Source organism: Ipomoea nil, unplaced genomic scaffold (assembly GCF_001879475.1).
Source record: "Ipomoea nil cultivar Tokyo-kokei standard unplaced genomic scaffold, Asagao_1.1 scaffold3326, whole genome shotgun sequence".
NCBI classification, from domain to species: domain Eukaryota; kingdom Viridiplantae; phylum Streptophyta; class Magnoliopsida; order Solanales; family Convolvulaceae; genus Ipomoea; species Ipomoea nil.
This window is the reverse complement of record NW_017619754.1, coordinates 1-72,089: the sequence shown is the minus strand read 5'-3', so window position 1 is coordinate 72,089 and position 72,089 is coordinate 1. Positions and strand designations below refer to the sequence as shown.

At 37.4% G+C, this 72,089-nt stretch overlaps 4 protein-coding genes across 5 annotated transcripts; 2 read left to right on the top strand and 2 right to left on the bottom strand.

Annotated features, from left to right (window-relative positions):
* The first annotated feature begins 30,614 nt into the window (after positions 1-30,614).
* LOC109170738 lies at positions 30,615-33,043 on the top strand. The gene is made up of 3 exons (XM_019319889.1): positions 30,615-32,255; positions 32,420-32,617; positions 32,666-33,043. The coding sequence occupies exons 1-3, from the start codon at positions 30,615-30,617 to the stop codon at positions 33,041-33,043; spliced, it is 2,217 nt and encodes a 738-aa protein (XP_019175434.1).
* An 8,409-nt stretch (positions 33,044-41,452) lies between these two features.
* Positions 41,453-43,417, bottom strand: LOC109170737. Its single transcript, XM_019319888.1, has 2 exons — positions 43,169-43,417; positions 41,453-43,039 (listed from the first exon to the last, which is right to left on the bottom strand). The coding sequence occupies exons 1-2, from the start codon at positions 43,415-43,417 to the stop codon at positions 41,453-41,455; spliced, it is 1,836 nt and encodes a 611-aa protein (XP_019175433.1).
* Positions 43,418-50,335: 6,918 nt separating this feature from the next.
* LOC109170742 lies at positions 50,336-57,483 on the top strand. 2 transcript variants are annotated; one of them, XM_019319892.1, is made up of 6 exons: positions 50,336-50,441; positions 50,917-52,398; positions 54,031-55,020; positions 55,545-55,770; positions 56,438-56,580; positions 56,917-57,483. In XM_019319892.1, exons 2-6 carry the CDS (start codon positions 50,917-50,919, stop codon positions 57,232-57,234), a joined length of 3,159 nt encoding a protein of 1,052 aa, XP_019175437.1. In that variant the 5' UTR covers positions 50,336-50,441; the 3' UTR covers positions 57,235-57,483. The 2 variants fall into 2 exon arrangements, with proteins under 2 accessions (XP_019175437.1, XP_019175438.1); XM_019319893.1 differs by having other exon boundaries at positions 50,355-50,441; positions 51,014-52,398.
* LOC109170736 lies at positions 57,319-63,252 on the bottom strand. Its single transcript, XM_019319886.1, has 8 exons — positions 62,915-63,252; positions 62,185-62,833; positions 61,906-61,969; positions 61,004-61,817; positions 60,600-60,868; positions 59,977-60,493; positions 59,194-59,826; positions 57,319-57,436 (listed from the first exon to the last, which is right to left on the bottom strand). The coding sequence occupies exons 1-8, from the start codon at positions 63,250-63,252 to the stop codon at positions 57,319-57,321; spliced, it is 3,402 nt and encodes a 1,133-aa protein (XP_019175431.1).
* Positions 63,253-72,089: the final 8,837 nt, after the last annotated feature.

The window sequence follows — 72,089 nt, the reverse complement described above, 5'->3', positions numbered from 1 at the left end:
AGGAATCCTAGACCTATATACCTATTAGGAATAAAGAAAGTAGGCCTTTATTATTCAGAGTATGATTAGGATTCCTGATTCTATAAATAGGGGATTAGAAAGCAATTAGAACCCACACCATAATAAATAGCACCACACAAGAATTCCCAAGAATTCCCCACCACCAAACGTAGGAGAAATCAAGAAAAAGAGATCGTAGAGAAAAGAGCCTTAATAGCCAATGGATCTAATTAAGGCTAAGAGGTAACCCATGTCTCAACAAAACCTATTTTCCTTGCTATAATTATCTTCTTTGGCCTCCCCTCTATATTCGTGTCTTGATGAATCGTTTATGATATTGATGATATGTTCTTGAGGATTGTGAGATAATTTCATGTGTGATCTTGATGATCTTAATGGTATTGAGAGGTTCTTGATGATTGTGTGATGTTCTTGATGAATCTTGATGTTTCTTGATATTAAAAGATGAGTTATGTTATTGTTAATTTAAATATGATTAGAGCCCTAGGATGTATCGTGAAATTCGTATGGTGTTATTCTTGTTGTATTGGGTGGGAATTCGCATGCTCGGGTGTTGTTTTGGTTTAGAAATTATGATAGGATACGTGCCGTACGATTCTTGCTTTTGATCCGTTAATTGTCTACGTGTTGTCATCAATTGCGTTTAAAGGTGTCTAAGCATGGTTTCGGGTTTCACAAAGGGTCCCGGGGCGCGTATTGTGAAAAAGAGTCAGTGGGGGGGTGGGGGTAGGGGACCCGCCACCCACCCACGGCTAGAAATAACGCCGCCGGCAGCAGGCAGGCGACTGCCCGCCGGGCACCCGCTGCCCGGATATTTGTCGCCGGCGGGCAGCCAGCGGATGACCCTTCACCCACCGGTTACCCGCTAGAAATTATCCCACCTTGGGATCCCGGCTTCCCCGTTTGATGTTCCCCCTACCCCCGTGGCGTCCCAACGAACTCCGTCTATCGTGCCTAAAGTCTAGTTTGATGTTTCGGGTACCATTCGTAGGATAAATGAGTCTTATATATATATATATATATATATATATATATATATATATATATATATATATATATATATATATATATATATATATATATATATATATATATATATATATATATATATATATATGTTGCATGCTAGTGGAATTGGTATCCCGTTGGCCTAGGTGAAAGAAGCATGAACCCCTTAAGATTATTCCTAGTATGTGGATGACCATGCATAGGTTTCGTTATACGATTTCTCCCCCTTCCCAATGTGTTAATGTGGGTTGCATGTGCTTGCTATGTGTTATGTGTGCATGTTACCCCAATTTGGTTGCGATCAAATTGGTTATTCCTGAGCTGCGGTTCAGAAGCTGGCTGCGGTCAGAATTACACTCTCGGGCTACGGTCCACCGTTTGGTTGCGATCAAACATTTTACATGAGCTGCGGTTCATATTCCTGGCTGCGGTCAGATGACTACTCTTGGGCTGCGGTCCACTGTTTGGTTGCGATCAAACATTATGATGAGCTGCGGTTCATCGGTCGGTTGCAATCGACCCCTTCGTGTTGTGATACGAGGCAAGGTGCTGCGGGGCCGTGTCAGAGCTATATGCGCTGACCCTCATGTATGGGCATGCGATTGGTCCTGTGGCGCCAACAAAGTGTGCTTGTGTGATGAGTTGAATGATGATATAAAATTGAATCCGTGACTATAGGATATATGCTAGTATCTCTACATGTTTGGTTACAACTGTTGAATGTGCTTATCTCATAGGATATAAGCTAGTATCTTTACATACTTGGTTATAATTGTTGAATGTGCTTATCCCTATTTGTCGAGTCTATTCCGGTTTTAAAACTAGAGTTTCCTAGGATATATCTTCCTGCTTCAAAATGACTTTTCTTATATCTATATATATCTATCTATAATGTATTTCAACGCGTTGGAGTGGGTTACCAGCATCTCTCGCTGAACAGATATATTTGGCTTTCAGGCACAGACAAGTAGATCCCAGAGCGCGCTAGAAGATCGTGGATTAGATAGATAGTCTTTCCTTTCGGCCTGCGTGCCATAATGATGTATTGAGGATATTTGTTAGTTTAGCCTGTGCATCTGAGTTCTCCAGCTCAGATGTGGCATAGCACCCCGTACACTTGTGATTAGTATTACTCTGTTTGGGATTTTATGAGAAATTACCTTTATTATATAAGCTTTAAAAGTTTCAAAAATCTGGGGTGTTACAGCAAATATTAGACAGACAGAGATTTATGCCAGAAAATCTTCATTAGTAGAGGCACGAGACATAGATGAACAGAAATGCAGAATTAAGGACGATTATTGAACAAACAACAACAAGATTTTCATTTCTTTCCTTTTCCTTTTCTTGTCTTGCTGGTTTCGCCCTTGGTGACCTTAGGAATTTTCTTTGATGAAGGGGCTTTTGGACGAGATGGTCCCTCGAGAGGATACATTTCCTTATCAGATTCTCCTTCAATATACCCTACAAGCTCAGTCTTGCAGTTATATGTTCAATAAAACTCCCTGAGATCTTTGTCTATAGTGGGATTGTTCTAGGATTCCAGTGATAAGAAGCCCTTTCTAACAATTAGAGGGGGTTCTTCATTGGGATCAAAGGATCTGGCATCTTCATCAGCACATCTTTTGATGAGTTCATCAAAATCTTCATTTTCTGAGTCAGATGAGATATCCAGAGGATTAATAGGATTGTTGCCGAGATTATGATTGCCTTGATCATCTTCTTCTGGATGAGCTCAGGTTCTTCTTGATGCTTTCCTGGTAATTGAAACTTTAGGAGCCATTGATTGAGAAGTAAGGGATGCTTTTAAGTGAAGCCAATGTCCTCCTTTTATAGCAATTTGAGATGAAGATCAATGTTTTATCCAGTGGTTAACCATTAGGAGAAACTAAGATTTCTGTAGAGCCAATTAGCATTTAAATCCATGCATTTATTGTCATATTTGATGCGTTTAAGAGATAACTCTTTGACCCGAAAGAAATAGCCTAACATTAAAGATTCATGGTCAAAAAGAGCAATTAGTAACATCAATAAAGGTAGATAATTTTATTGAAGGGAATCGTGCAGAGGTACTCCAAGCCATACAGATAAAACAAATGTAGTCTAAAAAAAACGATAAGGCACGTGAAGCTCCAGACCAGTCAACTCATCAGTCACATCAGGAAAATTTGCCTTGTTCGCATATTCGTCCAGTTCCTCTAGGGAGAGAGTGGGCGTAGTTGAGTTGGTTGGTGACTGAGAGTGAACTAGAGTGAAGTCTTCATAAGACTTTTCACTCTTTTGTGAAGCCTTAGAAACTGGATACCAACGAAAGGTGGGTGTGTTAGATGAGTGCATGTTAGCCTTGTTCATAACCATCTTCCTTTCGATTGCCAGTCGTGTTTCCTGAGCCAGACATTTATCTTTCGTGGCCAGAGATTCGTTGACAGCATTGTCTAGAATTTCTCTTTCTTTCGGGGTGGCCGAGTTTGGCATGGAGAACGTTACGTGGACCCTATCACCATCTTCCACTAATTTCATTATTGTGGCACTAGTCAGTTTGCCTGCTTCCTGAAGGTGGTGATCACGCCGAATAGCTCGTCTCTCGGCCTTGTCCATCTTTCCTTTCCCTTTATCCATACCTGCAAGGTTTTTCTTACCAATGGACTGATTGTGTGAGTAAAATTCATAGGAGGTTTCAATTTATAGATACAGAGATTGCGTACAGATCTGTTTAAAGAATTATAGATGACGTCACTAGGTTTCATGTTAGGAAAGTAATCAACAAATGTCGTGACAGTCTTTAACATATTTTATTCATGATAGATAGATTCACAGCTTATCATAGTGACCCAGAGTAATTCTTAGGTCATTTTCTTCTTGCTGCTCGCTGTGGACTTAAGTGGTGAGGGCAGTTTTGGAGGAGTGCTTGATGGTGAATAATCAAAGCTATCGCTTCTTTCCAGCACGCTGTTCTCCTTTGCATATCCTATGGAGTTGCCAACAGAGTGAAATGATTCACGTGATTCTTGCTCCGTTCGGTCACACAGGAGATTTTGGATATGTTGTGAACATGCTAGGAATTTATTTAATGCCTCCTCATCAACTAGAGGATCATGGAAAATTTCAGTCTCATCTTTCCTCTTTTCTGTGACTGTCGTTTTCGATTCACTCCCTGTACTCATACCTGCACAATCAAAGATAAAAACTAGATATCTTACAAAAGATGAGTTATTGTGGATTCGATGACAATATGTTCTCTCTTTTATAGAGATCTTGCGTGTGAGAATAGATCAAATCTTTATGATGAGAGTATCGAGGAGATTCTGTAAGAATATTTGTGAGAATCTTCGCAAATTTGATTCCCAAATCTTATGCCATTTCAATCATCCCGATTTCATGTCTTAGAGTAGAGAATCTTGCTTCACTCAAGGGTTTTGTGAGAATATCTACAAGCTGATCATCAGTATTGACATAATCAAGAGATATATCTTTTCTCTCAACATGATCACGAATAAAATGATATTTAATATCAATGTGTTTAGTTCGTGAATGTAGAACAGGATTGTGCGTAATGGCAATTGCACTAGTGTTGTCACATTTGATGCTCACTTCTCGTGCATTTATGCCATAATCCTTTAACTGATGAGTCATCCAAAGAATTTGAGCACAGCAACTTCCAGCTGCTATATATTCGGCCTCAGTCGTGCTGGTAGCAATGGAATGTTGCTTTTTACTAAACCAAGACACAAGTCTTCCCCCTAGGAACTGGCAGGTTCTTGAGGTGTTTTTTCGATCAATTCGGCATCCAGCAAAGTCGGCATCCGAATAGCCAACGAGATTGAAAGTTGCTTCTTTCGGGTACCAAAGTCCAACACTTTGCATCCCTTTAAGGTATCTCAAGATCTTTTTGGTTGCACTCAAGTGACTTTCTTTCGGTTTAGCTTGAAATCTCGCACATACTCCAACAGCAAACGAAATGTCAGGTCTGCTTGCTGTTAGGTATAGAAGAAACCCGATTATACCACGAAAGTTTTTCTGATCCACATCTTTTCCTTCGTTGTCGATATTCATTCTAAGAGATGTGCTCATAGGAATTTGACGGATGTTTTTCCATCAATACCAAACTTTCGGATTAGATCCTTAGTGTATTTGGCTTGATTGATAAAAATTCCATCTGAGCATTGCTTTACTTGCAATCCCAGAAAGTAGTTTAGTTCTCCCATCATGCTCATTTCAAACTTGCCTTGCATGAGAGTTGAGAACTTTTCACATAAAGCAGGATTCGTGCTCCCGAAAATGATATCATCAACATAGATTTGTACTAGAAGAATATGATCATTATCTTTGATACGAAAGAGCGCCTTGTCTACGGCTCCTTTCGTGAAACCACAGTTAATAAGAAAGTGTGAAAGCGTATCATACCAAGCTCTTGGAGCTTGCTTTAAGCCATATAAAGCCTTTTTGAGATGATAGACTTTTTCTTGACCACAGTCAACCACAAATCCAGGCGGTTGCTCAACATATACTTCTTCTTCAAGAAGACCATTTAGAAAAGCACTTTTGACATCCATTTGATAAACTTTGAAGTTTTTATAGGCTGCATATGCAAGAAATATTCGTATAGCTTCAAGTCGTGCTACGGGGGCAAAGGTTTCATCAAAATCGATTCCTTCTTCTTGACAGTATCCTTTAGCAACAAGACGAGCTTTGTTCGTAACAATGAGTCCATCTTCACTCATTTTGTTTCTGAAGACCCATTTGGTTCCAATGACATTTTGATGTGTTGGTATCATGAAAAGTTCCCAAACATCATTTCGTTCAAATTGATGAAGCTCTTCTTGCATTGCTATTACCCAGTCAGGATCATTTAAAGCCTCTTCGATGGATTTTGGTTCCATTTGTGATAAGAAGCATGTCATCATATTTTCATGCAGGGAGGCTCTTGTTCATACACCTTCTTGAACATTTCCAATCACTTGATTCGGGGAATGATCTCTTAACCATCTAAGATCGGGTTCAAACACATTTTGCTGATTTTGTGCATCCATTTCAGGAATATAAGGTAACTGAACGTAGATCATGGGTTCGGATGGTGCTTGAACATCAGGAGTGTCTTGTTGTACATCAACATTTTCTTGGGTTGTGGTTTCGGGCTCAGAGATCTTCAACTGATATTTCATGTAGTAAGTTAAGATATCTTCTTCATCTGAGACTTCTTCTTCGTTTGGTTGAGAGTTTTGATTTGGATCACTTGATGATTCAATACCACTGGATTTTTCTCAGATAGTTCATCGAATTTGACATGAATGGATTCCTCAATCACCATCGTTCGTTTGTTTAGGACTCTAAAAGCCTTACTTACTGAGGAGTAAACCATGAACAATCCTTCGTCTGCTCTTTCGTCAAAGGCTCTCATATGATTCTTTCCATTATTGTGAATAAAGCACATGCAACCAAAGACATGAAAATAACCAATAGTCGGTACTTTACCTTTCCATAGTTCATATGGGGTTTTGTTGTAGGATTTGTTGATTAGGGATCTGTTTTGTGTATAGCATGCTGTGTTTATAGCTTCGGCCCAAAACCGTTTTGGTAAGACTGAGTGAGCGATCATTGTTCGTGTTGCTTCTTTCAGGGTTCTGTTTCTCCTTTCGGCTACTCCGTTTTGTTGAGGAGTTCGTGCTGCCGAGAGTTGATGAAAGATTCCATTTTGTGCACAGAACTCTTTTATGACCTTGTTAACAAACTCAGTTCCCTGATCTGATCTTATCCAAATGATTTTGACCTCCTTTTCTGTCTGAAGTTGTCTTAAGAGTTTAGGAAGAACGACTTCGGTTTCGTTCTTTTTCTTCAAGAAAAGCACCCAAGTATATCTCGTGTGATCATCTACTATGACGAGAGTATACTTTCTTCCACTCAGACTTGCTGGATCAACTGGTCCGAAAAGATCCATGTGTAGAAGGCTTAAGGAACGAGAATTTGCATCCACATCCTTGGACTTGAAAGATGACTTGATTTGTTTTCCCTTTTGACATGCCTCACAAATTTTGTCTTTTATGTAGGATGCTTCTGGTAAGTTTCTCACGAGATTTTTCTTGGCTAGTTTGTTGATTGTTTTCAGATTTAGATGACTTAGCTTGTTGTGCCATTCTTGACTAAGATCTGCATTACTTTTAGCCACAAAGCAAACGTTAGCGTTAGAAGAATTCCACGAGATTACATACATGTTTTTCTTCCGTTGGCCAGTTAATGCGATTTCTCCATTTCTCGTGTTGATTATTTTGCAATTGTCCTTGGAGAACTCAACTTTGTAGCCTTTGTCACAAAACTGACTTATGCTTAGGAGATTGAATTTTAATCCTTCAACATAGGCTACATCTTGGATGGTTATTCCCTTTTTAATGATGTTTCCTGTTCCACGGGTTTTACCACTGGTTTCTCCTCCAAAGATGACTTTAGGTCCATCGACCTCTGATAAACATTATTTTTAATGATATTTTTATAGTTAATTTACAATAATTGATTAATTTATATATAGTTTTATTTATTATTTTGATTAAATAACTTTGTTAATATTATTCATTTTAGGTTGTTTTTATTGAATTTATTTTATTATTTGAATTCTATTAGTCCAATAATTCGTTGATCCTGATTTAATAATAATTATAATTTTAGTAGTACATGTTCAGTAGGAGTTTAATAAATGTAGATTAGTTATATATGGTCTCTAATAACTTTATTATTATTATTATTATTATTATTATTATTATTATTATTATTATTATTATTATTTAATAGATTTCAGAAAGTCAAAATTACTTACGAGAAGAAAGGCGCAGAGCTCAGCGAATCAGTATTTCGCAGATGAAGTCCTCTGGTGATCCGATTAAATAGGGGGAAGATTTTCGACGGCAATCCTTGCTTCAAGAATTTTCTGCGGCTATTCTCTATCTGAATCATGGAGTTACGGTTGGAGCTAGAGCAGTATAAAAGGCGACGACAATGGAGAAGCAAAATCATCAAATTCACCCCGGAGCGATTCCGGAGACGAAGGCGGCGAACCTGGTTCGGCGTCAAAACTTATGCTCTCTCGGCTAATCTGTCTTCGGCGTAGCAGTTCTGGACAACTTTGTTTCTAGTGGCGTCATTCTGCTCGGCAGCAGTACACGTACAGTTCATAGCAACAATACCTTTTTCTTTAATTTATGCTTTAATATTGTTATTAGTTTATAGTTTAATTGAGGTAATTCTTAAAAGATGTGCTTTATGAGTTGATTACTGCTATATATTTACATGCATTGCTAATTCATCTTTATTGTTTTTAACTTCTTTCCTTTTGATCTTTACTGGTGGCAATTCACTTTGGATTACTCTTTGGAAGCTGCAATTGCATGAAACAATTTCATTTGGCTTAGATCTCTTTAATTCTTTTTAGTTGTTTAATTTATTTTGTGTTCTTTTTATTTATTTAATTTATTTATTTTGTCTTTAATTCCTGAAAGATGATGTTGCATATATAAGATAAGTGTTGCAAATTTCTTTATGTTTTGCTAAATATTTTATTCTAGGAATATGATACTATTAAAACTTCGTATTGATTTGTTTAATTTTGCTAATCAAATTAAGTTTTATCTTTTAATATATTAGTTTGCATTTAAGCTGATTCTGATCTTTTATATTTGTTTTTAGCACTTTTGGATCATTAAAGTTAATTGTTTTATTTTCAATTTATTAAATTGCATCGTACAATTCCTTGTGGGATCGACACTTGCCTTTGCACGCTATTGCTATAGTGAGTCGTGCACTTGCGAGGACTATTTAAAATTGTCCATCAATTTTTGGCGCCGTTGCCGGGGAATTGTTTAACATGCAATTTAATTTTCTGTTCTTTTTTTCCCCTTATTGCTTGATATTTTTCCTATCCCTTCATTATTGTCTTCTCTTTCATTTTTAATCTTGCATTTTATTTAAGTCATTTGTCCATTTAATTTTCTCATTTCTTTAACTGCTTGATTCTTTAATGCTATCTCTTTCTTATTATTTCGTTTGTTTTTCATTTTTAAGCTTGCTCATTTATTTAATTCATTGGTCCATTCTATTTTCCAAAAATTCTATTTTCATTCTCAATCACACAAAAAAACCAAAGTTTGAAAAATTTTACATTTTAATATGTACTCTTTTTTATCAAACCAAAATAATTCTTATAATGCTGATTTCGTACAGGCAAATTCAATTAATGTTTCTAATCAAAAGCCTGTGCCCGACCCGTTTTATAATTCTTATAATTCGGGTTGGGAAAATCACCCGAATTTTTCTGGGAATAATCAAAATGATTTTGAGCCAAACTATCCCAATTTTCATTGTGATTATAATCAAAATGATTTTTCACCAAATCATTCAAATTTTTCTTGGGATGATAATCAACATGATTATCAATCAAGTCATCCTAATTTTTGGGATAATACTCAAAATGATTTTCAAGCAAATCATCCCAATTTTTATTCTGATTATTATCAAAATGATTTTCAATCAGTTGAGTCACCCCAACCTGAAAAACCATCTTTGGAGGATTCCTTGAATGATTATATACAGGCTTGCAATAGGCGGCAAGAAGCAAATGATCTACGGTTTCAAAAGCAACAAGAAGAACATGATCAATGGTTGCAGATGCAACAAGAAGCTTATGAGCCCCAAGAAACAGATGAACAACGATTTGAAGAAAATGAGGCTTGCTTTAAAAGAATAGAAGCACATTTAGAGCAAATTGCTAAATTTGTGCAAGGGCATGTGCCAGGTAAGTTACCTAATCAACATGAGGATGCTCTGAATGATGAAAACAAGTTAAAAGATAATATCATTTGTCAACAAACTGAAATGATTGAAAAATTGAATAATGATGTTGATGATATTGTTGTTGAAAATGATGAGCCTCAGTTGCATAAATCTAGTAATCCTTATGTGCCTCCCAAGCTTTATGTGCCCTCAGTCCCTGTTGATGAAAGTTTTGAAACCACCCCTATACAAAATGAAGATTTCGAGGAAGAAGAGCTTTATGTACCACCCCAGCCTTATGTGCCGCCAATTCCATTTCCAAATAGGCTCAAAATTTGTGTGCCTGTAAGTGTAGTGTTACAAAAAGAATTGCCCCCAATCCCTATTGATGTTCAAGCAGGCAAACTGACCAAAAGTGTGCTTGATGAAACTGTTGATTTTTCAAATTTTAAATCTATGAATTTGCCTGACAGATCTAATCAAGTTTTTGCAATTAAGGGGTTGAATTTCGCAGAGGATGGTAAGTTGGAGTTTGATAAACTCCAAAAAGAAAATCTTTCGAATGGCGTTGATTATAAATCATTTTCTTCTTGTTATTCTAAAATTGCAGGGCATAATCAGAATTTCAGAAATAAAAAATCTAATAAAAGATGACTTTCTTTATCTTCTTTTCTTTCCTCTCACAACAGTGGGGACAATGTTGAAAATAAGTGTGGGGAAGGGATTTTACCCACAAATCACAAAAAATTGAAAAATTTTAAACTTTTTAATTTTCTTATGTATATTTTCTTAAACCTGTTTATTTTAAAATTCTAGCATTAGTTGAGTTTTACCTTTATAAGTCTTTTAAATATTCGTTGATAGAAATAATGAATGTTTTTGTCAACTCTTAGTGTGTATATTGATTTTGACTAGTTGTTAATTTCTTTGATTTTATATCTTTGTCAAATCAAAAATCAAAAGAAAATCAAAAAAAAAATAGAATTTGAAAATCACAAATACCCTTATGTGTTCTATACAATTTCTTTAGTAGTTTATATGCATTTTTCACTTTATTTTACCTTTTTCAAATTCTTAAACAATTTTTGAGTGCTATAAATTGTGGTGTAGTGTGTTGGTTCAGGGATCATCTTTGTGGCATAAGTGAGGTGAAAAGAAAAAAGTTAAAAAAAAAATTAAAATAATAAATGAGAGTGTTTTATTTATTTATTTATTTTGTTTGCAATAAATAAGAGTTTCTACTCCGCTGAATCAGCCACATATACACATGTACCATAAATAAATAAATAAGTGTTGTAGTCTGGTTTATGAGTACACACAAAATTGAAAACAAAAACAAGTCTGGCGTAAAATGACGAGGTTTTTGAGGAAGTTCTCTTTGGAAAAAGTCAAAATAGAAAAATAATGAGTGAATTTTGGAAAAGACGAGCAATTGCTTTTCAATTTTAATAAATGCCTTGATCCTTATTTCCTTCATGTTTTGCACCTGCACAGTGATAGAATATTTCTGAATTTGGTTTAGGTTGAATTTGGTGAAATTTTCATATTTGTTTATTGAGATTTTGTATAGTTCATATAAGGGGTGTCAGCACACGAGCACACGTTTTATATTTATTTTAGTTGTTAAAGTTTTTAATTTCTAGTCAAATGTTTTATACATTCTTTGAGTTGGCACTAACTTTGCATTGGTGGCAAATAAATTTGAAAGTCTATTTGGGTAAAGCTCGATCTTATGCTTGATTTTATTTTAATTTTTTTTCTTTTTAACAATGTCTTTGCTTGTAGCCTTTGTCACAAAACTGACTTGTGCTCAGGAGATTGAATTTTAATCCTTCAACATAGGCTACATCTTGGATGGTTATTCCCTTTTTAATGATGTTTCCTGTTCCACGGGTTTTACCACTGGTTTCTCCTCCAAAGATGACTTTAGGTCCATCGACCTCCTTGAAATTGCTCAACATTGTTTTATCACCAGTCATATGTCTTGAGAAGCTACTATCGACATACCATATGACTTGTTTGTCCTGCAAGAAATATTATATGTTTTTAGGTACCCCTTGAGTTTCGGGTCCTTGAGGGTTAGATGTCAGCTTTGGAATCCACATGAACCTAGAGTTTCTACGACTCATCCTCAGTCCTTTATACCCATTAAATGTGCGGTAATAATAATGGATACTGCAAAGGTTTTAGCATTATATCTCTCGTGAAAATATTCTTCAGGAGGATTTTCATAATACTTGGAATAATTGTTTTGTTTACGCAGATGAATTATCTCAAATTCAGCTCTTGATAAAGGTTCTGGGTAATCAAACCAATCTTCCTTTGATGGCCCAGTCCATCCATTGCCATAACCTGATCCTTTGAAAGATCTTTCGTTTTGTCTGATTCGTCCATTTCTCGGGATTCCTTGAACAGGAATCTTTCGTGTTGGTTTTGGACGATATTGCCTCTGGTTAACATTCGGCCTTTTCCTTAATTGAATATTCTTATTAGGATGACTGTTCTTATGGTTTAGATTTTGTCTATTGCCATTTGGTCCATTCCTTTTGACATATTTTTGTCTAGGATTGCCTTTGAAAGATCTTTCAAATCTAGGATCCACAATTCGTTGTACAGCCTTACCTTTCGGTTGGCTTGTTGATTGTGGTGTGACGACATCGTTAACTTTCATCATAGGCTTAGACATCTGGGTTGGACCTTGAACAAATGCAGCTTGAAAACTTTCGTGAGAATAAGCATTCGTGGATTTGTTCAAGCCGACTTGTGAAGAGGAGCTGGGGTCAAAACCAATTCCCGTTCTTTCTCCGGGCAGTCTAGATTCATTCACCATTCGATCCATTAGATTGGACGAATTGTTGAATTTATTCAAGACTTCAAGCAATTCTTGCTCTCTCTTTTCTCTTACTGTGCACTGCTCTTTCAGGACGAGAACATTTTCCTCAAGTTGCTTCTTAGCAATGGTTAGCTTTACGTTCTCAATTCGAACTTGCCTTAACGCATTGTAGCTAATAATAAGCTGAGAGTTCTCCTCCTTTAGTTTAGAGTATGTGCTTTCAATTATCTTGAACCTCCTCATCATTTCAGAGATTGATTCAATGGAGGTTTGACTTCTTACAGAACTAGACTCCGCTGAATAACAGGAGGATGATTGAGAATTTACCTCATCATCATCGGCCATAAGGCATAGCTCTTCCGACTCTTGGCTAAATAGACATAGCAGCCCTTTTTCTTCTTCGAAACTCTCGTCCTCTGAACTCGAGCTTGAGGAGCTACTTTCGGCTTCAGCAGTGTCAGATGGTTCGTTAACTACCATTGCTTTTCTTCTTCTTTCGTCTCTGGAGTTCGTTGATTCTGGCTTATCATTTCTTTGTAGCTTTCTCCAGCTTATTTGGATGAGCTTTTGGTAGCATTGTCGTCTTGGTGCTTGCTCACAATTGGATGAGGACAGTTTGCCTTGAAATGTCCTGGCTTCCGACAGTTGTAGCACAGTAATTGTGAGTCTGAAGTTTCTAGCTTTGAGGTTTGGGATGAACTCTCGTGCTGCCTTCGGTGTCCCGAACGTTGAGAGTCTTGGAAGTTGTTCTTCCTCATAAACCTCTTCATCTTCCTAACAAATAAGGCAAATTGTTCGTCAGATAAAATTTCACAGGAGTTGGATTTGGACCTGTTAGATGTTGATGCTTGTTGGTTGGCCACGAGGGCTATGTTTCTTGTTTCAGGTTCTTCAGCGTCCTTCGGTTCATGCTCAAACTCGTAGGCCTTAAGATCACTGAAGATTTTGGTTGTGCTTGTAGTCTTCATGTCTCGGTTATCTCTCATTGCAATGACTTTCATTTCCCAAGATTTCGGCAGACCACGAAGAATCTTCAGGTTCTTTTCTTTCTCAATCAGTTCCTTCCCAAGATCTGTCAAATCGCCCATGAGTCTGGTGAACCTAAGTTCCATGTCCATGACAGTTTCATTTGGCAGCATCTTGAAGTCTTCCAACTTCTCCATAACCACTGTCAGCTTGTTGTCCTTCTCCTGTTCATCACCTTCACCCAAGTTCATTAGAACGTTCCAGATCTCCATGTCATTCTCGCATTTCCGAACTCTGGGGAACAAGGAATCGTCGAGAGAGTTGTAGAGAATGTTTCGTGCTACATTGTCCAAGTTCGCCCTTGTTCTTTCTTCTGAGGTGAGCTGTGACTTTGGTTTCGGTATCATCTGCTCAGCGCCGGCTCCTTGAACTGCAGCTTGCGTGTTTGCCATCATGACTGTGATTGGTCCAGTGGTGATTACATCCCACATTTCGTCATGGATAGAGCAAAGAAGAGCCTGCATTCTGACCTTCCAGTCATCGAATTTAGATAAACTAAAAGCAAGCTGCTTAGAGCAGTTAGCATGATCCTTTTCCATTTTAGCAAGAAAAATGCGTGCAAAGCAAAAAAAAATGCAAATTTTCAGAGATTTTTGATAAGGGATCTACCAGGCAGTAAATGCAAAGCCTTTACCGATCAAGGTATAGGCTCTGATACCACTTGTTGGTCCCGATAAGGTTATAGCGAGAGTCTAGGGGAGGGGTGAATAGACTCTTTTCGTATTTTGCCGAATAACAACCTTTCGGTGTTATGGCGCAGCGGAAATTGAATTCGTTTTACTTGCTTTGCACGGTTTGACGTTATTGAGAGAACTTTCGGTTTGGGCGCGAAAGATAGTATGATGCAGAAAGTAAATAGAGTAAGTAAAGAGATAAGGAGACGAGAGATTTTATAGTGGTTCAGCCAACTTTGCCTACTCCACTCTTCTTCCACGACTTGTGAAAGGTTTGCACTATCACTCGTTAGTACAAATGCACACGAAGCTTCCTTGATCACTAAGCCGGACAGCTTCCTGCAGGTTTTTCAACTCCGCGAGTTTACTCCGCCTCTATCAACTTCTTCTTCGGAGTTGAGGTTGGTAGAAAATGAATTTTGATTTTTTCAACGTGGTGAAATCTTGACTGATGAAAGATGGTTGCTTTATACAAGTTGCAAGACTTCTTCAAGGTGTAAGATGAGGATTAATGGACTTCTTCAAGAATCTTCACACCTTAACACTGGTTCGCAAAAGCTTGATGAGAACTGAGAAGGTTTAAGAGCTTTTGCTTGATAGATAGATCGGGTGATAAGAACCAGCACCTTCTTAATTAATGAAGGTGGGTTTATATAGGTGAGGAAAATTTCATCCGTTGGAGGGAGTTGAATTTTCAAACTTATTGTCCAGTGAGTAAGGACCGGGGAGCTTCCCGCATTAAATGCTCCATTAATGAGGTTTGTACCTTGTAGCCGTTGATGCCAAGGAAAGCCTTAGGGTTTTGTCCTTTAGCTTCAGAAAATAGTACATCTTCATTTAATGCTCCTTGGTATGCGTGTCCCATATGTTGAGGTCTTTTTGCTTTTAGGATGTTGTCAAGTCAGACAGTGGAGACATTCTTCTTGCTATTGAAGGGGAAGAATGTCTTGAAGAATCGTCATAAATAAGACTGTCCTTTCGAGGTAGATGACAACACCTGGTAAACTTTCATTGTAGATGCTTTATGCTTCTTTTCGTCTTGATAACCCTAACATCTAAGCACAACTCGTCTTCGTGTGTTTGACTAGCTTAACACGAATTACATGTGAGTTATGGCAACTCTCGTCTAGGACGAAAGCGGCGATCAAAAATAATAAAAGTTAGGGGTCTACAATCTAGGTTACATTGGTATCATCAAAATCCTAATACAAGTGTTCCTAACAAAACATTTGCCTTACGACATGGTTTTGAGTTGGATCTTCATTAAGATGAATCTACCTGAAAGAGGGGAAAAAGAACGGCAAGGACGGCCCTTACTGTAGCAAATATGAGATACTATGATATGTATCAAACCACAGATAACAAGTATCTAACATTGGCAGACATTGCTAAGAAGCCTATGGAAGAGAAGATTGCACTTGTGGTTAGTTTGAATGTACCACGAAAGAAGTGGGCTAGTGTTGGTATTGAAGGCAAAAATATAACTGAAGCAAGTGGCGAAGGAAATACCGTGGGAACAAATCAAGAGATGGGAACTGTTAATGAAGGTGCACCAATTGCAGCACCCCAAGCAGGGTCACAGGGAGAATACATAGGTGGACCTAGAGGGCGTACCTACGAGGAGATGTATGAGATGATCAACACGAGATTTAACAATTATATTTGAGTGCTCAAGTTAACTATGGCTTTGCCAACTTTGATCAGAGAGCAGCAGTAATGGAAGAAAGGATGGGGATTGAAAATGTTCAAAGATGGACCCCTTACGGATGGGATCCCAGCTACATGCCACTAGGTGGTTCTTCAAGAGGCTTTGATCAAGGTAAACCGTTAAGCTATAAAGTTCAGTTAGTAGTGGCTAGTTTTGAGTAGAGTTTTAGTTAAAGTAACTAGGAACTCAGAGATTCCTAAACCTCCAAAGTACTCAAGAAAAATCCTTAAGCCAATCTTGAAATTCTCATCACCCTACTAAAAGTTTTCATTCCAAGTGAACCATTTGTTTATTCTATGTTTCGGGACGAAACTTCTATTAAGGAGGGTAGAATGTGACAACCCAAAATTTAATTTTATAAATTCGGTTTTAAGAAATTCCAAAATAGCCATTTTTCACTCTATAAAAATTTTTGCGATAAAAGTGGTGTTTGAATAAATTATTTTGAGCCACTTTTAAATAAATTCAACACCGGGACATATTTTAAATCTAAAATCCTAGATTTTGGGTACATCTCTTACCAAGTTTTTAATCCCAAAAGTAGGGGCGTGCAGTCGGACGGTTCGGATTGCGGAACATGTCCTCCGGTCGGATTTCGGATATCAATTTTGACTACCCTATCCGTTTTATTTTGTTGACTTATCCGTTCGTTTATTTGTGTGTTCGGGTAGGATCGGATCGGTCGGATATCCGGTTGGTATTTCGGTTTTATGACAATGTACAAATAAAATAATCAATTCATGGAACACTTAACTAATTAACTACTTAAGTACTATAAGCCCCTAACTAGTAATTAGTAACTACTTAACAGCAAAAATAACATAAGTAAACTTATAAAACTTTAAACATATAATCAAATTAACAAAATTACAAGTTAGAACTTAGAAGCTAGAACTGAAACTTCAAAACATACAAATTTACATATTAGCTTACAACTTTAAAACTTTTAATGAGAAGTTCAATTCTTCATAGCAAAATATAACAATCAACAAGACAACAATTCAGCAATCAGCATCATTCTCCAATCTCCAAGCAGGCAAGCATGCAGCAACATCATTCTCCAATCAGCACATCAGCATTCAGCTTTCATGTTTCAGCCATTGAGCAAAAGAAAACCAGAAATCCAAAACTCCAAAACTAATATATGAATATATGATTTATATAATATAGAGTATTCTATGTCTCTATTAGTCTATTCTTCTTCCTGATAAGTGAAGACATAAAAACACAATAAGTTCAAAACATTTCATAACTTACTGCCATTGAATATCCGAACAATGGATTGACACAAACTGTAAAAGACTAAAAGAGTGCTCATATAGCTTTTTTTCCATATCAAGTTAGGATTGGGGGCACACTACTCAATGAGTATGGCATAAACACCACACTTCATAGGCAACATACCAAATCCAATTCTATATATTCAGAGAAGGTGGAAGCATCATCATTGCACAATAATACTTATACTGGAACAATTAATGGATTATATTTAAATAGCAAAGACTCAAAGAGTGCTCAGATAGCTTTTTTTCCATATCAATTTAGGATTGGGGAACACTACTCAATGAGTATGGCATAAACACCACACTTCTTCATAATCTTCAAACAACTCCTTAAGGCCAACAATAACCTTATCAAACATTGTTTTAAGGCAGTTTACAATGTGAGTCCTCAGAGAAGAAGTCCCATGTTTCTTGGTCTCACAGCAATACACTATCGCACAATATATACATTTTCCTTTGATGACAATGCCCTCACTGTCTTTGATCTTTTCAAAGTGATCCAACATGGAGACCTGGTTTCAACCTCTTTCCTTTTCTTTGGAACAAGTGGAGGCAAAGGTTGCTGAGACTGAGGAGTAACAGTCTCTATAGCTGGTGCTTCCAACTCAGGTTGGGTTCCAGAAACACCAGTAAGACCACTAACACTTTCCATCTAAAAAGGGGAAAGTATCAGTGACACAGAATGGGAAATCACTCATTGAAAATCATCAACAGAGAATGGGCTTTGTCACATGTATCAATTAATTAAAGTGTTAAACAGGCATAATTCAGTTAATTGAACATTTCATCATGTATGCAGAATTGCGCATAAATGATTTAAGGGTCACATATCCATAAACTTACAATTTCACATTTTCACAGTTACAACTTACAACTTACAAATTACAATTTACAATGAAATCCATAATCAGGCATTCAAGCTAAGTAGATGTATGCTACTTTATATGCTCATCATTTATATGGATTTCAGTCACACATGAGTACATGCCACACTCCCACATTTATATGGATTCCACAAGAATACCAGCATGCTTAACATTTATATGGATTTCAGTATTTCACACACAGTTCCACACTTCCACAGTGGCAAGGGGCTAGGGCAGTATGGCTTCCACCACAGATTAGGTTACAAATTAGAAACCCTAATCACAGAATTCAGAAATTCACACTCAAAGGACTAGTGACATGCAATCCGGAACTTCTCAACAGATTTACAAGTATCATAGTCCAGTGAGTCCACAGATTAGGTTACAAATTAGAAACCCTAATCACAGAATTCAGAAATTCACACTCAAAGTCTAACACCCCAGATTTTTGAAACTTTTAAAACTTATATAATAAAGGTAAATTCTCATTAAATCCCAAACAGAACAGTACTAAACACAAGAATACGGGGTGTTATGCCACATCTGAGCTAGAGAACTCAGATGCACAGGCTAAACTATCTAATTATCCTTAAATAACATCATTACATCATTATGGCACACAGGCCGAAGATGAAACTATCTATCTAAGCCTTGGATCCTTTAGTGCACTTTGGAGCTAATCGTCTGTGCCTGAAAGCCAAATATATCTGTTTAGCGAATAATGCTGGTAACCCACTCTAACGCGTTGAAATACCGTATAAGTATATATATATATATATATATATATATATATATATATATATATATATATATATATATATATATATCATTATGGCACACAGGCCGAAGATGAAACTATCTATCTAAGCCTTGGATCCTTTAGTGCACTCTGGAGCTAATCGTCTGTGCCTGAAAGCCAAATATATCTGTTTAGCGAATAATGCTGGTAACCCACTCTAACGCGTTGAAATACCGTGTATATATATATATATATATATATATAAGAAAAGTCATTTTGAAGCAGGAAGATATATCCTAGGAAACTCTAGTTTCAAAACCGGAATAGACTCGACAAATAGGGGTAAGCACATTCAATAGTTATAACCAAACATGTAAATATACTAAAGCATATATCCTGTGTACATTCAACAGTTGTAACCAAGCATGTAAAGATACTAGCATATATCCTATGGTCACGTATTCACTTCATTTCATTTATATCATCATTCAACTCATCACACAAGCACACTTTGATGGCGCCACAGGACCAATCGCATGCCCATACATGAGGGTCAGCGCATATAGCTCTGACACGGCCCCGCAGCACCCTGCCTCGTATCGCAACACGAAAGGGTCGATCGCAACCGACCGATGAACCGTAGCTCATCATAATGTTTGATCGCAACCAAACAGTGGACCGCAGCCCAAGAGTGATCATCTGACCGCAGGCAGGAATATGAACCGCAACTCATGTAAAACGTTTGATCGCAACCAAATGGTGGACCGCAGCCCAAGAGTGTAATTCTGACCGTAGCCAGCTTCTGAACCGCAGCTCAGGAATAACCAATTTGATCGCAACCAAATTGGGGTATCATGCACACATAACACATAGCAAGCACATGCAACCCATATTAACATGTTGGGAAAGGGGAGAAAACGAATAACGAAATCTATGCGTGGTCATCATTCAACTCATCACACAAGCACACTTTGATGGCGCCACAGGACCAATCGCATGCCCATACATGAGGGTCAGCGCATATAGCTCTGACACGGCCCCGCAGCACCCTGCCTCGTATCGCAACACGAAGGGGTCGATCGCAACCGACCGATGAACCGTAGCTCATCATAATGTTTGATCGCAACCAAACAGTGGACCGCAGCCCAAGAGTGATCATCTGACCGCAGCCAGGAATATGAACCGCAACTCATGTAAAATGTTTGATCGCAACCAAACAGTGGACCGCAGCCAAGAGTGTAATTCTGACCGTAGCCAGCTTCTGAACCGCAGCTCAGGAATAACCAATTTGATCGCAACCAAATTGGGGTATCATGCACACATAACACATAGCAAGCACATGCAACCCATATTAACATGTTGGGAAAGGGGAGAAAACGAATAACGAAATCTATGTGTGGTCATCCACATACTAGGAATAATCCTAGGGGTTCATACTTCTTTCACCTAGGCCAACGGGATACCAATTCAACTAGCATGCGATACACAAGACTCTTTCATCCTACGAACGGTACCCAAAACATCAAACTAGACTTAGGCACGATAACCGGAGTCCGTTGGGACACCACGAGGGTCGGGGAAACATCAAACGGGGAAGCCGAAGATCCAAGGTGGGAAAATTCCAGCGGGTAGCCGGTGGGTGGAGGACCACCCGCCGTCTGCCCGCCGACGACAAGCCTCCGGGCAGCGGGTGCCCGGCGGGCAGTCGTCTGCCCGCTGCCGGCGGCGTCTTTTTGGGCTGTGGGTAGGTGGCGGGTTCCCCTACCCCCCACTGACTCTTTATCAAATAACCGTCCCGGGATCCTTTGTGGAACCCGAAACCATGCTTAGACACTTTTAAACGCAATTGATGACACCACGTAGACAATTAACGGATCAAAAGCAAGAATCATATGGCACATATCCTATCATGACTTCTAAGCATAATCAACACCCGAACATGCGAATTCCCACCCAAATATATCAAGAATACCACAATATGAATTTCACGATTCATCCTAGGGCTCTAATCATATTTAAATAATCAAGATCATAGTTCATCTTTTAACAACAAGAAACATCAAGATTTATCAAGAACATCACATAATCATCAAGAACTTCCTATCATCATCAAGATTATCAAGATCACACATAAATTCATCTCATCAATCATTAAGATCATATCATCAATATCACAAACGATTTATCATGACACGAGTATAGAGGGGAAGCCAAAGAAGGAGATTATAGCAAAGAAAATAGGTTTTGTTAAGACATGGGTTACCTCTTAGCCTTAATTAATCCTCCCTTGGCTATTAAGGTTCTTCTCTAAGATTTCCATTCGCTTGATCTCCCTAGGCTCGGTGGTGGGGAATCTCCCGGGAATATTTTCGTGTAATATAACTATGGGTGGTAAGGGTTCTAATTGCTTTCTAATCCCCTATTTATAGAATCAGGAATCCTAATCATAATCTAAATAATAAGGGCCTACTTTCTTTATTCCTAATAGATATATAGGTCTAGGATTCCTAATTAGAATCTGACTAGTAAAAGGTTTACCCTCTTTATTTCTAATGGGCTTAAAACTCTAGTTTAGGCAAGGGTCCACAATCCATGGTGGACCACATTAATTAATTAAAGGGGACCTTAATCAAATTAAATCCTTTTTAATTATTATTAACGGAATTAATAAAATAATTAATTCGGGATTGAAGGCCGTAATACGGGGTGTTACACAAAGAGTCAAAGGACTAGTGACATGCAATCCGGAACTTCTCAACAGATTTACAAGTATCATAGTCCAGTGAGTCCACAGATTAGGTTACAAATTAGAAACCATATTCACAGAATTCAGAAATTCACACTCAAAGGACTAGTGACATGCAATCCGGAACTTCTCAACAGATTTACAAGTATCACAGTCCACATAATCATAACAAATTAGAAACCCTAATCAATAAGACAAATACACAATAATCTATAACGAAAATGTAAATAGGGTTTAGTAATTACTTCATTTCTCAAAATTAATCCCTCGAGAACAAAGGTCTTCGAATCCACTATTCCACCGTTCCACAGTTCCACCGGAGTCCGGTGACTGGACTAGGGTCTAGGGCTTCCACCAGACTACAACTGTGAGTGTCTAACAAACTGAGAGAATTAGACTGAGAGAGTGAGAGAACTGGGATTTGAGAAGTGAGAACTCAGAGTCTTAGAGTGTAAGAATCAAAGACCAGAGCGAAAGAGAGAACGAGAGATGAGAGATGAGAGATTGAGAGAAGTCTAGAAGAGTGAAATGGGAGCTCGGCTGCGCTGAATGAAATGGGTAATATATATATATATATATATAAACCATACGACGTCGTATTACATAGGGTAAAAAAACCCTAGGTTTTATCGGATGTTCGGACGGGTTCGGGTGGCGTTTACTGCCTCCCACCCGAAACCTCTGCATCCGTCTTGTAGCGTAGCATCGGGTCGTGTGTGGTAATCGGATACGGTTCGCTCCACGTACTCACCCGTCGGGTTTCGGGTCGGCCGGGTGGGTCGGACTTCTCAGGTTTTGCACACCCCTACCCAAAAGTCAATCTGAGTGAAACCGGGAGAAATCCGAGGAACCTAAATTAAGTGGATGTCTAGAAAGTATTTTTGGAAAAATGCATTTTGACCCCAAAAACTATTTTAAACTATGATTCTAGACTTGGTCCATGAAGCTTGGTGGACCACAAGCATACAAACACCTTGTCTGATTCAATCTTTTAGCTAAGCTTTTACCTTTCTACCCTCCACCAATCATTGCGTATCTTCCTAGGATTTTGAACTCATATAAAAGGAATAGTAAGCCTTTGTTTCTCCTGATTCCACTCTTGGCTTCCCCCCAACATTGAGCTCTGCAAGAACAAAGGGAAATCACAGTAAGTTTCATAGCTCACCTTAGCCTTTCATTTCTTCTAGCTTTCCTTCCTAACTTCCATCTCTGAGAAATTAGTCTTAAGGTTGTTGTATGGTTTGTTTGAGATGTTTAGGAGGTGAAGGAGGGTGTAGCTAGCTTGGGAAGAAGGTGGAATCCCAACAAAAAGGAGGAATCTACAAAGGTATAACTCCCATAAGCTTATTTTGGACTCTGTGAAGTCTATTTAGTGGTTGAAATGCTTAGAAATGCAAGATTTTGGTTGTGTTTGCGCTAGTAAGTGATCTATTGTTGATCTATGATGTGTTGTTGATGATTTGGGAGTGTTTGATTGCCTGAAATTGCATTACAGGTGAAGAAGAATCTCACTGGTGCACAAGACAGTGTGCACTAGATGAGACACGGGACTAGCCAACGACAGGGACCGTTGGCAAGCCCCGTGGAGGAGCAGCCCTAAGGCATGACTTAGGTCTAGAGCCGTCGCCCTAGGCCGCCGCTTGGCGGATCCAGGCAGTGGGGTTCCTCAAGCCCCGCTAGCAAATATCTGTGCAGTGGTCGGGCCCTTGTGGCTCAGCTACATGTCGTTTCAGACCGGGACTCGTGGGCCCTTGAGGCTCGGACACTCGGGATCGTCACGACGCACGAGTAGAATTTGATTTCATTGAATTCGGAGTTGAAATGAGTAAATTGCAATAGAATTTGTGATGTTTTAATGCTATAGAAGTTGTCTGGGGACATTTACAGTGAATGAAAATATGAAGTATTTGGCCTTGGCTATATGTTTGAGAAGCATGACAATTATTTGATTATTAGATTGAGAAATATGATCAATATTTGATAAGTTATGCTAGAAAAACATGCCTAGATGTCTATTATGACTTGTTGAGAATTTTGCCAAGAATATTAAATGTTTAGAAGTGTACAGAGCATGGTTTCTTGAATGCTAGATTACAGTGAATGAGATTATGTTGAGTATTTTGAGTTCAAGTGCATGTTCAATACTTGCTAAGTGTTTGCCAAGAAGAATTGCTAAGCAATGTGATTTAAGCATGATTTGGTAATTGTTTGAGAGTTCACAGTGAAAGGAAAGTGAAGTATTTCTTATAGAATAATTCATAATTGAGCATATCATGATTTTAAATGCATGAGTGGCCTAATGTAAGCCTAAGTATTCTTTCAAAAACATATATCTATTTTGGAAAATCATTATCTAGTTGCATTGAGAAGTTGCATGATATTTGATTTCCAGTTTGTAAGAAAAGAGAAGTTGTTGAGAAGCTATGTGCATAAGTAAAGTTGTTGCATGAGTATGAAATGCATGAGTTATATCTATATGTATCTAGTGTGAGTAATCCGAGGTTTTTAAATCCCGTTAGGACTATGTCCTTTCGGACGAAAAGAGAAAGAAAGAAAGTAGAGAAAGAAACGGACAATGCGATCCGATATGAAGTAACGAGATCGATATTCTCGAGTTACTAGGTTGGAAACTACTCGCCAAGCTTGGAATCCTGGTTAGGGGGTGTGCACACTGAGAGTTCGATACTTGATTCCACAGAGTTTGAGAAAAGAACCAAGATAGTGGTTATGTGAGCGAGATGAGTATTAGGCCGGCTAGATGCCGAGCCCAGATAGGTCCATTCACATTATGGTGAAGTTCCTTCCTCGCCCACGCGTATAAATAAAGAGAGAAAGCGAGTCATTGCGACTCTAAAGAAAGCGAGTCATTGCGACTCTAAAGAAAGCGAGTCAATGTGACTCTAGAGAAAGTAAAGAAAAACGAGTCATTGTGACTCTAAAAAACCTCCCCTGAACAAGTGTTCCTTGTTACCAAAGAAAGAGTGTATATGTATATCTATCTATACTTATACTAAAGCATCATGTTTATCTAATTGCATGATTAAATGATTTGCACGTGTTGCATGAAAGTAAGATAAAAAGCATGACATATTATATTGTCTTTCATTGAGTTATATGATAGCATGAGATTGTTTAATGAGTTATATGATAGCATGAGATTGCTTAATGAGTTATATGATAGCATGAGATTGCTTATTGAGTTTATGATAGCATGAGCTTGCTTAATGATTATATGATAGCATGAGATTGCATAATGATTATAAGATAGCATGAGATTGCTTATTGAGTTATATGATAGCATGAGATTGCTTATTGAGTTTATGATAGCATGAGATTGCTTAATGATTATATGATAGCATGAGATTGCTTATTGAGTTATATGATAGCATGAGATTGCTTATTGAGTTTATGATAGCATGAGATTGCTTAATGATTATATGATAGCATGAGATTGCTTATTGAGTTATATGATAGCATGAGATTGCTTATTGAGTTATATGATAGCATGAGATTGCTTATTGAGTATATGGTAGCATGAGATTGCTTATTGATTATGTGATAGCATGAGATTGCTTATTGAGTTATATGTTAGCATGAGATTGCTTGTTAAAGTATACGTATTTTATTAACCACCAGTTGAGTATGATTAGTGTATATTGTCATGATAAGTTAAGTATGTGAAAGTATGAGTTTGTTGATGAGTTAAATGATGGAGAGAGTATACCTATTTGATAATTAGGTTGCAAAGAAACCCTGATGAGCATGTTTAAGATGTTACTTAAGTGATTGAGAATACTTGATCTAAGTATGTGAAACAAAGGTTTTCCAAAAGTATATATTATAGTATTTTACAGGGTTGAGTGTCATTATACTTCGCTTCGTGCTAACGGATTTGTTTTCTACTTGTTGTTGTTAACCCCTTTCAGGTGGACCCAGTTCGTGAGAGCGTACGAGTTAGATTAGATTAGCATATATAGCTAGTTGTAATCTAAACTCCTGTTGGTTGTTTTTGAGACTTGATAGTGGACTTACCTATATGTTTTGATGGTGCTGGACACCGGTGTCTTATCCCCTAGTTTTTTGTTTTTTTTTTTTTTTTTTTTTTTTTTTTTTTTTTTAGTAAAACTTGTTTGGTTTAGATGATTAACCTTTGCCTGTGCAATCACCGTGAAGGGTGATTATGGCGGTGACAGCTCTTATTATAAGTTTGTTTAGCAAGTTTATCTGGCTTGTTTAGTTTATCTTTCAAGGTTAAGTTTGTTAATAAGGTTTAAGAAAAGTAGGGTGTTACACCATGCCCATCTTCTCGTCTGCACAACCCAACCGAAGCAAGATATCAAAACAAAAAAAGTTTAAGTACAATGCAGCTTGGGCAACACATCCAGAGTTTTTAAGCTTCGTAAAAAAGAAAAAAAAAAAAAAAAAAAAAAAAAAAAAAAAACCTAGAGTCATAATGGCGATATGGAGCAAAGCAAAAAAGACTTGGCAGAAAAATTACAAAGTTGGAACCAGAGAACATTCGGTAACATTTTCCGGAAGAAAAGGGTCCTAGCAAGAATGGAAGGTGTACAGCGGTGCCTCGCCTAGAACTACATATCAGACTTGATCAAACTAAATAGGAAACTACAGAAGGAATTGGAAGAAATTCTATATCAAGAGGAGTTGTTATGGTATCAGAAGTCATGCGAAGAATGGATTACCTCAGGAGATCGAAATACTAGATACTACCATGCTGCCACAGCCGCAAAAAAATCTGCTTCCAGAATTACAAAATTGAAAAATGAGTAGGGGGATGGCTCACGGATCAAGAAGCTATTTTACAACACATTTGTAGCTATTTTGCCAAGCTTTGTACAAAGGAAGAACATAACATGCAGCAAAGAAACTGGAGTGGAACATTCCCTAGATTACATCACATTGATTGGCAGCAGATTAATGAACCATTTTTAAAGGTGGAAATTAGGCAAGCAATATTTGACATGGCATCACTCAAAGCACCTGGTCCAGATGGCTATCATGCAGCATTCTTTCAACAAGCATGGGCAGTGGTAGGCAAAGCCTTACGAAAGTAGTTCTGGATTTGTTCGAATTTGGAATATTACTGGATGGATACAATGACACGCTAATAGCTTTGATCCCCAAAGTGCCAAGTCCTGAAAAAGTACAGTAGCTCAACTCCGGCCAATTGGCCTTTGTAATGTCTCATACAAGGTCATCTCAAAGACTTTGACAACAATAATGAAGGCTATCATGCAGGAGTTAATAGGGCCACAACAATCAAGTTTTGTTCCCGGAAGACAAATATCAAACAACATACTGGCATACCAAGAAGTTTTGAATGTTATGAAAAAAAAAAGGAAGTGTAGGTTGGATGGTCTTAAAAATAGACCTCGAAAAGGCCTATGATCGTCTATCTTGGAAATTCATTGAAGAAACGTTACAAGAAGTTGTATTCAATCACTTCTGGATTAGAAGCATAATGGCTTGCATATCTACACCAAGACTCGCTATTTCTCTGAACGGGCAGCGCTCAAACTGGTTCAAGCAAAGTGGGGGTATCCGCCAAGGTGACCCTATTTCACCTTTGATTTTCATTTTATGCATTGAACGTCTTAGTAATCTAATCAACACTAAGGTAATGTCGGGCGTGTGGAAAGGCATTAAAGTATCTAGGAATGGACCTTGTGTTTCACATCTATTGTTCGCAGACGACATGGTTTTGCATGGGGAAGCAACCCTTCAACAAGATTTGGTAATAAAGCTTTGCTTAGATGAATTCTGTAGCTACTTTGGACAGCGAGTTAACTGTCAAAAATTCTCCTTATAATTTTCTAAGAATACAGTGGCAAATAACCAGCAAGATATTGCCAACCTACTTGGGATCCCAATAACTAGTGACTTAGGTAGGTATTTGGGAGTCCCCTCATTTCATGGGAGATTAAAAAAAGAGTCTTTCGATGGCCTCATCAATAGAGTTCGAAACAGATTGCCTGGTTAGAGAATGAAGACCTTGTCCTTCGTCGGCAGGAAAATCCTTGCACAATCAGTCTTGGCAGCTATCCCTCTCTACTCAATGCAAACAACTCTTCCCCCGACAGGTGTGTGACAACCCAAAATTTAATTTTATAAATTCCACTTTAAGAAATTTCAAAATAGTCATTTTTCACTCTATAAAAAATTTTGTGATAAAATCAGTGTTTGAATAAATTATTTTGAGTCACCTTTAAATAAATTCAACACCGGGACATATTTTTAAAACTAAATCCTAAATTCAATGATTGGTGGAGGGCAAAAAAGAAATTTGGCTTGATTGTAAAAATATCAACAAGGTAGTAGAAGGCTTATGATTCACCTTGCATCATGGACCATAGTCTAGAAAGTGATTTTTGGATAACTTGGGATCAAAAATAGATTTTTTTAAAATAGTTTCTAGTTAAAACACTTGGTTTAGGTTTCACAGGTTTCTTTCCGATTTCACTCATATTGACTTTTGGATCAAAAGTTGGTACATAAATATACCCAAAATTTAGGATTTTCGAAATAGAACATTCTCGGTGTTGAATTTATTTGAAAACTCAATTCAAAATATTTAATTCAAACACCATTCTCGAAATAAAATTTTTGAAAGAGTGAAAATGGCTATTTTGAAATTTATAAAATAGAATTTAGAAAAATTATTTTTGGGTTGTCACAATTAGTACTTTATTTTACTCTTATTAAATTAAAATAATAATTTAGTAGCTACAACAAAAAATAATACATATGCATTGTTTTAACTAGTTTTTTACACGCATTGCGCGATTAGGATAATGTCCAATGTTTTTTTAAATAAGTACTTTAAAGTATATAAAGGCAAGATTATATTGGAATTATTCATGCACAGATAATTGATGTTGAATTTGCGTATTTAAATAGGTAATTCTAAGTTTACAAATGCAAGATAATATAGTCAAAATTGATTATAATTGTCAATAAAATAATTGTATAGGTATGGTTGAAACCAAATACGAGACATAAGGGAGATCAAATAAAAATTAGGGCATAAAATATTAAATTTATACTAATATTGAAGAGCTAATGGGCTGATTGCCAAACAAGGACATCATGAGATAATTTCTCACTTCAATTTGTGTGTGATTAGAATACTCTTTTTGTATCCTCCCACATGCTCTATCGGGTCGGAGTGTGGGGGGCCCTTAGGGTTGGGATTCAGCCTTTTGGGGTAAGAATACTCTTTTTGTCACTAAATCCCCCAAGTAGTTAATATAATTGGCTTAATTATATTTTTTTTATTTTTTTATTTTTTCAAAACAATTATTATTATTGTTGTTGTTGTTGTTATTATTATTATTATTATTATTATTATTATTATTATTATTATTATTATTATTATTATTATTATTATTATTATTATTATTATTATTATTATTATTATTATTATTATTATTATTATACCATTAGGTTATTTTACATGTTAATCTAAACATCTAATTTTTTCAAATATTTGTTTACCAATCGTTGATATAATTCGCTGGTCAAATCCGCTAATATAATCCGCTAACGCTAACCGCTAACTGCCGATTGTCAAACAAGGACATTGCGAGGTAGTTCTCACTTTAATTTGTTGTGTGATTTGAATACTCTCTTTGTCAACAAATCGCTCAAGTAGTTAATATGATTGGCTTTATTAATTATATTTTTTAAAAATTTTTCATGGTATTAATAAAATACTTGGTAAAATAAATATATAGCATTATTTTGTATTATAACTTTGATATTTAATTAAAAAATAGTGCACAATAAAGACAATAGACAATGTAGTGAATATAATCAATTTATGAATTTTAATGTAAAAAAATTTTACATTGGAGAAATATAAAGACAATATAACTAATAAAATTATTTCTCTTAATTAATTTCTTGATAATGAATAATTTTTTTTTAATAAAGACATTGTAGGGATAATGCAGCAAATATAATCAATTGATGAATTTGAATGTAAAGAATTTTTATGTTGGAGAAAAATAAGGAATAAGGTTCAAATTGGCCACTGAACGTAACCTAAAAATGTAATTAGGCTACTGAACGAAAAAAAAAAATTGCAATTAGGCCACTGAACCTCCAAATGTATGCTATTTCACCTAATAGCAGGTTACCATCAATTTTAGCAGGTTACTTGCATATGTATTATTTTATTTTTTTTGTACTTTTTTTTTCGTTCAGTGGTCTAATTGCATTTTCAGGTTACGTTCAGTGGCCAATTTGAACCTTATTCCAAAAAATAAAGACAATATAACTAATGAAATTATTTCTCTTATTTAATTTATTGATAATGAATAATTTTTTTGAATAAAGACATTGTAGACACATAATTTTAAATTAAAGAAATGCATATGTATTATTTTTTTTTTTGTTGTAGCTACTAAATTATTATTTAGGTCAACTTTGATTGGGATGCAGTACGAACCTAAGACCTTTCTTATTGGAATCAATGAGTAAGTTAACAGTGAACTAACATAAATTAACGGAAAAGATAATATTTAACGGATAATCATATTCATTAAGGATAAATTAGGAAATCTTAAAGGAAAAATTAAAATCTGATCAATCTTAAATAAGTATTTTAAAGTATATCAAGGCAAGATTATATTATAATTATTCATGCATATAGATAATTGAATGTTGAATTTGCATATTCAAATTGGTAATTCTAAATTTACAAATGTAAGATAATATAGTCAAGATTGATTATAATTGTGAATAAAATAATTGTATGGGTATGGTTGAAACCAAATACGGGATATAAGGGGCATTAATATGATTCATTCGTGACAAGAAATACTCTTTAGGTTAATATAAGATGGAAACGCTCTCGACACCACGATCAGCAGAGGATCTCGATCTTCTTGAGCGTAGCACCTAGAAATTGAAACGCGAGGCAGCTCCGATCAATGATATGCCGGTGATCATAAGCCCCGAGGCCGATCCGGTGGAGGAGGTGGAGATGGTTCAGGAAACGCCGCTGGAGGATATTCCTGGCGATGGTGAGCAGGCCCCGGTCGATGAACATGCCACGAGGGAGACGCAGCCAGTGCCAGCAGGATCGGAACACCATCGAGCACAACCGGAGATTAGGCGTACGTACGCAGAGAGCCTTGATGGATGGATCGAGCCAGGACAGTGTTTGGATGTGGACAGCCCGGATCAGGAACGTGTGCATGCGGAACTGGTTGCGGAGGAAAACGATGATCCCCTTTGCCCGAAGATTAGGCTGACCAAGGAAGAAGTGGAGATGATCAGGGCGCCGTGGAGAAAATCTCTTATCATCAAGGTGATGGGACGTAGGGTCGGTTACGCATATATGTTGAGACGTCTCACGGCGATGTGGAAGCCGAAAGGTGGCATGGATCTGATTGCACTGGAGAATGACTATTATCTGGTAAGATTCGGCTCGTTCGAAGACTTGGAGTTTGCGATGTACGAAGGCCCGTGGATGGTCATCGGCCACTACCTAATAGTCAAGCCATGGGAGCCGGATTTCGAGCCGATGAACGATACAACGGAGAAAGTGCTTGTATGGGCGCGGATCCCGTGTATCCCGATGGAGTACTATGATATAATATTTCTCCGGAAGCTTGGCAACAGGATTGGCCGCACAGTGCGAGTTGATCGGGCAACCAGCTTGGGATCCCGAGGGAGGTTTGCGAGAATCTGCGTCGAGATAGACATGCGAAAGCCGATCATCTCGAAATTCAACTACGAAGGTAAGGTCAGGTACGTTGTTTATGAAGGCATTCACCTAGTATGTTTTTCGTGTGGTGTGTATGGTCATGCAAAAGAGACTTGCCTGAAGCTATGCAAAGCAGGAGATGATCAGAATGATGGAATCGCGGTGGAGGAGATGGATCAGGCAGAAGCGTTGAATTCGGCTTTTGCGCGAACAACAGCTACTATTGCGAAAGAGACATCGGACCCCACCATTTCCTTTGGTGCCTGGATGCTCGCACCGCAGCGTCGAGGTCGTCCGGCGACGGCAGGCTCTGACAAGAATACAAGGAAACCGGCAACCCGAGGGGAGACAACGCGAGGCAGAGGCGGGTTGATGACTAGGACGTCCAGATTCGCAGCGTTGCGGACAGAAGATGAAGAGGAGGACTTGGACGCGATCGCACTTGTGCAGCCAGAAATTTGCGCTGATAACATGAGGGACACAACTAATGCAGCGAACAGAGATGAAAACGCCAACCCACCCCCAAGGAAGAATCCAGTGAGTGGAAACAGAGGGAACAGCCACCGCCGACCAAACGTGATTGCGCAAGAGAAGCAGATTATGAACACACCGGCGCCACCGCAGGGGTTGAAACTGAATGAGCACATCACCGCGTCAGGATCACGAAGGGAAACCGGAGGGACATCCAGGTGGGCGGCAGAAGAGGAAGAGCATGTTGTGGTCAGAGGAGAACAAGGAGGCTTAGTGATTCAGACTGCCCGCGTATGCGCAGGAGATGCCGGGGACCACATACCATCTCCGGTGTGGCAGTCTTCGAAAGAACACCATAGCGATCCTCCGGAGCTCTTAGATGATGAAGGGGACGTGGTAATGGGCCTCAGTGGTGTCTAGGCGCTATGTGGAAGTGGAGGTAACGGGGGAGCTTCGTAAGTAACCCCGGATTGCGTTTTAATTTGGTTTTTTCTGGCTTGCCTTTGTTTACTCCCTTTCTTTAAAGTTTTTTTATGGATTGTATCTTTTGGAATTGCCAGGGTGCGGGAGGAAAGGCATTCCTTCGTGCCCTTAAAAACCTTCTCAACATTTACAGGCCTGGCATCCTAAGCCTTTTCGAGCCAAAGGTGTCCGGCGCCCAAGCGAACGAGATTTGTAAAAAGTTGGGCTTTTCGGATTGGATCAGGGTGGAAGCTGTTGGCTTCAACGGTGGTATCTGGGTATTCTGGAAGGACCCGGTAAGGGTAAAAATAGTATATACTCTCCCCCAGTTTATTCTTATGCAGGTGGAGGAAAATAACCAGCCGCCTTGGCTTATAGCCTCGGTGTACGGCAGCCCTACCCACCATCTGCGCCGGAGGTTATGGAAGGACCTTAGGCACTCGGAACGCAACATCGCGGGACCTTGGCTCGCAGCTGGGGACTTCAACGCTGTTATTAGTAGGGATGAGACAAGCAACTACAGCTCTTTCTCGGCTCATCGAAGCTCGGACTTTACGAGCTGGATCCAGGAGGAGGGGCTTATTGATTTGGGTTTTTCGGGACCAAATCTCACTTGGGTGAAAAATGTTTGTAATGGCATCCCTAAAGGTGCCCGGCTGGATCGGGCCTTGTGCAACACGGATTGGAAGCTCCGTTTCCCAGGTGCTGTGTTACTCACCTAGCCCGTTTTGCTTCTGACCATGCACCTCTTTTATTACAGGTTCAGGGCGAAAAGCAGCACCGAAAGGTGGCGCCCTTCATTTTTCAAGCAGCTTGGTTGACTCATGCAGACGCTCGAGGGGTAGTTGAATGAAATTGGAAGCACGATCAAAGCATTATGGACAACACACGCAACCTAGCGGCTGGTTTGTCGGCGTGGAACAAATCTACCTTTGGAAACATCTTCAAACGCAAGCGGATCCTTATGTCTCGGATTAGTGGCATTCAGAAGGTGCTGGCGAGAACGCATCACCGTGGTCTGGAGAAGCTGGAGCACAGGCTTGGAAATGAGTTAGAAGCCACCTTGCACCAGGAAGAGCTACTTTGGTACCAGAAGTCCCGGGAAGAATGGATTTGCTCAGGGGACATGAATACGTCTTTTTACCATGCCGCAGCAGCCATCCGCAAGTCACGCACTTTCGCCCGGAGTTTGGTAGACGATACCGGAGTTTGGATTACGGGGGAGACAGGGCTCAAGGACCACATCCGAAACTTCTATGTGCGTCTGTTCTCCGATGAAGGTACGGGGGCCCCACAAGAACAATTCATGGCAAACTTCCCGGTTCTATGGGACCTCGACTGGAGGTGCTTTAATAGACAGGTAACCAAAGAGGAGGTCCACAATGCGCTCAAGGACATGAAACCTTTCAAGGCACCGGAACCAGATGGCTTCCAAGCGGGCTTTTATCAGCACATGTGGGAAGTGACTGGGGAGGACATCTTTTAGCTGGTACACAAGGCGTTCACGACAGGTACCCTCCCGGATGGTTTGAACGACACTCTTATTGCCCTGATCCCCAAGGTTCAGGCCCCGGAGAATATCAAGCAGTTCAGGCCAATCAGCCTTTGCAACGTGAGCTACAAAATCATCACCAAGACCATTACTAACAGGCTTAAACTCATTTTACCCAAGGTTACAGGGCCGTTTCAGAGTTCTTTTGTTCCAGGCCGTCAGATAACGGATAATGTCCTCATCTTCCAGGAGGTTATGCACACCATGCGCACAAAGCGGGGGGCCAAGGGATACATGGCGATCAAGCTCGATTTAGAGAAGGCATATGACCGGCTATCGTGGAGCTTCATCCAGGACACTCTTGATTGTGTTGGCTTTACTGGATCTCTAAGGAATCTCATTATGGCATGCATTCGCACGCCAAGGCTTTCTATCATTTGGAACGGCGATCGGCTGGAGCCAATCCACCCGGAACGTGGGGTAAGGCAGGGTGATGCGATGTCCTCGGCAATCTTTGTGCTGTGTATGGAAAGACTGAGCCAACTTATAGTTGCAGAAGTGGATAGGAAAAGGTGGAAAGGTATCAAACTTGCTACTAATGGACCTATTTTAACCCATCTTTGTTTTGCAGATGACATGGTTCTCTTCACGGAGGCTCCAGTGGAACAGGTTGGGATAGTAAAGGAATGTCTGGACCTCTTTTGTCAAGCCTCGGGACAGAAAATTAGCCTCAACAAATCACAAGTGTTCTTCTCCAAAAACATGGAACCAGGCCTCGCGGCGGACATTACAGGGAGGCTAGGCATTGCAAGCACCGACGACCTAGGCAAGTATTTGGGCGTACCAGCTATACACGGGTGTGTCACCTGTGCAACGCACTCGGATTTGCTCTCAAGGATTTCAAATCGCCTTGAGGGGTGGAAAGCGAAGACGCTTTCTCTGGCGGGGCGAGTTGTTCTTGCGAAATCTGTGCTAAATGCTATACCCGCTTACACTATGCAAACAACGTCACTTCCTAAGAGCATTTGCCTGGAAATCGAGAAGAGAACGAGGAGTTTCATCTGGGGACGCAATGGAACACAAAACAGAATGAGTCTGGTGAATTGGGGAACAGTCACTACGGCACGAGAAGCGAGAGGTCTGGGTCTCAAACGCCTAAACGAGCTGAACACGGCTTATATGGCAAAACTGGGTTGGCGTCTAATCACGGAGAACGACAGTCTCTGGGCACAAACTTTAAACACCAAATACAGACTCCCTAGGGACGGGCATGTTGTTAGGCAAACACGGCGTAGCGCATCGAACGCATGGCGAGGGATATCCGTAGCGTGGCCGGTAATGGAACAAGGGCTTATGTGCTCGGTACGGGATGGCAGGAATACACAGTTTTGGATGGATAAGTGGCTAACACCCGAGCCTTTGTACGGTCAGCTCAACGTACCACTAGCCTTACCTGACCTTTATGCACCAGTTAGAGACTACTGGGATGAAACATGGGGATGAAAGTGGGAATGTCTAGAGCACATCTTGACGGCAGAATCCAAAGGCAAACTAGCAGGTTACATTCTCACGGAAGACCTTTTGCCTGACAAGGTGGGATGGAGCTTAGAACTTAACGGGAATTTCTCTATACGGTCCATGTACGAACATCTGGTGAAATCCCCTGAAGATGCCATAGACATGGACTGGCGCAAGCTCTGGCGTATCCGTGTACCAGCTAGGATTTGCATGTTCCTCTGGTTGTTGCGGCACGAGAAGATCCTCATCAATGCTGAGAGAACCAGGCGTCATCTCACATCTAACCCTTTTTGTTATCTGTGTGCAGGTCAGATCGAGGACCTTTCTCATCTCTTTCGAACGTGCCCGGCGGCGAGAAGTATATGGGAACCAGTTGTTCCCAGGAGTTCAGCAGCCACTCTGAACGCCATGCCATGGAAACAATGGCTTGCGGCGAACCTGAAGGGCAAGGCAAGCCAGGGTTTTAGGGATGACTGGCCAGAAAAGTTTTGTATCAGGCTGTGGTGGCTTTGGCGCTGGAGGAATAAAGGCATTTTCAATGGCCAGAGCATTCCGGTGAAAGACAAGTTAGATTGGCTAGTTCATTACGACATGGAAGTGCAAGCTGCGTTTTCCAAGCGTCTCCATCCGGAGAAAGGAATAGGACGAAACCCCGAGGCTCAGGTGGGATGGAAAAAACCAGACAGCGGCTGGCTTAAACTCAACACTGATGGAAGCTGTAAGGGCAGCGGAGAGGCAGGTTGCGGTGGTCTCATCAGAGATGAACACGGCGATTGGTATGGAGGTTTCACGGTCAACATAGGACGTTGCCAAGCCTTCGAAGCGGAAGCTTGGGGGCTGTATCACGGTCTGGGTTTGGCCAACGAGAATGGTGTGTCTAAACTCATAGTTGAGTGTGATTCCAAGCGACTTCTGGATAATTTCCGCGAGCTGACGAGTGAGGAAGCCTTTGACAACAACATTGTAAGGCGGTGTGCACGCGAGATTGCAAGGTTTAGGGAGATTCACTTCAACCACGTTTTCAGAGAAGGTAATAAGGCGGCAGATTGGCTGGCTACGGCGGCACTCGCCCATCAGATTGGATACCGTGCGGTCCATGGTGCGCCTCCGGCTCTGAGTGACATTATTAGACATGACAAGCCGGGAGCTTTGTTTCCCAGGTGTCCTTGAATTCTTGGGTACCCCCCTCCATTTTGATGTAAAAAAAAAATACGGGATATAAGGGAGTGCAAATAAAAATTAAAGCATAAAATATTAAATATATACTAATATTGTTTGAGGAGATTCCGGCAGTAGGGTTTGTGGTTAGAGTTCTGTTAAGACTTTAATATTAGAATTAGATTAATGTTGTAGTCGTAATTCTATATTAGACTTTAATATTAGAATTAGACTAACAGTGAATTAACGGTACTTAATGGAAAAGTTAACGGATCAAATAATCATATAATTAAGGATAAATTATGAAATCTCAAGGAAAAATTAAAATCTGAACAATCTTAACTATTCATTTGATTTAATAATTTGACGATCATTTTTCTACCCAATGTTTATAATTAAATAAATATTTGAAAGTATATAAATGTAAGTTTATATATGAGAAGTTCAACATAAGTAATTTAATGTCTAATTTGTTTATTTAAATATGTAATTCATAGTATATGAATACAATGTAATATAGGAGATTCATTATAATTGTTACTAAACTTTTTTTTAATAGTAACCAAGTATTTTTGTTGCAAAGGGTTCTAATATATATTTAATGAATGCACATATTAAATATTACATTGTATAGTTATACTTACATTTTAAATCAAACTAATTTTGAACTCAATAACTCAAGTACGTTTTTCTGTTTCCACAACCATTACTTTCTTTGCTAATTAAGAAAATGTCAAAAACTTAATTGGTAAATTTGTTAAATTAATAATAGTTCATGCATCGCACGGGACAATTACTAGTTAGACTAATGGTGAATTAACAATATTTAACGGAAAAGTTAATGGATAATCATATAATTAAGGATAAATTAGAAAATCTCAAGGAAAAATTAAAATCTAAACAATCTGAACCATTCATATGAATTAATAATTTGATGGTCATTTTTTCTACGCAATGTTTATAATTAAATAAATATAAATATTTAAAAGTATATCAATGCAAGATTGAGAAGTTCATACATAAGTAATTTAATGTCAAATTTGTTTATTTAAATATGTAACTCATAGTATATGAATACAATGTAATATAGGAGATTCATTATAATTGTTACTATTTTTTTTTAAATAGTAATCATATTTTTGTTACAAAGTGTTCTAATATATTTAATGAATGCACATATATACAAGATCAATGAATGAATCAACGGTACCAATCCTTTAGGTGTTTTGCTCAGTGGTCATTTAGTTCAACCATTATTGTTGAATAAATTATTATGGATAAAGAAATTCCTAATTTAAAGAATTTAGATGTAGTAAAAATTTAAAAATATTAATTATAATGTAACTCAAAGATATTGGACGATCGGTAAATATGATGTAACGCAAAGATCAAAATGCTAAAGAAAAGTGTTTTGGTTATTCAATAGTTTGAAGCAACAATTTGTTCCAAACCACTAAAAATACAAACATTGCAATTTACAATATTTTCACTTAACGTGTTTGAGATTGATTTCTCCAAAACACATCTAAATTAAAAAAATATATATTATTAAAACAATTATTATTATTATTATTATTATTATTATTATTATTATTATTATCATCATCATCATTATTATTATTTTATTATTATTATTATTATTATTATTATTATTATTATTATTATTATTATTATTATTATTATTATTATTATTATTATTATTATTATTATTATTATTATTATACCCTTAGGTCATTTTAAATGTTAATTTAAACAGTTAATTTTTTCAAATATCTTTTTACCAACCGTTGATATAATTTGCTGGTCAAATCCGCTAATATAATCCGCTAACGCTAACCGCTAATTATTGATTGTCAGACAAGGACATTGCGAGGTAGTTTCTCACTTCAATTTGTTGTGTGATTTGAATACTCTCTTTGTCAACAAATCCCTCAAGTAGTTAATATAATTGGCTTTAATATTTTAAATTTTATAAATTTTTTCATGTTATTAATAAAGTATTTGGTAAATAAATATATAGCATTATTTTGTATTATAATTTTGATATTTAATTAAAAAATAGTGCACAAAAAAAGATAGTAGACAATGTAGTGAATATAATCAATTGTGAATTTGAATGTAACGAATTTTTACATTGAAGAAAAATAAAGACAATATAACTAATAAAATTATTTCTCTTAATTAATTTATTGATAATGAATAATTTTTTTTTAATAAAGACATTGTAGGCACAATGTAGCGAATATAATCAATTGATGAATTTGAATTTTGAATGTAAAGAATTTTTATATTGGAGAAAAATAAAAACAATATATCTAATGAAATTATTTCTCTTATTTAATTTATTGATAATGAATATTTTTTTTTTTGAATAAAGGCATTGTAGACAAATAATTCTAAATTAAAGAAATGCATATGTATTATTTTTTGTTGTAGCTACTAAATTATTATTTTTAATTTAATAAGAGTAAAATAGAGTACTAATTATGCCAACTTTGATTGGGATGTGGTTCGAACCTAAGACCAGTTAACGGTGAATTAACAGAAATTAACGGAAAAGATAATATTTAACGGAAAAGTTAATGGATAATCATATTCATTAAGGATAAATTTGGAAATCTCAAGGAAAAACTAAAATCTGATCAATCTGAGCCATTCATTTGATTAAAAAATTTGACCGCCATTTTTTCTACCCATTATAGGTCTAACTCTCTTGGGCTCTTATTAGTATACTAGTTTTTTACGCGCATTGCGCGATTGGGATAATGCCCAATGTTTTTTTTTAAATAAGTACTTTAAAGTATATTAAGGCAAGATTATATTGAAATTGTTCATGCATAGATAATTGAAGGTTGAATTTGCGTATTTAAATAGGTAATTCTTCTCCCAAAGGTTGAGTCCCCTACCCCAAGGGCCCCTCCACACTCTGACCCGACAGAGCATTGTAGGAAGTTGTAAATCACGGTGACTCAATGGTTCAGCAGACAGGACCAAATGCCGGTGCGAACAAGGAATCTGCCCACTTTAGACATAATTCCCGCACTGCCGCCGCCGAGGTTCAAACCTTGGTCTCTTCTCCCAAATACTGCCCACTAAACCATTGAGCTAAGCCCGTGCGGGTTAAATAGGTAATTCTAAGTTTACAAATGCAAGATAATATAGTCAAGATTGATTATAATTGTCAAATAAAATAATTGTATAGGTATGGTTGAAACCAAATACGGGACATAAGGGAGAACAAATAAAAATTAGAGCATAAAATATTAAATATATACTGATATTGTTTGAGGAGATTTCGACATTTGGATTTGTGGTTAAGTTCTATTAAGACTTTAATATTAGAATTAGATTAATGGTGTAATTATAATTCTATATTAGACGTTAATATTATAATTAGACTAACGGTGAATTAACGGTATTTAACGGAAAAGTTAAATGGATAATCATATAATTAAGGATAAATTAGAAAAATTTTTAAAAAAAATTAAAACCTAAACAATTTGAACCATTCATTTGATTTAATAATTTGGCGGTCATTTTTTCTACCCAATATTAACAATTAAATAAATTCGTTGGTCAAATCCGCTAATATAATCCGCGCGCTAACTGCTGATTGTCAAACAAGGACAATGCAAGGTAGTTCTCACTTCAATTTGTTGTGTGATTTGAATATTCTCTTTGTCACAAAATCTCTCAAGTAGTTAATATGGTTGGCTTTATTAATTATATTTTTTTTAATTTTTTCATGGTATTAATAAAATACTTGGTAAATAAATATATAGCATTATCTTGTATTATAACTTTGATATTTAATTAGAAAAATAGTGCACAAAAAAGATAATAGACAATGTAGTGAATATAATCAATTGATGAATTTGAATGTAAAAACTTTTACATTTAGAAAAATAAAGACAATATAACTAATGAAAATATTTCTCTTAATTAATTTATTGATAATGAATAATTTTTTTTCACTGAATTAAGACATTGTAAGGACAATGTAGCGAATATAATCAATTAATAAATTTGAATATAAAGAATTTTTATATTGTAGAAAAATAAAGACAATATAACTAATACAATTATTTCTCTTATTTAATTTATTGATAATGAATATTTTTTTTTTGAATAAAGGCATTGTGGACACATAATTCTAAATTAAATAAATGCATATCTATAATTTTTTGTTGTAGCTACTAAATTATTATTTATATAATTTAATAAGAGTAAAATATAGTACTAATTATGCCAACTTTGATTGGGATGAGGTTCGAACCTATGACCCTTTTTTTTTTTTTTATTTATTGAAATCAATGAGTAAGTTAACGGTGAACTAACGGCAATTCTTAAAATTTTAACGGAATTAGTAACGGTGTGTGGGTATCTTAGAAAATTTTAGTGTAAAATTTAAATCTTATCAATCTTTTAATCAATCTGAGCCATTCATTTGATTAAAATCTGTGACCGCCATTTTTCTACCCATTATAGGCCTAACTCTCTTGGCCTCTTATTAGTATAGTAGATATATACTAGTTTTTTACGCGCATTGCGCGATTGGGATAATGCCCAATTTTTTTTTTTTAAATAAGTACTTTAAAGTATATCAAGGCAAGATTATATTTGAATTGTTCATGCATAGATAATTGAATGTTAAATTTGCGTATTTAAATAGGCAATTCTAAGTTTACAAATGCAAGATAATATAGTCAAGATTGATTATAATTGTCAATAAAATAATTTTATAGGTATGGTTGAAACCAAATACGGGACATAAGGGAGAGAAAATAAAAATTAGGGCATAAAATATTAAATATATACTAATATTGAAGAGCTAACTGCTGATTGCCAAATAAGGACATTGCGAGATAGTTTCCCACTTCAATTTGTTGTGTGATTTGAATACCCTTTTTGTCAATAAATCCCCAAGTAGTTAACATTTTTTGAAAAACCAATGTGGTTGCATTTATATATGAGTCGAAATAGAGTCAGGCGGGACCTCGTCCCAGTACATAGCTGTAGAAAAAGTAAAGGCAGATGATGCTAAAGCATGTGCCGTAATGTTCTGCGATCTAGGAATAAAATTAACTGAACAAAAATGAAACGTAGTCATCAATCTCCTGCATTCATCAAGAACATAGCCAAGATATGATCGAGGCCGGACAGTTGAGTCCAGGTAAGCTCGTAAGGTTTGGCAATCTGTGAATATTTGAACAGCCTGTTCACCACGGTCTTTGAGCCATGACAAAGCCTCTTTACACGCTAGCGCTTCGACCATAAGGGGTGAGAAACAAGTTTGTGGTGGCACACAATACGCCGATATATAATTTCCAAGATGATCGAATAAAACTACTCCGGCTGTGGCTGTCATTAATCCAGTACCGTAACCTGCATCTATATAACACAGCTTCGGCTGTGATGGAGGTGGCACGGCAGGTTGATTTTGCGGCAGTGCAATAGCGGCTGGACTTGGGTATGGCGCTCCAATTGTCTCAGACTGCAGCCCACTCATCACGTGGCTTGGTTCTTGGGCAGTGGCGGACTTTGCATTCACCGCCTGCCATGCATTCGTCGTGGCTACGGCCGACGCTAACACCCTTCTTGGTAACGGTAGACCAGCATCCCATACCGCTACGTTTCGGGCTCTCCAAATGTTGTATAAAATTCCAGCTGCAAATAACATTTCATTAGAGTCTAGAACATTTAAGATTGTCCTAAACCATTCATGAAAAATATTTGTCACAATATGGGGCAATGGAAGGCCAGAATGGTTCCATATGGACTTTGCATAATCACACATGACTAAAGAATGCATTATATCTTCATTATTTAATCCACACATGGCACGTATCGGATCAACATCCACCCTCTTTATAAGTAAATTGTTGGTAGTAGGCAGGATATTACTTATGGCTCTCCGTAAAAGCATTCTCCATTTTGGCGGGATCTGTAATTTCCATAGTGTGTTCCATTTATCAAAACCAGCATTATTCTCATAAATGCCCACCATGTGTCTATACCCATTCTTGAGCGAGTAGCATCCATTGGGATCATCATACCAGTACCATGTATCCTCATATTTCGGAGAGATGGGTATTTTTAATATTCTTGGCACATCATGTGGGTCAAAAATATCTGATAAAATATATAGGTCCCATGTACCCGTTGTCTGATCTATCAATCCAGCTACTTTTGCACCCAATAATTGTGGTGGCATCTCCGTCTGGACCATAGGATCCATCTCATCCTGTAACCAGGGATCCTTCCATATCAGAGTTGAGTTACCATTTCCAATACGGCGCCTCACACCACCAACAATCAAGTCCTTAGCTGCCATGATACTCCTCCAACAATAACTAGGATTATTCCCAAGACATGCTTCAGTAAAGGGGCGATTACAGAAATACCTGGCTTTATAAATGCGGGACACCAAAGAATCAGGATTGGTAAGTAAACGACATGCTTGTTTACCTAACATAGCCAAATTAAATGCCCTTAAATCCTTAAAACTCAGACCTCCATATTTCTTGGGGATACATAATTTATCCCAAGCCTTCCAATGAATACAACGGTCTGTCCTAGATCCACACCAGTATCGGTTCATTGTGCGCTCAATGGCAATACAGACAGATGTGGGCAGCAAAAATACACTCATTGAAAAGGTAGGCATAGCTTGAGCTACACTTTTCAATAATATTTCCTTTCCAGCCTGCGAAAGGAGCTTCTTATTCCATGACCCAATTCTTTGCTTGATTTTATCTTCAATATAGGCAAAGGCCGCCTTCTTGTTTCTTCCCACAAAAGCTGGTAAGCCCAAGTATTTTCCAAAATTTGGAGCCTGAACCACTCCTAGCGTCTGTGCCACTACATCCCTGTCATCCTCAGTAGTATTTCTACTATAGCAAATACTGGATTTCTGATAATTAACCATCTGCCCAGACAAGTTCTCATATATAGTCAAACAATTCTTTACCTCCCCGGCTTCATGTACATTTGCCTTAAAAAACAGTAGACTATCATCAGCAAAAAATAAATGAGAGACCGGGGGCGCACCTCGTGCCACTCTACACCCATGAATCAAACCACTTGTCTGAGCCTGCTGCAGTAATAGAGAGAGGCCCTCTGCACAGATAATAAACAGGTACGGGGACAAAGGATCTCCTTACCTGAGACCACGGGAGGGTACAATTGCTTCAGTAGGGGAACCATTTATTAAAAATCTATAGGATACTGTGGTGACACACAACATAATCAAATCCACCCATCTGTCATCAAAACCCAAGGCTTTAAGCATCCCTTTCAAGAATGGTCATTCCATACGATCATATGTCTTTGCCATATCCAATTTAAGAGCACCCCATCCACCAGCACCACATTGCTTCCTGTTAAAAAAATGTCCCACTTCGGCCGCTACCAATATATTATCAGTAATTAGCCTGTTAGGTATAAAAGCACTTTGTGTGTCTGAAATAATACCCTCCATCAGAGGCTTCATTCTCTGTGTGATCATTTTAGCCATCACTCTATAAACTACATTGCTTAGGGTTATGGGTCTTAGATCAGTTACCAATTCTGGCACATCCTTCTTCGGAATTAACACAACATTTGTTTCGTTTAATGCAGGGGGAAAAGTACGTGTATCTAAGCAATCAACAATATAACTTTCCAGATCCCCTCCTACCACATCCCAAAAATGTTGATAGAACCCTGGATTCATTTCATCTGATCCTGGTGCTTTATCGGGGAACATTGAAAATAGGGCAGCCTTAAGCTCCTCAACCCCAAAAGGCTGAAGAAGTGTCTCATTTTGTGCCTGCGTGACCTTTGGTGTAACTTTTTCAAATAAATTACTCCCATCCACAAGATTACTAGAACTAAACACATTGGCAAAGTATTCCATAATAACATCCTTCATATCCTTCCCCTCAACCCAATCCCCAAGTAGTTAATATGATTGGTTTTATTAATTATATTTTTTTAATTTTTTCATGGTATTAATAAAATACTTGGTAAATAAATATATAGCATTATTTTGTATTATAACTTTGATATTTAATTAAAAAATAGTGCACAAAAAAAAATAGACAATGTAGTGAATATAATCAATTGATGAATTTGAATGTAAAGAATTTTTACATTGGAGAAATATAAAGACAATATAACTAATAAAATTATTTCTCTTAATTAATTTATTGATAATGAATAATTTTTTTTAATAAAGGCATTGTAGGGACAATGTAGGCTGTAGCGAATATAATCAATTGGTGAATTTGTATGTAAAGAATTTTTATATTGGAGAAAAATAAATACAATATAGCTAATGAAATTATTTCTCTTATTTAATTTATTGATAATGAATAATTTCTTTTTGAATAAAGACATTGTAGACACATAATTCAAAATTAAAGAAATGCATATGTATTATTTTTTGTTGTAGCTACTAAATTATTATTTTTAATTTAATAAGAGTAAAATAGAGTACTAATTATGCCAACTTTGATTGGGATGGGGTTCGAACCTAAGACCTTTCTTATTGAAATCTATGAGTAAGTTAACGGTGAACTAACAGAAGTTAACGGAAAATATAATATTTAACGGAAAAGTTAACGAATAATCATATTCATTAAGGATAAATTAGGAAATCTTAAGGAAAAAATTAAAATCTGATCAATCTTAGCTATTCATTTTATTAAAAAAATTGACCGCCATTTTTTCTACCCATTATAGGCCTAACTCTCTTGGGCTCTTATTAGTATAGTAGATAGTAGATAGTAGATATATGTACTAGTCTTTTACGCGCATTGCGCGATTGGGATAATGCCCAATGTTTTTTTTTTTTAATAAGTACTTTAAAGTATATCAAGGCAAGATTATATATTGGAATTGTTCATGCATAGATAATTGAATGTTAAATTTGCGTATTTAAATAGGCAATTCTATGTTTACAAATGCAAGACAATATAGTCAAGATTGATTATAATTGTCAATAAAATAATTGTATAGGTATGGTTGAAACCAAATACGGGACATAAGGGAGAGAAAATAAAAATTAGGGCATAAAATATTAAATATATACTAATATTGAAGAGCTAACTGCTGATTGCCAAATAAGGACATTGCGAGATAATTTCTTACTTCAATTTGTTGTGTGTTTTGAATACTCTTTTTGTCAATAAATCCCCCAAGTAGTTAATATGATTGCCTTAATTAAATTTTTTATTTTTATAAACAATTACACAATGTTGCAAAAATCGAGCCTAGGCGCCGATTAGGCGGTCGGCCACCTAGACGCCCGCCTAGGCGCTCTAGGCACCGATTAATCGCTCTAGTAGATAGTAGATATATAGTAGATTTAGAATTATGTGTCTACAACGCCTTTATTCAAATCAATAAATTAAATAAGAGAAATAATTTCATTAGTTATATTGTCTTTATTTTTCTCCAATATAAGAATTCTTTACATTCAACTTCAACAATTGATTATATTCGCTATATTGTCCCTACAATGTCTTTATTCAAAAAAAATTATTCATTATCAATAAATTAATTAAGAGAACTAATTTCATTAGTTATATTTTCTTTATTTTTCTCCAATGTAAAACATATTCTTTACATTCAAATTCATCAATGGGTCATATTCACTACATTGTCTATTATCTTTTTTTGTGCATTATTTTTTAATTAAATATTAAAATTATAATACAAAATAATGCTATATATTTATTTACGAAGTATTTTATTAATTTCATGAAAAAATTAAAAAAAAATATAAGTAAGCCAATCATATTAACTACTTGGAAGATTTGTTGACAAAGAGAGTATTCAAATCACACAACAAATTGAAGTGGAAAACTACTGTTGGTGATAATGAACCAAAATCGATTTTATATCTCAAAAATAATATTTATATATACACACACAAGTATATAAAATATTATTGGATATTTATCCGAAATATATATTTATATATATACACACAAATATATATAAAACGGACCCAAGGGTTATATATACATGTATATCTACGAAAAATATATACCAATATATATCAACCAAAATTGGAACTAATAATCCTCAGATTATAAGTCCAATCCAACGAATATATCATTAGAGGGAGAACGAATTTTTGCTTAAAGCATAATCCATAACAAGAAAGAAGGAGAAGGAGGAAAGAAAAGTACGAGTTAGGCAAAGTGCCTGTCTTTCCTTAAAACCTTATTTGCCACCTCCCAAAAGTGCTAGGAGCGTTGTGGCCTAGGTTTCCCAGGATAAAACGTACAACGGTTCGACGTTTGAGCACCCAAACGAGCGAACTCGGCGAACTAGAGCACGGGCAAAACACAGCAGCAAGAAAGGAGTAAGAGCAGAGTTTTTGGAGCTTGGAAAGCAAAATTTTCTGTGTTGTGTGTGTGTTGTTCTCTTCTGTATCGAAAAACACTCCTGCTACACTCCTTATATAGGAGGTGAAAAGAATTAATAGCATTCATTTTTGGCATTTAAACCACGATTTGTAACACATGAAACAGCCACCATTATTTGAGATTTAACTCAAAAATTCAAAACTGGAATTAATACAAGATTAATTCTGTAACAGTCAAGAACCAACGAATGGTTCGCGCAATTTCAGCTCGGTTACTTTCGTCCAAAGCAGCCACTTTCGGGATGCACGAAAGTTCGTGCGTTAGTGTTAGTGCACACGAGAGTCAAACTAACGAATGGTTCGCGCAATTTTAGCTCGGTTACTTTCGCTCAAAGCAGCCACTTTCGGGATGCACGAAAGTTCGTGCGTTAGTGTTAGTGCACACGAGAGTCAAACTCTGCCCCCAGGGTGCTGGCGCAAACGAGCTCGGGCTTGAATCAAGCTTTTTCGATATCGCTTCTAGTTGGAATTTGATGTGCACCCCCCCCCCCTCCCCCGCGCGAGAAAGCCTCTATGCTATACAATTCTACAAGCTCCAAAAGAGCTCTTGTATAAAAGGGGGGTCAAATCCTCTTTCCAAACCAATGTGGGACAAAGCTCACTTTTCCCTTCATTTTTCCAACACAATGGGTCTACTTTGAGAATCAATATCTCATTCACCCATTATTCGTTTTGAGCGTACAATATATCAATCTCTTCATCTCACTACGAAGAATCCGAATCCACTTTGACCCGACCCAAATTGGAAGTGGACCCCACTAATAATTGTACCACAAAATAGCCATTTAACATGTCATATTATGCCATTTTAATGCTATTTTTCCAACAACTACCTCGCAATGTCCTTGTTTGACAATCAACAGTTAGCGGTTAGCGTTAGTGGATTTGACCAGCGAATTATATAAACGATTGGTAAAAAGATATTTGAAAAAAATTAACTGTTTAGATTAACATGTAAAATGACCTAAGGGTATACATAATAATAATAATAATAATAATAATAATAATAATAATAATAATAATAATAATAATAATAATAATAATAATAATAATAATAATAATTGTTTTAAAAAATAAATAATAATAATAATAATTTAATAAAAGAAATAAAATTAAAAAAATAAATCATATGGGGAGTGGAACGTTTGGCTCTCCTTAGTTTTGCCACTTTTCTCACATCGGTGGAAAAAGTGGCGTGGGAGCCTTGAGGCTCCTTTATAGGAGTCTTAAGGCTCCAATTTAAAAATTAAGCTAGCCCATCCATTGATGGGCAAGCAGTGACCCAGCGAAAATGGCTATTGTTATTTAAGGAGTCGAAACTCGAAATGACTCTACAGGAAACTTTTTTTTTTTTTTTTTTTTAAATGTAGAGGTGATTTGAGGAAATCATTCTAAAAAACGCTAAGTGAAAATATTGTAAATTGCAATGTTTGTATTTTCAGTGGTTTGGAACAAAATATTGCTTCAAAGTATTGAATAATCAAACACTTTCTATAGCATTTTGATCTTTGCATTACATCATATTTACCGATCGTCCAATATCTTTGAGTTACATTATAATTAACATTTTTAAATTTTTACTACATCTAAATTCTTTAAATTAGGAATTTCTTTATCCATAATAATTTATTCAACAATAATGGTTGAACTAATTTAAATGAACACTGAGCAAAACACCTAAAGGATTGGTACCGTTGATTCATTCATTGATCTTGTATATATGTGCATTCATTAAATATATTAGAACACTTTGTAACAAAAATATGATTACTATTTAAAAAAAATAGTAACAATTATAATGAATCTCCTATATTACATTGTATTCATATACTATGAGTTACATATTTAAATAAAAAAATTTGACATTAAATTACTTATGTATGAACTTCTCAATCTTGCATTGATATACTTTTAAATATTTATATTTATTTAATTATAAACATTGGGTAGAAAAATGACCATCAAATTAGAGCAAATTACATTTTTGGTCCTGTGACTATATAGGGTGTGTTAATTTGGGTACGTGACTTTTAAAACTAACAATTTAGTCCTTTAACTATCACTTTTTTTAGCAGATTTGGTCCTCCCGGCCAAATTGCCGGTGGAATTTGGCCGGAAAGACGTTCGACTTTTTAAATAAAATATTGGTGGGGGTAATTCGGTCTTTTTAATTGTTGAACCGAATTACCCCCACCAATATTTGATTTAAAAAGTTGAACGTCTTTCCGGCCAAATTCAACCGGTAATTTGGCCGAGATGACCAAATCTGCTAAAAAAAAATGATAGTTAAAGGACTAAATTGTTAGTTTTAAAAGTCATGTACCCAAATTAACACACTCCCTATAGTCACAGGACCAAAAGTGTAATTTGCTCCATCAAATTATTAATTCATATGAATGGTTCAGATTGTTCAGATTTTAATTTTTCCTTAAGATTTTCTAATTTATCCTTAATTATATGATTATCCATTAACTTTTCCGTTAAATACTGTTAATTCACCATTAGTCTAACTAGTAATTGTCCCGCGCGATGCATGAACTATTATTAATTTAACAAATTTACCAATTAAATTTTTGACATTTTATTAATTAGCAAAGAAAGTAATGGTTGTGGAAACAGAAAAACGTACTTGAGTTATTGAGTTCAAAATTAGTTTGATTAAAAATGTAAGTATAACTATACAATGTAATATTTAATATTTTTAAAAGTTTAATTATACTATTATTATGTTGATTTTAAAGTTGATTGTTACTTGTATTATTATTTGAATTTGAAATTTTTTTTGAAAGGAATTTGAATTTGAAATTACTACTTTAATTATATAAGATAAAGATAAAGATAAAGATTCTAATATAGAATTATAACTACCCAATTAACCTAATTCTAATATTAAAATCTTAATAAAACTCTAACCACAAATCCTGCCGTCGGAATCTCCTCAAACAATATTAGTATATATTTAATATTTCATGCCTTAATTTTTATTTGCTCTCCCTTATGTCTAGTATTTAGTTTCAATCATACCCATATAATTATTTTATTGACAATTATAATTAATCTTGACTATTTTTTTTGAATGCTACTGACTGTATTACAATGTAGTATCTGTTCATATACTTTCTCAACCTACTATATTATCTTGCATTTGTAAACTTAAAATTACCTATTTAAAATTTTAAATACGCAAATTCAACATTCAATTATCTATGGACTATGCATGAACAATTCTAATATAATATTGTCTTGGTATACTTTAAAGTACTTATTTAAAAAAAATATTGGGTATTATCTCAATCACACAATGCGCGTAAAAAATTAGTAGAAATATATGGAGTAATATTTCCTTGGTCATGTTGAATATTTTGACCTTTAGTTATTTGGGGTTAATGTTTAAAAAAAAAGTTATTTGGGGTTAAAATTATTGTTTTCATGAAATAGATGGTCCAAATTGCTAAACATACTTTTATAGTTTGATACATCTCCCACTTCTGCGCTCCATCTCCCCCAGCGGTGCATCACGAGTCGATCTCCAAAGGTTAGTTCTTTGTCGTTTCGTTACCGATTTCAACTTCTTCTCGACCATGCTCATAATCTAACTCTGCACTTCTGCACGATTTTGTTGGAAACTTGAAATGTTTTTTATTGTTTTCTCTTAAGATTCACTGATTAAATTTGTGTTTGATCTTTAGATCCTCTGTGATAAATCTTACAAGAATGAGAAACAATCACTCATTTACCACTAAATAGGATGAATTTCAGCTGTACTCCATTCTACTACAGCGTTTGATCTTATGAACCAGTTCCGAACTTTTGACTAATTTGAGTTTGAAAAAAAAAATCATTTGCGATAAATATATGTGAAATGGAGTCAAGTTGATGATACTGATTTGAAGCTAAACTCGATTAAAGAAACGGTCTTCAAACTAACTTCCATTTTATAATTTCATTTCAGTTTCCAAATTTTGTTGAGTTTCAGCTTGAATATTCAGTAAAAATTTTGTGATAATCAGATGATAAATGGAGAGGGGACAGGAGATAATTTATCAGCTGCTGTTGACTCTCATTGTGATCCACCTGACCATGATTCTTTGCTGTCTCCAAAATCAGATGGTGGAGATGTCTTAACGGATTACTCGTCATGTGAGTCTGAGTACGAGAGATACTGCAGTGCCAACTCAGCCATGGGGACTCCTACTGTGTGTAGTTCACTAGGGTCAACAGCATTTCATGAGTTTCCAGATGGCTTCAGACTAGGGGATGAACATAATAAAGTTAGAAACTCTGGTAATTACAGGAAATTATCAGATTTTGGTGATCCTAGTCCTTCTTTACAAGAAAATGAAGATTGTGATCAAGTGAGTGAAGCAGAAAAAGGATTGGCAGGGATTAGGGGTGGAGTTGATTTGTATGGAAATGCAGAGTCTTTTTTGATGCATGATGACATTTTCATGGAAAATCTTGATGTGGCTGAGGGATGGAGGGTTAAAACTGACAAATTGCCTGTAATGGGAAGTGATGATGATGAAGAAGAAAGGTCTTGCAGCCCTGGTTCTGAAGAGGACACGAATAGGGGAGTTGTTGGAGTAGAGGTGGAAAATTCACGGGCTAGCAGTAGTTTATTTGAAGCCAATATTATAGGGCATGAAGAGGTACCAGTCATCCATAGGGGTTTTGAAAATTTTGATGGGAAGTTAGAAGCATCAGGCTTGCACTCTGGTTTCACCTATGATGCAGCTGAATCTGGAGGATGCTTGGATGGGTGTGAGACCTCATCGAGAAATGATCATTCTGAAGATGATCATTCAATGTTTGGAGGGGAGACTGACACAGAGGAGAAGATTGACTCATATTATAGGAGCAATTTACCACAGTTCAGCAAAAAACATGATGAAAATGAAAATAAGTTTCTTATGGGTTCTGCTGTAGCTTTTGGTTCTGATGATTGGGTTGATTTCGTGCACCAAACCGAGGCAAATAGTCTAGATTCAGTGGTGCAGGATGACTTTCAGGTTGAAAAGAAGCAGAACTTTGAAGTTGAAAATGGTTTTTTAGCTGCTGCTTCTTTGATCCCTGCGAAGTTTTCTAGTGTAAGTTCAACTATGCAACCAGAAGAGGCAAAAAGTGCACTTGTATATAATAAGCGAGGTCATAATGGTGTATCAGCTGAGTTGACCACTTCTAGGACTGTGGACCCTTTTACTCTCTTAACAAATTGTAAAGGAGAGGAAGGACAACATCCAAAATCACCGCATACTGAAATTAGTCAAAGTCATGGTGTTGATGAATCTGGAGAATGTCACTCTGTTTTACAAGAGGTTCCCTTTAAAGATTGTCTTGAAAACAGGGAAGGTAAATTGGATCAGAATCATCAGTCTACCAGTACTGAGGAAGGAACTCAAACCCATGTTTCTAGTATGGATTCAGAAAGCACAACCTTGCACCTGGAACCTTTTTCCAGTTCTGCTTCAGGAGAGCATTCTGAAGATACAAAGGTCAGATTATTTATAAAAATATAGTTGATCTACATTACCAGCATCATTGGCTAATATACTAAATTTCTGACATAAAGAATAAGAATGAACTCTCCCCTTTCACATATTTACTTGAAGATCATTTTATATCAGTTGCTTTCAGTTTGGTGGAGAGAACTTTTATATAACCGTTTTGTTATATTTTCGACTGATTTATGGTAAAACCATTTAACTTGATTTGTAGTAACTATTCAGCATAATTTAAACTAAATGTTAGACATCTATAATAGATCAGAGACATGCATATCAAAATGAATATTTATATTAAAAAAAGAAGAAGCATGAAATAGTGAACAACTGAACATGGATCACATGTGTATATAAATTTAGGTTATATATGTGCATCTAATCTCTTGCAAGGAATTGTTGAATACTGTATACTTTTGATGTGTGTTATTGTACTCGACTTGAACTAGCTTATGGATTTTCGATTTAATTTAATTTTAATCTTGCATTTTTTACATGTAATGTATTAAATGTGTTCAAAGTTTTTTAAAGTGGAAAGTGCAGCAGAGTGATGATGAACTACCTTGCTTTAAAGTGCAATGTGCAAATTAAAGTGTCGCCTTTTGAAAAAAAGCAACACGAATTGGGAAACATCAGATTTATATTTTTAATTGATACATAAATGCTTTGCATGCAATATTAAGCTAAAATTAGTTTATTTTAGCTGATTATAATAAAACAAGCATATTTGTCTGGTCAAATAGTCACAAACATCAATACTAGTTAATACTAATACACGCAATGCAATCCTAATCAGGATAATCCTCCTGAGAAGCAGGAGTTTCAGTTTGTGATGCATCCGTGTTACCGTACTTTGGATTTCTGCCGAGATATTGCTTTCAGAGTATGCATATGTTTTTTAGTTTAGGGTGGGTTGCTTTGCACTTTTCTCAATGATAGAGGATGCTGGTTGTAGCTGGCTGCTAGTACACCTCAGTAATTTTCCAATGAAAATTCTTGAATATGAAAGAATATGTGGTCTTGTTGCTGACTTCTTCAGCATTATATTGTGCATTACATGATCTTTATTAAATTTCCTTCATGTACCTTACACACTGCTATCTTGTGGTGCCCCCTGATGAAGAATTCAGCATTACATGATCTTTATACTTGTTGTCAACACATTGTACCATAGTGACTTGCCTGCATATTCATTAAGAAATACAGTAACAGCTGGAATTTTCTTTTCAAAATTTTGACTTGTTTTAAGGGCATCTTAAATTATTATTTTCCTTCTTTTCTGTAAACTGTTAATTTTGGAACTTATATCCTTTCACTCTTTCAGACTCTCTTCTCTCTGAATATCTTTGGTTCTTTGACTGGTGTGGGTGTGTTTTGGTTTTGGCACTTTGCAGCAACATTCTGTTAATCTGTTTACTAGTAATTAGGAGAGGTCTTTTAATTGTGGTCATATTCTTCTTTTAAATGGGAGCTGTTGAAATATTGCTGATTGGTTATATTTTGTCCTCAAACATTTTTCCTTATTTTCTTTTTCAATGTTCACTTCCTGCACTACCTTTCTGTCAATAGCTATAAGCCCATAATGCTTGTTTCTGTAACAATGCTTACTTTAATATATTTTCACAGGTAGTGGACCTTGAGCTAAATGAATTCTATGACGAGGTTGTTCATGATATGGAAGAAATATTACTTGATTCTGGTGAACCTTCTGGATTTGCTCTTGGTAACAGGATATATCAGTCCTATATACCTCTTGTCTCAAGAGATGGTGGTTCTACTGCTTCAACTTCTGGTACAGACGATGCTTATCCTGTTATTCAGCACCCATGGAGGATTAGTGGAGTTGAAGTTATAGGTGCAAGGCAGAAAAATGGGAATGTTTCTCTCAGTGAGCGTATTCTTGGAGTAAAAGAATACACTGTTTATAAAATAAGGGTGTGGAGTGGAGAAGAAAGTTGGGATGTTGAACGGCGGTTCCGTGATTTTTGTACACTTCACCGTCGTCTGAAGAAGTCATTTGCAGAACAAGGCCGGGTTCTGCCTTCTCCCTGGTCCTCCATTGAACGAGAATCAATAAAGGTTTTTGGCAGTGCCTCTCCAGATGTCATTACTGGAAGAAGTGTTCTGATTCAAGAGTGTTTACAATCAGTTCTGCATTCCAGGTTTTCTTCTGGTCCCCTCAATGCTCTGATTTGTTTCTTGTCCCCATCACTGGATATTCCTAATTCGCCTGATTCTGATACAAATGTACCTCGGTCTCCACCCTATTTGAGAGACACAAGCAAAGGAGATATTTCAACTTTTGGGAAAACTATATCGCTCATTGTTCAAAACCGGCCATTTAAATCTGTGAAACAGTTGTTGGATGAACAACATTATGCTTGTGCAGGCTGCTATATGAATTTTGGTGATGGAAAGAGTCGTATACAAGAACTTGTACAGACACTAGGGTGGGGAAAGCCTCGTCTTTGTGAATATAGTGGCCAGTTGTACTGTTCTTCATGCCACACAAATGATACTGCTGTCTTGCCAGCAAGAGTTCTACACTGTTGGGATTTCAATCACTATTCAGTTTCTCAGCTGGCTAAATCTTATCTGGAGTCTATACGTGACCAGGTAATGAGGAAACCTTCCCACAATATATTTAACAAAGTACTGTTTTGACTTTTGAGCAATACATTCTTTTGAAGAGAAAAATGCAGTCTAATACATAAACAAATGTTCCGAAATTCAGGAAACAGTAGTTTTACTCTCCTCTCTCTCTCTCTCTCAATCAATCAAACACACACACTCAGAGATAAGTGAAACTATACTTATGCAGTTTTGGTGCACAAAAATTTCATGCGCCAAATATTTACTTAAAGCAATATTAATAATAATAAAAAAATAAACTCTTATATGGCTTTCCCTTCTAAAATATTTGGTTGAAATGGGCCTTTGAGGAACAGTTCTGTCATTGACAATAAATCCTTGTTCTCAAACTGCTGAACTCATAATCTTCTGTTTCTGAAATAACAAATTAACAATTTATATATGAATATCAATAGAAGTAGATCATGCATTTAGTTGGGTTTTTTTCCTTTTTAAAGAACATTTATTTTGCCTTGTGGATTAAGAATATGTTTGTGTTTCTTTTCCAGCCAATGCTTTGTGTGAGTGCTGTAAACCCTGTGCTATTCTCAAAGGTTCCAGCTCTGCAACATGTTACAAATATAAGAAAAAGAATAGGAGCAATGCTTCCATTTGTCCATTGTAGCTTTCGTGGCTCTATTTACAAGGGGGTTGGATCTCGCAGATATCTTCTTGAAAGCAGTGACTTTTTTGCGCTTAGGGACCTTATTGATCTCTCCAAGGGTGTTTTCGCTGGTTAGTGTTTAAATTATGTTTGCAATTTACAAGTTTCTAAAAGGATGAAATGTATGTGAATGCGCTCTTTTTTATTTTATTTTATAATCTTTTATGAGGTGCATTAAGATTACTATGTGTCTTCATTGTCATCATGTCATGCACATGCTTGATATCTTTTTTGTGTCATTATAAGTAGTATATTTTGGCAAGATCTGTTACGCCTTCTACGCTTTGGTGTGTGTTTGCTATTGAAAAATAAGAGAACGTATTAGCTCCAGCATCTACTCGAATTCGTTCTATGATTGTGTTCTTTCCTTAACCTCCTTATTTTCTTGTTTTCTTTCTAACCTTAATTCCTTGAGGAGCCATGCAATACCATGATTTGTTAGTCAGACTGCTTGGTTTACAATCTGTAGCTGCTCTCTTTTTATTCATATTCCAATTTACTTGGATTATAAAGAGAAGAGAATGATCCCTGCTTATTGTAAGACTGCCCTCCTGAGAAGGGCTGTTAATGGAGGGTAAAAAGTGGGGCAAGTAAAGGAGGAAAAGAATTATAATGGAGCCAAATCATTTATTTTATTTTTTACTCCTTTTATATTCTCTTTCGAACTATTTTTGAATCACTATGACCTCCACATTTATTATATTTTATGATTTTACGATGTTATCCCATTTAATGCAGCACTGCCAGTGATGGTAGAGACTATATCAAGAAAAATAACGGAGCATATCACTGAACAGTGCCTCATATGCTGTGATGTGGGTGTTCCCTGCAATGCTCGACAACATTGTGATGACCTGTCTTCTCTCATTTTTCCTTTCCAGGTAGGCATATTTTAATTTCAAGTTTCTTCATTCTTAATTCAAATCCTATCTTCAGTCAATGCAATTTCAACAAGAACTCCCGACATGTGATAGTTGAGGTCTGAGGAGTTTCCATTGTAATTTGTCAAACCTTTGAAGTATCTCTGTGATACACATTAAGATCTCATTTTTCATTGGTGCCCTCAATTTTCTTGGGATTTCCTTTTCCCAATAAAGTTTTTAATTTCCGCTCTTACTTGCACTCCAAAGCTTACATATTTGATGAATTCTCAGCCTTCCCAAACGGCATTATGGATATCAATTCTGAACTGATTCAATTAGAATGTCCTTTAACAGGAAGGAGAGGTCGAAAGATGCAAATCTTGCAAGTCAGTTTTCCACAAAAAATGCTTCAAAAAGATATCCACTTGCCCTTGTGGTACTCAATTGAATCCAGAGGCAGAGAGCAATGCAACTAGACGCAACCAGAGCATTATTAATGATGGGAGTTCCACTCTGGAATTGTCAGGAAAGAGGCCAGACTCGAGTAAAGGCTTTCTTTCTGCATTATTCCCAAAGGTAAAGTCACTGAGGTCTTCAGGGAGTAGAGAACAAGGGCACAAACATAGCGATACTGTTATCTTGATGGGCTCATTACCAAGTAACACCCTCTGAATCCTCGTTTTGCCTTCAGTGTGTATTTTTTCTTGTCCTGGCATATTTGTTAGTTCCCGTATCATTATTTGGGCTGATAGTATATTAAAACCTTTGCTCTTTCTTTCGGATTTGGTCGATTTTCCTTGCCTGATTGTATTCTTTGTAAAGAAATTTACATTTGACTAGCGCAATTCTTGCTCTTCCAGACTCTAAGTTGTTGCTGTAAATGAAAAACTTCAATAAAAGGTTAGTGTTGTTACAGATACTGACGGGTGATCTGCCTTTGCTTTCTCGAGACTATTTAAACAAAGTAAGATGTCAAATTTAAATATACGGACAAGTGAAATTAGACTTGATAGCTTTGATCTCCTTCTTTTATACAAAAAATCTATCTTCCATAATGGATACAAGACCAAATTGGAGAAGTTAAGCCCTTACTATCTATATTTATTAGCAACCCAACTCAATATCTAACGATTTAACATCTTATCTCTAATCACATTACTTCAAATACCTTTATATTGTATCAACCAGAATGTTTTGCCAGATAGTATTAGAAAACTTTTGCTATTAGACAAACAATGGGGGTATGTGTTTGGTAAATAGCTGTTAGCTGATTGAGTTAGTGAGTTTGACTAGTTGATAATATTAGCTAATTGTAGAGAAATGTTTGGTAAATTAGCTGATAGCTGATTACATGCAAAATGTATATTTAAGGAAGGGATCAGGTGCGGGAGGGGCTTCCCGTGCGGTTGGACTCACATTAAGCATTAAACTGATGCATTTTAAGTACACAACACACGCACATTAAACAGACAAACAAAATACCTTCAGAACACAAACCCACGCACCTTAAGCACAAAACTCAGCACAACCCTCACGCACCTTAAGTACAAAACTCACGCACCTTAAGCACAAAAACACACGCATCTTAAAAGTTTCAACAACTACTTACATTAAGCACAAGCTCACACACCTTAAGCACAAGACTCACGCACTTTAAGCACAAGACTCACGCATCTTAAGCACAAAACTCACGTACCTTAAGTTTCAACTACTATTCACGTTAAGTACACACCCACGCACCTTAAGTACAAAACTCACGCACATTACTCACCGCACAATTGCACGGGAAACATGCACCCGCACTGGAACTTAATTATATATATATATATATATATATATATATATATATATATATATATTAACAAATTTACCACTTCTAATTTTGTACAGCAGTTTATTATTCCGAGAGTAGACAGATTGTTTTCTCAATACTTTTAGACTTTGATTTCTCAGACATTATCTTAAATCGAACAAATGACCTGTTTGTATTAGACAAACTTAGTTGCACCCGTGCGATGCACGGCTATATATATAATTTATATTATATTTAATATAATATAATAAGATGAAAAAATATACATTTTAAAAACTTAATAAAATTGAAATGATGAATTTAGTAATTTTATTAGACATTGTTGAAGACTTCTTTTTTGAACCCATGCGATGCACGGCTACCTATATAGTACATAGAATATTCCGTATAATATAATAAAATGAAGAAATATACAATTTAAAAGGTTACTAAATTTGAAATGAGGAATTGTGGAATGTTATTACACATTGTTGAAGACTTCGTTGTACACGACATTTTTAGTCGTACTAAGATATGGTACATTTTCGCCACAAATCAAAATTTTCAAACTCCTTGGGTTACTAACTCTTGAAACAGCTACGTACAATTGGCCATGGTTAAAGAGAGGTGTTTTCAACAGCAATCCCACTTTAGAAAGTTTTTGTCCTTGACTTTTGTTGATTGTCATGGCATATGATAGCATCAACGGGAATTGCTTCCGTTGAAATTTGCAAGGAAATCTTGGATCTGATGGTGTAAGTGACATTCTAGGAATTAATACTCTTGTTCCTGCATTTGTACAACACATGATTTTGCCTTCCAACACGTGATCAGCTAACCTAGTAACAATCAACCTTGTACCGTTGCATAATCCTAGTGTGTGATCAATATTTCTCAAGAGTATAACAGGTGACCCAACTTTCAATGTCAAAGCATGATTTGGTACTCCAAAACATCTCAGGCTATTCAAGAATTCGGGAGTGTGCAAATCTGCTAACATATCAACATTTGAATCTGACTTACAAACAGAATCATAACTCAAGTAAGTCTTACCCTCAGCCGGATTATGATCATTCATGTATTGGTTAATACTATCTACCACATCCAATGTTGGAGCCAAAATAGCACTATCATTAAGATATGACAGATCGCCAATCCCCAGCCTAAAATGAGGGAAGGTGCTATCAACAATTGTAGCAATAGGGTCATCCTCGCACTTCAGCAATAAATGTTCTGGAACTGTAATATCTGACTCACCATCACTTGAATTACCAACAGTTCTGTCACCTATATTAGCTATCCATTTTGCAAACTCCTCAATCTCTTTACCCTCGATTTGTGATTGTACACTTCTTAGGCGTAGATTCTTAGTTAGCCTAAATACTTTGCAGGATTTCCAAAGATATGAGGAACTAATGCTTGCCCGAATAATATCCTGTCTGGTACCCTTCGAAATTACTGGTAGAATCTGCCTGAAATCGCCACAAAAAACAACTGTTTTACCACCAAATGTCATTTCATAACTCCTTGGATTTTTGAAGCGCAACAAATCCCTCATAGTTCGGTCTAGGGCTTTAAAACAAAATTTGTGCATCATTGGAGCTTCATCCCATATTATCAACTTGCTTCGCACAATAAGCTCTGCTAATGGACTGCCGTGACTTATGTTGCAAGTGGAATCTTCATTAACATATATCGGTATGGCAAACTGAGAATGTGCAGTTCTTCCACCTGGTAATAAAAGCGAAGCTATGCCGCTAGATGCAACATTTAACACTATTTCCCTCTGAGACCTTAAAGCGGAGGACAATGCTCGCCACAAAAACGTCTTACCAGTCCCTCCATAACCATAAACGAAGAATAACCCGCCAGCTTGGCGATCAATATCGGTTAACACCTCATTGTATATGACCTTTTGCTCTTTTGTTAACTGCCTTACCAATTCCTGGTTCTCTTTTTCCTGATCTACACAGTCATGATAATTCTTCTTGTATAAGCCTGTTTGATATAACATCAAAGCCGCAAAATTTGCCGTTGGCATTTCAGGATAGTCCTTCAAACTCTTACCATGAATTGATAACAGCTTTTCAATCTCCACTAAAGCAAAGTTCATCTTGTGAGATTCAATCAACACAAAATCTGCATAAGTTTATATAAAAATATACTAATTAAAATAACTACGTTAAAGCTCAATTGATATTTTGTTAGCAATATAACAAAAAGAATCTGTAGAATGTATGTGTACCTCTATTGTGCAATTGTTTGCGGACCTGGAATTGTGCATCATCAGACAATTGTGGCCACACAGCATTCCAAACTGTTTCCGGTTTACCCATGCAACTGCTCATTAGCAATGTAACAAATAATCTCCTCAACTGATCTCCTGACGCCCAATGACTGGCTTCATCTATTGCATCAACATATTCGTTATCATCATCAACTAAACCTCTTGCATAACACGCATCTCGAAATGAGGCATAGTGGACACCGTTGACAGTCCTGATATCTGCATAACTTGTAGGGCCACGTATTTTATTCAACAAACACCTCAAATAAAAGATTTCTCCAGTCGCAGGCGGGACATAGAAGATCCTTCCGATTGAGAACCCTTTTTTCCGTGGCTGCCATTTTCTAAGGTCTTTCTTCTACATGAATCTTGTTGGCATCTCAACATAAGTAAGCTCTCTTGCATCTGGGAATGTATTATTAGCTTCAAACCATTCCATGAACATGCTCTGTGCTATAGTGGGTTTATTAACAATGTTCTCAACAGGATCATCATCTGTAAAGACCATACTCTGTTGATTAGGAAGGTGAAAGCTTAACCTTTCCACTGAAGGAGCCCTAAGCTGTATATCAAAACCAAACAAACGCCAAACCGCTTCACATGGGGATATGTACCTACAGTCATAGTACATATTAATCTCATCTATGACTTTTTCATTCCCTTCATCATTGCTTCTTTTGTAGAATTCGGCAGTTACCCGATCATGACCCTTGTTAACATACTTGAACAGGTACTTGATTGAGCGTGACTGGTTGCACCACTCGACATTTATATGAGCCTTGTACTTAAGTAATAAATGTCTATTGTACGGTACCACATATCTGTTGTCCAACGCGATCCCGTTCTTTGTAACTATACTGCCGTTGTCTCTCTGTCTATATATCGGATAACCATCGTCATCAAATGTAGAACACTCAACAAATCTCTTAGGAAAATGTTTTGAACATCGCCCATTTACCATACATGGAGAATTGCTCCTTGCTTTTCCACATGGACCATGCATCATAAATTCCTCTACAGCGTTGTAATATTCTACATCTGTATTTTCATCTGGTATCTCAGTGAAAATGATTTTGTTTAGAGTAACCACTTGACTAACTTCTTTATTTTTCTCCAAAAAAAGCAATATATGAGCATGCGGAAGACCTCGCTTTTGGAACTCAATTGTATATATAACTGTAACATAATAGCAATAATCAAATAAAGGGAAGGGAATTTATGCTAATTGTAAAGAAATTGGTGTAAGACTAAACAAAAAGATTACCTCCAGCTACAGAGCCAAAAAGTTTATTCTTTCGACAATCAGCTATCAAGGAATCCAACTTCATCTTGAATAAACGGCAAATTATGTCAGGTCGGTCTTCTGCTTTCAACCTTCGATCTTTTAAAAAACGTTGGACCTCTGGCCACTTTGGGTTGCATGTAAACGTTATAAATAAATCTAGGTATCCAATCCATCTACATATTGCCATGGCATCTTGGTAGTTTTGCATCATGTATCGAGCACCATCTGTAAAACTTGAAGGTAGTATTATTCTCTGACCTTGTGCTCCGGGGTTACTTCACCCCTTGTTAAAGTGTCGGTCAACCCACTATATGTTTCACACCTTAGGCTTTTTCGGTGTGTCCTAATATAAATGAGTCTTCCTGACTCAACCATTGTGTATCCATCGACAACGAACTGTTGGAACAACCGCTTTGCAAATAGAATGGTACTCTGAACATAATTTCTAGACTGTATGCGATAGCAAAAAAACTCCCTGGAGCTAATCCTATGTCTACCACCAGCAGAATGGCTGCCGAGTACGTTCGAGAATGCAATGTCTTCCCGATAACCATCTTCACCATATGGAAACAACAATGGGTATTGCAGTGGTAGGTATGAAGGATTTAATTCACTGATTCTCTGCAATTGCCCACCCTTAGCTTGAACCACAATATCACGCTCACCAATACTGGTATCAAGATCTCCAACTATTAAAGCTGCTACTTCAGACACTTGCGGTAGATTGTATGTCCTTGCATCTTTAGTGCGTTTTCCCAACAACTTTATTTTCACTTCAGCGCATGGATTACTATCAAGCTCAGACATAGCCATCCGAAATGACTTAACCAAAACATTATTCTTATCTAGCTCCCTCTGAATGACATTCACTATTTCTACATGAATGTCATCTTGCTCACCACTACCCCTAAAAGAAAGAAAAATATGCACTGATAAGGATCTAAATAAAAATATTTAACATTTATTGTACTAATCACAGTTTGTTTACCTGACAGCATTTATACGGTTGTTCTTTTCATTTGCCGTGTCGTATATGTACAACTGGGCAAAATTTGGTGGTTTGCCTTCTTCTGGAAGGAGACTGCCTATTAGATGATAGTTTTGTCCACTTAATCGGAAAACAGGTGGTCTGCCGCCCTTGTTCACGCTCGTGTCTATTTTACCGCCTATTGATGTGAAGCAGAACATGTTGTTGTAGGTTATGATGTTTTGGAGAAGTTTTATTGATAATTCATCATTGCCGAAAAATAGATCATATATACTTTTTGGTGGCAACGTAATCGCCGGCAACTTAATCTTCCCATTGTTGCAGCAGAACGAAAACATCGGAGAACCTTTAGTGGAATAATTTTTCTTCCTTTCTTCGAACCAAAACAACGCCCCACAATGGGCGCAAATATTGGTTGCATCACCCAAATCACAATACTCATATGCAAAAAAAAGGAATTTTAATAGGCGTCCATAAAACGCTGACAATCATATTAGGTATGAAAGTTTGATACATACCATGTGCAAAACCAGAGGATGTTGCATTATCGGAGTTTCGTCGGCCATCGTCAATCGCTATACCGAAATCTGAATTGACTAAAGTTAATGTTAATATTAATTGGGAAAGGTCTTCAATCTTACTTTGCTAGCATTCGTTTGTACCTGACACAGTTCATATTATTACCTGTTATGCTATTAGTGGGTGCTTCGATAAGTAAAGGGATAGATTCCTCTTCAAACGCTGATAGCAAGTTTCTTTTTTATGACATGATCTTCTTCAATTGGAGAGTTATGTAAAGGTTGACGCATTGCTACTTTATCTTGTGCGCTACAACCTATATTGAACACAATAATAAAAGAAACAATTATATTTTATTTGATAATATTCAAAATTATATAACATATGAGTATAGAAAGTTACCAGTTAAGCAAGATGTTGTTATGGTTGATATTGGTTTTTGGAACTCTCCAAAAATAAAATGCTTGCAATTGCTTGAGCCTATGTGTATCTTGCAAGTACCTACTATAAACATACATAATATTTTACAGTACATATATTTTAGTCCATTGTAATACAAAAAAAAGAGTTTGACAAACATTTTTAAAAAATTACAACTATAAGAATATTTAAAGACACATGGAATGTATATCACTAAATTGTAGTAGTTTTACCGTTAGTGATGTTACTCATTGGTGTGATATTCTGAGTCAAACACCCTCCAATAGAACATCGTGTACGAATACTTGCAGTACTTTGCTCTGTACCTTGAGCATCATTATTTGTTGATGATGAATTTTCTAAATTCTTTGTGATATACAATATAACATTATAATTTAAAATAAAATAACATAAGTAACAATCTTATCAATTTAGTACACATAACATAATTCATTAGACTATTATACAACCTAATTTTGTAAGTGCTAAAAATAAGGACAACATTATAAGGCAAATTATTGGGGGTACCATGGTACACACAATTGTGTGAACCATGAATATCATGAACATTTTAAAAATTAAAAAAATAATTTCATTATTTTTGTAACGAAGGTACATGTAATAAAAGATCCTTATAGCTAAAAGTTTATATATTATATAAAACATCTAGCACTATAGTCCAATCTACATTTAATTTCTTTTCTATATTTATTATATAAATTAACATAATATACATATTTAATAGGGTTAGCATTACAATAATACACTTAAATATTCTAGATCATTCCATTTTGTAATAAATATAAGTAAGAATATATATATATATATATATATATATATATACATACACACACACACATATATATATATATATATATATATATATATATATATATATATATATATATATATATATATTAATTATTGAATTAGAGAAAAACAAGAGATAAGGATGAAGGTAACCCAGCCTCCTTTCTCTGTCTCAACCGATGCACCCATTTTCTCTCTCAATCTCAGCCATTTTCATTCATTTCTGACCTCTTGCACAACCCTTGTCTGTATCTCACAATCTAGCATACAGGGCCGGCCCTGGGGCAAGGGCAGGCTGGGCCCTTGCCCAGGTCCCATGCTTGGGGGAAGGGTCCCATCCTATCTCTTATATATATATAGTATATATGTATTGAGTATAAGTAATTTATATACATTTGTTTTACAGTAAAGTGAACTAACTTGGTTGGTAAAATACTTGAATTTTAATCTCATTTAATCAAAGGCCGGTGATCCAATCCTCCCTCCCCTTCTCAATTTAGAATTCCTCAACTTTATTTCTTTGCTTGTATTTAAAAAATTTATTTTTATTGATTTTGTGTGTTTAATACGGAGTAGTATTTTTAATGTATTTTTAAATATATAAATTTTCATATATTTATACTATACATATTATGAAAATTTTTTATATTAAATATATAAATTTTTATATTAAATTTTTAATACATTTTTTAAATTTATAAATTTTTATATACTTATACTAAACATATTATGAAAAATTGAATTAAAAAAAAAATTTCAATCAACTCATGTTAACCAAACAAGACACGTAAAAATAGGACGGAGGGGGTTACATGATATATTTTAAGATTGAATTATAAAAAAAAAATTAAAAGATAATTTACTCCATACCTTTTTATGAATATCTAATCAATGTAATATAGAAGCTTCTATTATGTGTCATTGTATTCAAATTATTCTAAAAAAGTTTGAGATTTATCTATTTAAAAGAAAACGTATTTATAAAAATCATATAAATTGGTAGGGAATACCCCGACCGACATGCCACGTGTTTTATTCTTGTTTATGCAGGTTACAGGTCGGATATTCTTAGAAGAACCCGGTCGTACCCGACCGGCGTCTTCAGTACCCGATTGATAGTCCTTAGGCGAGAGAGTCGAGAAGAGGCACGTGGCAGCGCTAGGCGTTGACAGGCAGGCTTGCGGGGAGAAGACACGTCATTGCTACGTGGGTTACATGCCTGCCGGCCGGAATTGTGTCTCCGGCTTAGCGGCTATAAATATCCGCGACGGCAACAGTGTGGGGGACTTTTGGACGATCGAAAGGCAATTGCTAGAGGATCCCGACCGCAGTCAGTCGGCCCTCAGAATAGCCAGTGTAGATTGTACTTAGGACCTTCACCTTGATCAATAAAAGAGTTTTACTTGCTTTAATTGGTCTTGTGTTATTTTATTTACCGCTTACGTGGGAATTAACACTATCATTTTGGCGCCGTCTGTGGGGACCCGTACAAGTAAGCTAACGTTTGACGAGCACCTGTCCTTTCTCTCATCATGTATCCATTCGCATACAACCTTTTCGGCGACGATCAAGCGGATGCGGCGAGCTCATCCGATCATCAGCCGACCCAGTATCAAGGTCAGACAGTTGACCTCAACCTCAACCTCTCAACGCCGCCATCCGGCAGCTCAGTACCCGGCCGTCCAACAGCTGGTCAATTATATCCAACAAGGATATCCAACACCCGGTTAGCAGCTCCAGTACCCCGGGCAATATCCCTACCCGGTCCCGCCTCCACCATACGGATATTGGCCCGGTCAATCGATGTCTTACACACCACCGGTCGGTTATCCACCTTATACGCCTGCGTACACGGCTCCAGCCGCCGCCCCTCCGATTTACCCGACTGCTCAGGTAGAGCCGGAGCATCAGCCCACTTCCCGGGCTCGACGCTCGGCTCGTTCGCGGTTGGGGTCGCAGGGTGTCGAGGCCATGGAGGTACCACGGCAGGCTCAACAAGCACAACCGGAGGTTCAAGCCCAAGTGGAGGACCCCGAAGAAGCTAACCGGGCAGTAGCATTTGAGCGCCTCCGACCAGCAATGCGGCAACGATTGGGACTGCAGGACCCGAGCCGGCGCTCAGTAGATGTACCGATGCAAGAGGCCAGTCAGGAGGCTTCATCCGGGCATAGTGGGTCAAGATCGCATCGTCGACGACGCGCCCGGGAGACGACCCAGGCCCAGACGGCCGAGCTCAACGAGACCCGAGGACTGCTCCATGACCTCCAGGCAGAATTTGCTCGGTTTCGAAACGAGCACATAGTGAGGCCCCCGGTCGACCAGTCAGCCTCCTTATTGAGGACACCCTTCATGGTGGAGATTATGGCCTAGCCATACCCGCTTGATCTACAAGTCCCGGGGAAAATGTAACACCCCCCCAAAAAAACAACAAGACTTAAAACGAGTCTTAACACATGCAGATTAACAACAAAACACTAGCACAGCGGAAGATAAAAAGATAACTGGATAAAGGAATCCAAAACGGGGTGTTATGCCACGTATACCACACTTGGCATACGCTACGGCGACAATCTGCAAGTGTAACACTATCCCAAAGACAACAAACTAAAACAATCTAAAGACATTGGCACACAGGCCTCAACAACACTGTCTAAAGATACAGGTGCTAAGCTACCGGCTCTAGACATCGCGCTTGACTACGCATCACCTGAAAGATACAAATATAAACATCGGGGCGACGCCCGGTCAGCGAAAGATGCTGGTAACCCACCAATACCGTTAAGTATCATAAATAGGTAGATATATAATATGAAAACCATTTTCGAAACGGAATACATATATATAAGTCAAAAGCCAAGATCAAAAGACAGCACAAGACTCAGCACTCACAAGGATAACACCGGGAACACGTCCCAACCACAAAGGTTAACCACACACAAGGATAAAGACTCACCAAACGACAACACATGCCAAAACGCCACACCACAAGCCTCCGTGACTACACACGTCACGAGAGAAGAGAACTCACCACAACAACGGCTACACAAGCCCTCGTGACATCACCCATCACGAGTTGATATACCTTCTTTATGCCCTGTTCCAACCTTATGGCTACCCCCAACCTTGTACCTTCGGTGCCAACCATTACCTCCTGAAAGCCCCTGTACAGCCAAGTCCAACCTTATTCCTCCGGGACCGTCGTCCCCCACCTATACCCACCAACGAAAACCCACCAATTCACGGCAACACATGCCCGGATAACACAATGTTATCCCCTAAACACGTGGACTCAGCCACAACTCCATAAAATCACGTCACTGCCACCACGAGGACCGCTGCAATACCTTGGTGACTAGCGTCCCATACCACTAATCGTGCAATCCAGGTAAAGCCACACACGCACCACCACTCACACGAAACAAGCAACGGATTGCAAAAGAGGTATGAAACTTACTCAATCAAGAGACAGGTCACCACCCATCGACAACAACGACGCTAGAATTAGGATAATAACTAGCAAGCTCAACAACGAGGAAACTCAAGATAGGTCCGAGGAACACACAAGACACCACACGGTTCAATGAAACACAATGTTGAACACTTAGCATGATACACAACACCAAAGATCCTACATGGATACCTACCATAAAGCTCTAGACCTACGAAACATCAAGAAGACGCTCAAATAGTTCCACAAAAGAACAATGGGAGGCCAAAAGATCAAAGACCAAGACAAACGAAATACGGGGAACAAATCCCATCTCGACTCCAACGTGTTCCCCGCGGGTGGACCCACGGGTAGTGCCCCACCGTACCCGTGGTCCCGCCCGCGGGTACAACACCCACAAGGCATACGTTCCCGCGGGTAGGCCGGCGGGTGGTGCCCCGCCCGCCGTTCCGCCCGCGGGTACGTCCCTGTACCACAACAAATCCCTTCGGGGATTTTCTCCTCCAAACACAAATTCAAGTCTAAAACATGCCAAATCTCACCAAACACAACAAAATGACTTGAACCAAGGAAAATGCCAAGCAATGGCACAAAGGAATCCTAAACACAAGCTCTAGATATGCAATATCACAAGATAAATGCATAAACTCTCACATTTCATAGCAAAACACAAATAGAAGCCAAGAAATCATATATAGGTAAGCAAAATAGGTTTTGTAGAGCATGGGTTACCTCTTGAAGACCAAAAGACTCTTCTTACACCACAACAAGCTCTCCACTAAGCTCACTAGCCAAACCCACTTCAATATCAAACCAAAAGATCATAAAGATCCAACCTTTAAGAAAAAGACAACTAAGGGTCCGTTTGGAAAGTAGGAAAATGAATTCTGGAAAATGTTTTCTGGAAAATGAGTCATTTTCCGGAAAACATTTTCCTTTCCAGTGTTTGGTTGCATTATGAAAAACTGTTTTTCTGTGTTTGGTTCATTTTCTGGAAAATGAGTAGAATTGTATAATTAAACATTTTAATTATTTTATTTAGAATATTACAACATGTATAATAATATATAATAATATAATATTAATTTTAAATATAATAAAAACAGCTAAGTTTTTCAAAAAAAAAAACTAATAATATATCAAAAATATTATGGTGGTGGTGGTGGTGTAGTGGTAGTGGTTTTATTCGTTATATAATAATAATAATAATAATAATAATAATAATAATAATAATAATAATAATAATAATAATAACAACAACAACAACAACAACAACAACAACAACAATAATAATAATAATAATAATAATAATAATAATAATAATAATTGGTGGTGGTATGACGGTGGTGGTGTGGTGGCGGTGGTATGGTGGTGGTGGCGATGGTGGTGGTTGCGGTTGTATGGTCGTGGTGGTGGTGGCGGCGGCGGTGTGATGGTGGTGGCGGTGGTTGCGGTGGTATGGTGGTGGCAGCGGCGACGGTGGTTGCGGTAGTATGCTGGTGGTGGCGGCGACGACGGTAGTGGTGTTGGTGTGATGGTGGTGGTAGTATGACGGTGGTGGCAGTGGTCGTGTGGTTGCGGTGGTGTGAAGGTGGTGGTGTGGTGGTGGTGTGGTGGCGGTGGTGTGGTGGTGGTGGCGGTGGTATGGTGGTGATGGCGGTGGCGGTGGTATGGTGGTAGTGGTGGCGGCGATGGTGGTTGTGGTGGTATGATGGTGGTGGCGGTGGTAGCGGCGACGGTGGTTGTAGTGGTATGGTGGTGGTGGTGGTGGTGGTGGCGACGACGGTGGTTGCGGTGTTATGGTGGCGGTGGTTGCGGTGGTATGGTGGTGATGGCGGCGGCGGTGGTATGGTGGTAGTGGTGGCGGCGACGGTGGTTGCGGTGGTATGGTGGTGGTAGTGGCGGCGGTAGTGGTGTGAAGGTGGTGATGTGGTGGTGGTGTGGTGGCGGTGGTATGTGGTGGTGGTGGCGGCGGCGATGGTGGCGGTGGTATGGTGGCGGTGGTGGTGGTGGTAGTGGTTGTGGTGTTGGTGGTGGTTGTGGTGGTGGTGTGATGGTGGCGGGGGTATAGTGGTGGTGGCGGCGGCAATAGTGGTGGTGATGGTGGTATGGTGTTGATGATGTTGGTGTAAAAGTTGGAAAATGACTTCCCCCCAAAAAAATGGGAAGTCATTTTCCTCCAAAACAAGCCTATTTTCCAAAGTCAACGGAAAATGATTTCCGTTGACTTGATTTTCCAGGCACATCCAAACACTGGAAACTTGGAAAATGATTTCCAGAACTCATTTTCCAGGTTTCCAAACACACCCTAAGATGGAACCAAAAAGACTAGACAAACTTAGATCTTACCCTTCTAGATGCCAAAACAGAGGAAAGATTGAATCTTGGGAGCAAAACTTGGAATTTTGACAAAGGCTTCTTTTGGCTTGAAGAACAAGCTACTATTCTATTCTAGAGAGAAGGTAGAGATATTTTCTAGGAAATGTAAGGGATGAAAAATGAAGAAGTCTTCTAGGTTTAGGTTACAAAACTAGCTCTTGGTGAAAAGACAAGGATACCCTTACTAATTCTTAGAAAGTGTAAGGAACAAGGGAACTCCTCTCAAAGCACAAGGTACAACACCACTTAAAGATTGACTAGTCAAATACTAGTCCTTGAGTATCAAAAATCAGGATTTTAGGAATCAATTCCTCAAAAGAAATAGAATTAATTACTCAATTAATTCATGGTTTGGAGTGTGGATTTTTGGGATGTCACATCCTCTCCCCCTTCAAAGAAGTTTCGTCCCCGAAACTTGGGTACAACGAATTAAGAACGAAAGGTAACAAGGAAACAAAATTGTGACAAGATGTTTCAAGAATATCCCTTTTGGTCAAAAAACTCCAGAAGTTCTCACAAGGTTCCAAGGCAAAGAAAAAGACATTACGAATTCAAGGATAGGCAAGAGGTCAACAAACGGATAGATTGGGCATCAAGAACTCTAACCTCAACACAACAACCAACTTCTAGACAACAACTAAGAACTAAACTACTAACCCAAACACCAACTAACACACTAGCTAAACAACAAGGCAACAAACAAAACAAGCAAGCACACATAGCACACAACAACCAAACACCAAGCTACAACAGCTAAGAAACAACAAAGAAGAAGCGAACGGGGATACCACAACACCACTAGAACTCTTCACTCTCCGACTCTTCGGCCTCTTCAGACTCTTCTTCTTCGGCTTCAACTCTGTGACTAGAACTAGCTTCAAACCGATCCAGCCTCTGATGCACTGCGGCAAATTGAGACCTCACAAACGCAAAACCTTCGGCGATCAAACTGTTCTGCTGACGAAGCAAAGATGCGACATCCTGCCCTCTCTTGGTGCGAACTTCTTCCCTTCTACGGCGTTCCTCACCGTCTGATTCACTTACTTCAGCTTCAGCGGTCTCCGGTGCTCCTTCCTCTTCTTCCTGATCTGTTTCTTCCTCAACTTCTTCGTCACCACCCAAACTCTGGACTGCAAGGCTCAACTTCCTGGCATGAATCTCAAGCTCAGCAACTAACTCTGCTCTCTCAACAGGTGATTTCCTAGTAACCTCTTCAAGCGTGATGTACTCACCACTATCCAACTGAAACAGATTACAACTCCGAAGATTGGCGGTATCCAACACCATCTTTCCCACAGCCTTCGAGGGACAACCATCCACACTAACACCTTTCTTAACCAAGATCCAACTTAACACCATTCCATACGGCAAACTCTTCCGGTTGTGATTCCGGCAAAACACCATCTGTTGCATCATCAAAGCAGGCAGATTGAACTTAACCATATTCTTCAAACAGAAAGCAAAGGTACATTCCAACTTATCCAACAAACTGCTCTTGTTGTTGTTAGGCAACAAACAATCTGACACCAACATAACCAAGATCCTTTGTTCCGCAGACAACCACTTCCTTTCCGGCCTCAAAGCTTGAGTGAAACCACT

Bases quoted from the DNA above. Each gene is read 5' to 3' on its own strand.
- LOC109170738 (XM_019319889.1), top strand. From the start codon at position 30,615: ATGCCGGTGATCATAAGCCCCGAGGCCGATCCGGTGGAGGAGGTGGAG. The intron at 32,256-32,419 runs GTAATGGGCCTC...TGGAATTGCCAG, and splicing joins TAGATGATGAAGGGGACGTG to GGTGCGGGAGGAAAGGCATT. The intron at 32,618-32,665 runs GTAAGGGTAAAA...ATTCTTATGCAG, and splicing joins GGGTATTCTGGAAGGACCCG to GTGGAGGAAAATAACCAGCC.
- LOC109170737 (XM_019319888.1), bottom strand. From the start codon at position 43,417: ATGGTTAATTATCAGAAATCCAGTATTTGCTATAGTAGAAATACTACT. The intron at 43,040-43,168 runs GTAGCTCAAGCT...ATTCATTGGAAG, and splicing joins AGGAAATATTATTGAAAAGT to GCTTGGGATAAATTATGTAT.
- LOC109170742 (XM_019319892.1), top strand. From the start codon at position 50,917: ATGATAAATGGAGAGGGGACAGGAGATAATTTATCAGCTGCTGTTGAC. The intron at 55,021-55,544 runs GTAATGAGGAAA...TTTCTTTTCCAG, and splicing joins TGGAGTCTATACGTGACCAG to CCAATGCTTTGTGTGAGTGC. The intron at 55,771-56,437 runs GTTAGTGTTTAA...CATTTAATGCAG, and splicing joins CTCCAAGGGTGTTTTCGCTG to CACTGCCAGTGATGGTAGAG.
- LOC109170736 (XM_019319886.1), bottom strand. From the start codon at position 63,252: ATGTTTTCGTTCTGCTGCAACAATGGGAAGATTAAGTTGCCGGCGATT. The intron at 62,834-62,914 runs GTAAACAAACTG...TCTTTCTTTTAG, and splicing joins AACCGTATAAATGCTGTCAG to GGGTAGTGGTGAGCAAGATG. The intron at 59,827-59,976 runs GTTGATAATATG...TGGCGATTTCAG, and splicing joins GAGCTTATTGTGCGAAGCAA to GCAGATTCTACCAGTAATTT.